At 36.8% G+C, this 72,089-nt stretch overlaps 1 protein-coding gene and 1 pseudogene across 1 annotated transcript; one reads left to right on the top strand and one right to left on the bottom strand.

Annotated features, from left to right (window-relative positions):
• Positions 1-18,696: 18,696 nt before the first annotated feature.
• On the bottom strand, positions 18,697-33,415 carry LOC114284874 (E3 ubiquitin-protein ligase ATL4 pseudogene; annotated as a pseudogene).
• Positions 33,416-46,238: 12,823 nt separating this feature from the next.
• LOC114314448 (F-box/kelch-repeat protein At3g06240-like) lies at positions 46,239-46,760 on the top strand. The gene has a single exon (XM_028260932.2). The coding sequence runs from the start codon at positions 46,239-46,241 to the stop codon at positions 46,758-46,760; it is 522 nt and encodes a 173-aa protein (XP_028116733.2).
• The last annotated feature ends 25,329 nt before the right edge of the window (positions 46,761-72,089 follow it).

Here is a 72,089-nt window from a genome sequence, read left to right as displayed (position 1 = left end):
ACACACATACCCAAACTTCCCGATGTGGGAAGCTAGCCCAACATCCCAGGCCCAAGAGCCTCACCCATCCTTTAGACGAGCCCAAAGATGTTTAGCCCAAGGCACAGACTGGCCCCCAACAAAGTTGAAACCCAAGCAAAGGGTTTTTTTTTTTTTTTTGCATATGAGGAAACAAGGTGGGATCCATGAGAAACCCACATTACTCTCACTCTTTCTCTTTTATTATCAATATTTTCATTAAATATTTTTAAAATCAATTAAGGGTTATTATTTTTTTATCTAATTAAGAATTCATTAAATTTTGTATCATATTTGAATTTGATAAAAACTTAAAAAGATAAAGCATTGAAAATGATTTTTTTTTTTATCATGTTTGATGAAAAGAAAAATTTGGGATAAGAAGAAATTTTAAAAAATATTTTGATGAAAATATAATGAAAAAATTATAATAGTTCAAATCAAATCCAATGTTTTTACCCTAATTTAAAATCAAATTAGATTAAAAAAATTAATAAAGGGTTGGAAATAGCTAACAAAATTATTTAGCACAATTAGCAATGTTACAAATCCAAAAAATATTACTCAAAATTTAAATTGAATGGACTGGATTTAATTGTTGATGAGGATTTACAATTCATCAAGTCTAAATTTTATTTTGAATAATTTTATAAACATTTGTTTTTTTTGGTCTGTATCTTTCTCTGGTGTAATTTGTGTTGTCTTGTTCTTGTACTACTAGTAACAATAATGACACATCCTCTAATTTTAGAACTATAATTAAGTTCTAATGAAATGAAAAAAATTTAAAAGAAAAAAAAAACAACAACAACAAAAATAAGACCAAAATATCACATCATAGTGGGACCCACCCTTATTAGAGCTCTTAGAACTCCTATATTAGAGCATCCACAATGGAGTGGCTAAAAAATGGTGTGTTATGTAGTGGGGCCCAAAAATGTGTGTTAAGTTGTGTTAAGAGTTTGTTAATTTTAGAGAGTAAGTAGTGGTACAATAGATGTGTTAAGGTATGTGTTAAGATGTGTGTTAAGAATATATATATATATATATATACAATAAATAAAATAAATAATAATTCAAAAACATCAGTGCCCCTTTCTCTTTCTATTCTCTCTCTTCTCTCTCTCTCTCTCTCTCTCTCTCTCTCTTCTTGGCTGGCCAAACACTTAGCTGACTATGGCCAGCCATTTAGTGATTGACACACTTAGCAACACACTTAGCAGCTCCATTCCAACACAAATAATATTTTTTGATGGCCAAAAATTACAATATGACACTAACAAACTCACTAACCGTTCCATTGTGGATGCCCTTAGAGCTCTAAAACATTTTTCCTACTAGTAATTGTCAACAGCTCATGCAAATTAGGCCTTGGGACTCGAGACACCTAGTAATGTGATTGATTCACTTCTGGCTCAGCAAAACAAAAGAAAAGTGCAAAAGGCACTAGGACTATTAATTAACACTGCTGCACAAAATTTTGAACCCTCATTGTTGTGATAGTTGTTTTGTCTTTTGTAGGCTTAGTTTTGTGTCCTTTGGTAGGAATAGTTTGGTTCGGTTTATTTTTGTGCTTTCTACAAAAATATGTGTTGAACTTCATTGTAGATCTTTATTTTTTAGTTATAAAATTACTTATTTATCCACACACACACACACAAAAAAAAAAAAAAAAAAAAACCACTACAACAAAATAGAGGGCCTTACCCTGCTAAAAAACCCAACACCCACAAAACAGAGTTGGGTTCCCCTGAGGTTGAGACTCGACATACTTGAAACAAGAAGTTTTTCCTGCTCTTACCCAGTGTCATGGACTGGGCGCTTATCATTCTCCCGAGAAACTAACTCCACAAGTGGTACTGTATACCCCTGTGAATTATGCCCAGAGACCAACCCAGGAGATGCGATAGGGATCTACCATGCATGCCTTGTCGTTCACAAACTAATGCGCTTGCAAGGTGCTTGGCGTAGAACTCGCATCTCCAATAAGTCGGTACGTGACATGCTACCACGGCTTTTCTCTATTTCACTAAGCTTACTGGGATTTGGTGGCATCGTAAGCATGCTGAAATTGAAAAAGGCACTTGCACTATCTCTTCATGGGAGGAATTCAAGAATGAACTAATGAGGCAATTTTACCCTGGAAATGTGGCACATGAAGCTCGATTGAAAATGAGGGAGTTGAAACACACCTGCTCTATCCGAGACTATCTCCAAGAATTCTCCGGGTTAATGCTTCAAATTCCTAATATGAATGATGATGACTTGTTTTTCAACTTCACAGCTGGTCTTAAGCAGTGGACACAGTTGGAGCTACAACGAAAGGGTGTCAAAGACATTTCCACTGCACTTACCGTGGCCGAGACATTGGTGGAATATACAAAGCCATAATCTTCTAATTCAAAGTCCACCAAGGATAGTCAAGGCAAAGATAGGGAAGCAAAGTGAGCCAAAGAGTCTAAGGATTCTAAGGCTTCAAGGAACAAAAAAGGCGGAGGCAAGCCACTATCGGGCAAAGACTGGAAGAAAGATGTCAAGAAAGACATCAAGCCCAGGGACAACTGCTTCATTTATGATCGGCCACATTGGGCGCAGGATTGTCCTAAGAGGAAGAGCCTTAGTGCAATGCTTGAAAAACAAGAAATGGAAGAGCAAGCACACATGGGGTGTCTACAACTACTCAATTCACTCAAGGCAAGTCCAGTCCCAACAAACAACAAAGATCGATCCTTGATGTATGTGAATGCCAACATCAATGGAAAGGCTACTCAAGTAATGGTGGATACGGAATCATCACACAACTTCATGGCTCGAAGAGTAGAGCTACACTTGGGGAGTTGGCAAGGGAAGGTGGACTTCTTCATAGCACCGCTTGACGACTTCAACATTGTGCTAGGCATGGAGTTTCTACGACAATTCAATGTAGTGCCACTACCGCGCTACAACACTATATGCATTCTCGAGGTTGGTCCATACATGGTCTCTACAGTGGCCAAGGCAAGTTCGGACATGTAGGTACTCTCCGCAATGCAAGTCAAGAAAGGCTTCAAGAAGGAAGAGATCACATATCTAGTTATCTTCCAAGGCGAAGGGAGAGAGAAGGAAGACACTCCAACGGAGCCACCGAAGGAGATTGCCAAGGTACTAGTGGAGTACAAAGACATCATGCCACCTGAGTTGCTTAAGAGACTTCCATCTAGGAGGGAGGTGGACCATAAAATCGAATTGGAGCTAGGTGCCAAACAACTCACTCCACGCTCTTTGGTGACCAGCTCAACAAAGAGTCCATCGGCCTACAAGGTTGCTAAGACATGGAATGAACAAGTAGATGTGGCACGGTCTTACCTCGATAAGGCAACCAAGAAGATGAAAAAGTGGGCAGATGAAAAGAAGCGCCACCGAGAGTTTAATGTTAGGGACTTGGTGATGGTAAAAATCTCGTCTAGCCAAAACAAGTTCACTCAAGACCTACACAAAGGGCTTATACGCCGATATGATTGGCCATTTCCAATAATCAAGAAGGTGGGTAAGGTTTCCTATAAGCTTGAATTACCCCCACATCTCAAACTTCACCCAGTCTTTTGCGTAAGCTACTTAAAGCCCTACTACAAAGATGAAGGAGACCCGGACAGAGGCAAGTCGAAGAGGGCACCGTTAGGTATCACGGTAACTTATGACAAAGAGGGAGAGTTCATCTTAGTAGATTGAGTGGTCCAACGACAAAAATATGCCCCACGTCATGAATACTTGGTGAAATGGAAGGGATTGCCCGATTGTGAGACTAGTTGGGAACCGACAGAAGGTTTGTGGTAATTCAAGGAAAAGATAAAACAGTTCCATAAAGAAGACGTGATGAGGGCGTCGCCGCATTAGGCGGGGAAGAATGTCACAAATTGAAAAATCTTGCTGTTGTCCCTCACTTGAAAGCCTAGGGAGATTATAGAGACTACTGGAAGCTTCTAGAACTCCCTAGAGTTTTGTAGAGAATTGTACATAGTTGTAGATATTTGTACATCCTTCTAGACATGTACATTCTAGAATGATTCTACAATAGTCTATAAGATAGAGTTGAAGAAAGTGTCTAGAACACTCTCTATCATTGTAGTTCTAGAATATTCTTTGTAGCCTATAAAAAGGGGAAGGGCCCTCATTTGCCCAAACCATCCAAAGTAATACAAAGCAAGCATTCTCCAAGAGCTTCTCTCTCTAGAATAGTTTCACTCTCTAAAAATCTTCAAGTAAGTGTGAATCTCTCCTAACTCTTTTCCAAGAAGGCTTACTTAGGTGCAAACCAGGCAGGTATCAACCATCTAAAGCCGCACGGTTGGCTTGAAAAATCCAAGGCCGTGACACCAATCACAGGCCAAGGAAGCTTTCTCATAAAGTGAAAATTTCAGTAATACACACACAAAAGTGGCTCATACCATATGCACTCAGTAGCAGCAAAGGACATTTTTGGGTTTAGGATATGGATGTGCCAATGGCATGAAAAAAGAAGAGAGAGGGAATGAAACTGACACTTTAGCATTAGGTAAATCAAACCAACTACCATATATACAGTAGCTTTGCATTTGTTGTTTTTGTCTGAGTTGTTTGTTAAACCATGGGAGTTGTAAAGTTGCAATTGGCTTTTCTCTTCTTGTTTGTTTTCATTCTTATGTATGGGGAAGAACTTGGTTTTTTTTAATTGTCATTGACTTGGCCAAATGGTTTTTGTACGCCAAAAAAGTGTCGTGATCACATCCCTCAAGAACTAAAGAGAGAAGATTAAGTCCACAAGTCAAATTTCTTTTGGATTTTGTTTTTTAACTTCAAATTTGAACTTGTATGTTCATTGTTTGTTGGATGGTATAATGTCTTTTTGTAGGTGGAGGGTATTCAAGGTTCACTTTCAACCCATTGGCCAAGTCTCCTAGACAACCCAGCTTGCAAAAACAAGTTTCAGGCTAATTTTGCATTTTGGAAGCAATAATGGACAAAACATGGCACTTGTTCAAAACTGGACCCTAAGAGTTATTTTTCCTTCACCATGAACCTTAAAAAAAAAATCAATATCCTCGGCGCTCTTCGATCTTTTAGTATATCTAATTGCTAACTGTACTCTTTTTCTTTTGTTTGAATTTAAGGAGTACTTTTACTTGCTGCAAATTCATTACTCACGTAATGAAAAAAATTTCAACAGGAATTCAGCCAAGTCAAAGGACATACATTGTGAGGGATATAATGCTTGGAATAGCAGAACAAATGACTTACAATACTATTCTGGAGTGCTTTAAGATTGAAGATGGAAGGTATTGAGTAATACAAGAGATCCGACTCTGTGTCACAGTTTCTGGACACGAGTTTGTTTCTTACGAGAGGCGATATTCTGTTGGGTGCAGTGGGAACAATAACAACGTATATTTTTCTGTTGATTAGAATAAGTATGTTCACTTGGTATTTTTTTAATCACTTTGCTATAAATTTCCTTAAAAAAATTTCTTAATTCATTCACTAATATCCCGGTCTAATCTTTGTTTCAAGAAGAGAAAGCCATAATCTTTCTTTCAGGCACCAAGAACTTGTTACATGGAAATAGCTATAGCCTTTGTCGATTGAAAGAAGTATAGTACATATAGGTTTTATGTAAGAAGAAGTTTAGTATTTGTCCAACTTCTATATAGAAATGTTTGGTGGAATTATGAAATGCGAAATACAAAGTAAATTTTACTGTTACTGTGTTTATATTGTCCATGTTTAAAAACACCAACGTTATCTATTCCTTAATTTTCTTCATACAACAAGGCTTGGGTATATGCGGATGATCATATCATATATGTGCCATATGAATCCTGGTCTCTCAAATTGACCAATTGATTGTGTGTGAAAAACATGTTTGTTTCTATGACTCAAATGCATGGCAATGGATACCCGAAATACATGCATGGGTTTTCCCCCCCTTTTTTTTTATACCTGCCCACTCCTCCATATGCCCTGTTTACAGCTAGGGTTCACTCTCTCACTCCAGCATCCGTGATTTGCAATGGCGATGATCTAGCAGCAGCAATCTCCGTTGGCACTTACCACGATTGGTTGCTTTCATGGATCCAAATCTCACAGACATTTTGTAGCTATTCGAGCTATTTAGAGCCGCTTTCTTGCAGAACGATTTCGATACCTGTGATAATCTCCTCTCTCAGCTCAAAGTATCAAATTCATTATCTACATTGAACCCAATCCCCAAAACTCAAATATTTTAGATATTCTATACCCTAAATTTTGGTCTCAAATATTTGGTTCATTTCTCTAAATTTTGGTCTCTAAAACTTTAAAAATAATTGTCCCTAAATTTTGTGGCTAATATTTTAAATATTCTATACCCTACATTTTTTTAGACACTAAAATTTAAGGATAATTTTTTTTTTAGGGACCAAATATTTTTGTTACGAAAAATGTCATTATATTTTTAACAATGAAAATTAGACATTAGTGATGAATTATTATCTTTTTAAGACCAAATTATTTTTTCCCTACAAGTGTATTTGTTAGTGACATTTTCAATATTTTGTCGCTAAAAACGTTATTTTTGACATTTAGAGACGATTTTTTAGCAACTATCCTCACGATGATAGAAATTGGTCCCTAAATACCTTTTATAATAAAATTTTCATAAAATCCAAAAAATTTAATCTCTAAAATTCTTATATATTATAATAATCAAAGTTAATTTCCTATTGTTAACCTTTGTCACACGTTCACAAGCCCTAAATTTGTCATTTAGTATTGTTTTTTAGTATATGTTTTATCGATGATTTTGAACCAGTATTTCTCGTTTTTTTATAGATCAAGGTCAATAATAATTGGAATTTTATTCTCATAAAGTCTTTTTTTTTTTTTTTTTTTTGAGTTCATATATTGGTCCCAAGTGAGTTGGTTACAATTTTTTTTTTTTTTTTGAGTTTTTTTTTTCTTTTCTTAATTACTAAAAACTTATTTGATTGTCTCAATATTATAAATTTGATTTCTTTAAAATAAGCTTATTTGGCTTTGGCTATGAACCTTGAAAAAAAAAATTAAAAAGGTCAAGTTAGGTTGGGAAAAAACTCAAACCAATTAGGGGATGAAGACTGGAATAGAAAATTAATATCTACACCGTTGTCCCTATTGCCATCTTTATGCATGGTAGGATCATTGAGTCAAATCGGTTTCAAATTTGATTTTTGACAATTAAGTTCCACTTCTCCACTGCTTGTTTATACTTTTTTACTCGTTTTTTCAAATCAATTTCTAACTTTTTCAATTGACATTTAAATTTTTATTTGAGCTTTCAGTGTGTAGTTTTATTTTTTCCCAAAGAAATTCAAACCTATATGTTAGAAGGAAAAAAGAAAAAATAAATAAATAAAAAGCTAGTAAAAACTTACCCAAACAAGATAGATTCAAGAATTTCAAGTACAACGCATATAAGGTGAGGATTTATCATACAATATGAGAGGCCACATAACAAGTAAACAATGTTGGTAAAATTCAACAATGGTATCAAGTTCGATTTTTAGGTGATAATTGATAACTCAATGCAGTATTTAAAATTAGTAAAAGAGTAATTACATCAAATTTTTAGGCCTTGTTTGAGAAGAGTTAAAGTGACTAAATTAACACAAAAAGATAAAATAAACTACTTTTGTCAATAAAATAAAATATCACATCGAAATTATAATCATTTTATTTTTTTTTTCTCACAATTATCGCATCCAAACAAGCAAAAAAAAAAATCAAAAAAAATTTCTAAACGGAGCTACTCAAACAAAGGCTGAACAATAAAAGTTGAAACAATAGGTAGAAAGTCAACAATCATCATACCTAACAACAATCACCTCTAGCCCAAACTAGGAAAAAAATAAACTGCATATAACCTCCATATTTAGGAGAAATAAACACAAGAGGTATCAAACCCCAACAATATGAAGAAATAACACAAGAGGTATCAAAGCCCAACAATAACCCCTAGCTCAATCAAGCTCATTTGAAACTTTATATAAGTTTATATGACTCTTAAATATAATAAGTTAAAATAGAAGAATAAAAGGAAATAAATTATTCATAAGTATTCCTTTTATGATTAAAAAAAGATCTTTGGGCTCAAAAAAGATCCTTTGGCTATTAACTACTGAAAATTTAATGATTAAATATTTTAGTAACCATGTTTTAATCCCCTTTCTTTGGGTGTAAAGATGGGTGTGTCCTTATCTTTATTCATATTAGATTGATTTGGATTTTCTCAATTCATGCTTTCTTTTGTTTTTATTGCTATTGGTTGTGTGATCACTCGTGTACTATAAAATTTTTAAAAAATCATTTGTGCATTCATTCTAAATTATTCTTTTACCCGACTGTACTTTTATTTATGTTTTGAAGAAATGGGTGCAGCGTTAGTCAAATTCGTTGGCTTTGGTTGAAGGATCCAACTTTGCCAAACATCTTTCCTTTGTTGGAGCAGAGGAAAAAAAAATCAACAAAAAAAAGAAGTATATCAATTCTTAATAGTAATTATTTTGCACTAACTGATTGGAATTAAATGTATAAAATAGCATAAAAACTCCTTAAAAAGAAATTTTGTTGTTTATATATATATCTGGAAGTGCCTTGCCAAGTAATACGAAGGATTTATTTTAAAATATCATCTCCCTTAACATTTCTAATCTCCTTATCTTAGGGGAGTAACAATCTCATAAACAATTTATCCTGTACCATTATCTACAACCAAACATACACATAACCTATGCAACACTAATCAAAATATCAATATAATTCCAACCCCTACAACAGTCTCATGGAAAAGTGCCACTATATAGCATACTGCTAAAATTTGAGTCACAGTCAATTTAGGTCACAAGGAAATGAAATTACTTTATAACAAAAACACCACAACCGGTTTATGACCAAGACTACTACAATTCACAACAAAATACCACAACCTCATGACCAATGTCATTTCGACTCATAAACAAATACTACAAAGTCTCATAACTAAAACCAATTTAAATTGTAACGCCCTCAAAAATTAACCCATAATATACATAACATTGACATGCATTATTTAAAGAAAACAATTTATTCATTCATTCATCAGAGTATTACTAAATAAAAACATTACATGTAACATCAAATTAAACGCCTTATGGGCTTACATCTTTCCAAGCCAACACTTGGACATAAAATATGAGTTCTAACTCAAATACAAATAAAGCCCTAGGCTTGATTATTTATCAAAAAAAAAAAAAACAAACAACTAAACAAAATAGTCTTCAAAATCCAAATCCTTCCAAGCTAAGTTCTGGGAGGTAGCTTATCACCTGGACCTGAAAATGATGTTCCCATAAAGGGTGAGCCACAGCCCAGTAGAAATATACTAAACCAATTATAAGCAATGAATAAAGCTATGGTATTCAATAGATGGTTAACCAAGTTAATCAATTACATCATTATACAGTTTCCTGACACTAATGTCTAAGACATGTTTTACTTTCCAACATTATCAATATGGCTCAGAACCTGGCCAATCTTACAACAGTGAACCATATATAATATATTCACATTCATCCAGTGTCAACAAACAGATGAGACTCAAGCTCAAATCAAACACTTCATACTTCCAGTTTGATACACATTTTAGTGCTGTATCAATAAAACACTTCAATATAAATAAGCACACACAAAAGTGTGGCTAATGGAGTCCATCCCCTATCTCCTCCCAAACAAAATCCGGTTTAGAGGTCCATCCCCTATCTTCCCCTAAACCGTGGAGTACATCCCCTATCTCCTCCCACACAAAACAATGTATGCAACACATAACATATACAACACACAATCAATACACACAATGTCTGTATTAATTCAGCAGTCAAAATTGATGACTTAATCAATGATTAATTTCAGTTATCCCTAATCCACATGCAGTGTCTACAACAAGCACGACTATCCTCCACCGATAGCCCAAAACAGTTATTTCTAGACTTGGAAATAAATATACCAACAATTCAATAGGCGAGTGATTTACATTATCCAACTACACCATTAAATCAATAAATTCCCCAATTTCATGGATTTAACCAATTTCCCCAATTTCCTTAAATTAATTACTCAAATCAATTTATTAATTCAACTAGGGCTTTTTTCCCAAAATTTCCAAGTGTCCCCAACCTACCAAAATACCAAAACTTAGAACAAAGCGTATAAAATGAAGTAGGAAATCCCTACCTCGAAAAAATAACCCGTATGGAGAAGATGGAGATAAAGACCAAAGACCAACGTGCTCCAAATCCAAAGTTTCTCAGATTAAAACGAAGCCCTCAACTCACTTTAACTTTTTAATAAAGGATCTAAGGTAGAAAATCACTCTAAGTAGATCAATTCTATGAGAGAAGACAAGTTTAGAGAGAGAGAAAGGGAAAGAAACCCTCAAGGGGCGGTTTCAAAAGTTAAGAAGGAGAAAAATTAGGTCAAAAAGTGATTCAAAAGTGAAATCACGGACTGGTGTAGTCGACTCTACGCTCGAGCGTAGAGAGCCCCGCTCGAGCGTAAGACACAGACTCATGCTCGAGCGTGAAGAAAGCCGCTCGAGCGTCGATTGCACACTTCCAGAAGTTTTGCAGGCGCTGGCACCCGCTCGAGCGTCAATATCTCCGCTCGAGCGGAGGAACAAAAACAAGGGTTCACGCTCGAGCGTAAAAACTACCGCTCGAGCGGACGATCTGCAGATTTAAAGTACTGGGAGATGGAAAATCACGCTCGAGCGTAAAAACTCCCGCTCGAGCGTAGAAGCAACAACGAAGGGCCCGCTCGAGCGTTAAAACTTCCGCTCGAGCGTGAAGGCCAAAATCTGGGCATCACCTATTGGCATCTAAATTCAACCAACCTGTAACAGACCTGCCCAACACAAACTATACCTCAAATACAAAGAGATTTAAAGGACAACCAAAACCATTAAATAATGACTGGATCCACGGAACCTAAGTCCGGATACAATAATCTAAAGAGAAAAGACCGGGGTCGCTATAACCTCCCCTCCTTAAAAGAATTTCGTCCCCGAAATTAAGCATAAGGTTTCGAAAACAAGTTTTTCTCAAATTCCAACAATATGGTATCACAATAATAGACAACTTGACCCAACACCGGCCATTCCATCTCTTAACAAAGAGGCATGCCACAATATGCAAACAAACATATATTTCAACCTGCATTAACACTATGCAATTTTCTTTCAATTTCAACGAATTTCAATATATTCAACACATACAATGTTCAAATAAATTTCCATTTCGAAGCAAGTTCCAAAATATTACCATTAACCAAAACATTTTCAATGTTTTACAGCTTAAGACATATATATAAAGCTCTAAAGTTCGACAATATTACCAAATCTACATACGAGATTACAAATCGATAAACATGTCCGGATATTTCTCGCGGACTTCCAACTCACGTTCCCAAGTGGCTTCCTCCACACCATGATGTTTCCACAAAACTTTAACCAAAGGAATGGTCTTGCCTCGCAAGACTTGATCCCGCTTGTCCAAAACTCTAACCGGCCTCTCCTCATACGAGACATCCTCGTCAACTACTAAATCGGTCCAATCCAATACATGCGATGGATCCGGGTCATACTTCCGAAGCATACTCACATGAAACACGTCATGTACTCCGGACAACTGCGGTGGTAAAGCTAAACGATAAGCAGCCTCGCCAATCCTCTCAAGGATCTCAAACGGACCAATAAATCGAGGGGACAACTTTCCGCTCTTCCCAAACCTCATCAATCCCCGCCTAGGTGATATCTTCAGAAAGACATGATCACCCACCTCAAACATCAAAGGTCTCCTCCTACGGTCGGCATAAGATTTCTGACGACTCTAGGCTGTAACAAGCCTCTTACGGATAAGCTCAACTTTCTCCGTCGTTTCTCTCACTAATTTTGGACCCAACAAAGGTGTATCACCCACCTCGGCCCAACAAACAGGAGATCTACATGGTCGGCCATACAAGGCCTCAAACGGTGCCATACCGATACTAGACTGGAAACTGTTGTTGTAGGCAAACTCCACCAACGGCAAGTGCCTCTCCCACGACCCACTAAAGTCTAAAACACAACCCCGAAGCATATCCTCAAGGATCTGAATAGTACGTTCGGACTGCCCGTCAGTCTGAGGATGATAAGCCGTGCTAAAGGTCAACTTAGTGCCTAAGGCACTCTGCAAACTCTGCCACAGCCTGGCAGTAAAACGAGGATCTCTATCTGAGACGATCGTCACTGGAACCCCGTGTAACTTCACTATGTCCCGAATATATAAATCAGCTAGATGATCGACTGAATCTCTAACACGCATAGGAATAAAGTGCGCCGACTTAGTCAACCGATCCACAACTACCCAAATAGCATCACTACCCCGCTGAGTTCTCGGAAGACCCACAACGAAGTCCATAGTGACATGTTCCCACTTCCACTCGGCAATAGGCAAGGGTTGCAACAAACCCGCTGGCCTCTGATGTTCGGCCTTCACTTGCTGACAAGTAAGGCACTTAGATACGAAAGCTGCCATATCTCTCTTCATACCCCGCCACCAGAACTGGCGACCCAAATCCCGATACATCTTAGTGCCTCCCGGATGCACCGCAAGGCGTGAATGATGAAACTCTCGGAGTACCTCCTCTCGACAAGACTCCGGCACAAACAGACGGTCTCGGTATCTCACACTGAGGTCGGGATACACCGTCAAACCCTTCTCAACCTTCCCACTAGAAATCTTCTCACGGAGGGATTCTACCTCAAGGTCACCCCCCTAAGCCTCTATCACTCGAGTCACAAGTGTAGGTTGTGCAACAACAGAAAACAAGGCCGCAGCCTCAACAGATTCGCCCAGAAGGATATTAAACTCTCCAAGTGCACCCAACATCTCCCATTCTCGGATGGCTATACTGGCTATGTCACCAACAGGTTTCCTGCTAAGGGCATCGGCCACCACATTGGCCTTTCCCGGATGATAATGCAACTCAAAGTCATAATCCTCTATGAACTCCATCCACCTCCCCTGCCTCAAGTTCAAGTCTTTCTGTGTAAACAAATATTTCAGACTCTTATGATCCGAGAATACCTCGAATCTCTCACCATAAAGATAATGCCTCCAAATCTTCAAGGCAAATATCACAGCTGCTAACTCTAGATCATGCGTAGGGTAATTCTGCTCGTGAATTTTCAACTGACGCGAGCCATAGGCAACTACTTTCCCTTCTTGCATTAACACACAACCCAGACCCTCTCGTGAGGCGTCACAATAGACTGCGTAACCCAACCCTCTCTCTGGAATAATCAATACTGGAGCGGTGGTCAATCTAACTTTCAACTCCTGGAACGACTTTTCACAAATCTCACTCCATACAAATTTGACTCCCTTCCGAGTCAATCTAGTCAAAGGCGAAGCTAATCTGGAGAAATCTTTCACAAACCGACGATAATACCCAGCTAACCCCAGAAAACTGCGGATTTCAAACACACTCTTAGGCTGTGCCCAATCTTGCACTGCCTCAGTCTTGGATGTATCAACAGACACTCCTTCCCCAGAAACTACATGGCCTAAAAACTTGACCTCTTCTAGCCAGAACTCACACTTCCCAAACTTAGCATAAAGCTGATGGGCTCTAAGTAATTCAAGCACCACTCTCAAGTGTTCCTCGTGCTGTTCCTCTGAAGGCGAATAGATAAGGATGTCGTCCACGAAGACGACTACAAAACGGTCTAAAAATTCCCGGAAAATCCGGTTCATCAAATCCATAAATACTGCCGGTGCATTGGTGAGCCCAAATGGCATCACCAAAAACTCATAGTGGCCATACCGCGTACGGAATGCCGTCTTCGGAATATCCTCCTCCCTGACTCTCAACTGATGATAACCCGATCTCAAGTCTATCTTCGAGAAACAACGGGAACCTTTCAACTGATCGAACAGATCATCTATACGAGGCATAGGGTACTTATTCTTAACCGTTGCCCGATTCAATTTCCGGTAATCTATACAAAGTCTCAAAGCACCACCTTTCTTTTTAACAAAGAGGGCCGGTGCTCCCCAAGGCGAAACACTAGGACGTATATAGCCTTTGTCTAGTAACTCCTGGAGCTGAATCTTCAACTCAACTAACTCGGCTGGGGCAAAACGATAAGGTGCCATAGAAATCGGCGCCGTGCCGGGGACTAGGTCAATAGAGAATTCAATCTCCCGATGCGGTGGCAAACCAACAAGATCCTCGGGAAAGACGTCCGAGTACTCACAAACCACCCTTGGCAACACAATCTGAGTCTCACCATCCTCACTAATCGAAAGGTTAGCAAGTAGACCACTAAGCTCACTCCGTCCTCGCGGAACATACCCTGGTGGCAACACATTACCAACCTGGTCCCCCAGAAAATGAAAATACTCTCCGCTCACGGTACAACAAGTGACTCTCTGGCGGTAGCAATCAATAACTGCCCAGTATGACGATAACCAGTCCATACCCAAAATAACATCGAAACCCCTCATAGGCATAACTACAAAGGAAAATGGGATTCTATGGCAATCAACCTCTATATCACAACCCCTAACACCGTGTTTCAAAATCAATTCACCCCCAAGAGGCGACATTACACATATAGGAGATGCTAACAGTGCTAACTCCAACTCCAAAACAGATGCAAATGCAGCAGACACAAAGGAATGAGATGCACCCGTATCAATCAAAACATTAGCAACTGAGTTGCAAAACAAGAAGGTACCTCTCACAACTGATGGTGCCGGCACAAGATCCTGCGCGGTAACAGCATACACGCGCCCAGACGACCTCTGATCAACCTGCTCACCCCTAGGAGCATAAGATTGTTGCACCGACTGGGACGATGAAGCCCCCTGATTGGCCCTCGAGTCCTAACCCGACTGAGCTGGCTGCTGACCCTGAATCAGCCTAAAACCAGATGCACCAGGTGTGCTACCCAACTGCGGGCAATACCTCTTCATATGCCCCGGTTGACCACACTGATAACACGAGAGTGGCTGGCCTCTACCCTGGTTCTGGCTCTGAGATCGAGCCGAAGATGATGCGGCTCTCTGCACTCCTCCCCTCTGAGGACAAACTGGAGACTTGTGGCCCAGCTGGCCACACTTGAAACAGGTGATGTCTCCCTGACTACCTTTCCCCGAACTAGCACTCGGCACAGGAAAAGTCGATCTAGAAAAGCTACCCTGAGACTGCTGAGGATTAAAACACTTCTGTCTCCTACCATCACTCTGACCATCTTGACTCCTCTTGAAGCCCTTCTGTCCTTCCTCCTCCTCCTGCATCATGATCTCCATATGGGCTGCAGCATCAACCATACGCCCATAATCCCGAATCATAGTTCCCCCAACTCGCAGCTTGAGGCCACGCCTCAACTTCTTCTCAAACTCGATACAACGGCGTTCCTCAGACGCCACCAACTCAGGTGCAAACCTGGACAAGCTAGTAAATGCAGCCTCAAACTCGGCCACTGAAGAACTCGACTGCTTAAGCTGGCAGAACTGGTCTCTCAGCTTCTCCCTAACTGCTGGAGATAAGAACTTCTCCTGGAAAGCATTCACAAAGGCCTCCCATGTACCTCCTATACGACCCTTGGTGAACTTCCACCACTGACCCGCATCCCCCTTCAACTGGAAAGATGCCAAGGTCACCTTCAACCCCTCGTCTTCGATGCCAAGCATCTCAAACGTCTTCGTTGTCTGTTCGAGCCATTCATCTGCCTTAAGCGGCTCTTTAGGATCACCCACAAATTCCTCCGGATTAGACCGGAAGAACTCCCTCTTCAGAAAGGAGGGTCCTGCATCTGCAATGACATCCCGAGCTTGATTCTCAGCTCTGAGAATGCCTACTGACTCCCTGAATGCCCCTGCTATCTCTCGGGCTAGAGCACCCATAGCCTGCTGGCCTACTGGCTCGGCCACATTGGCCTGGCCAATTCCCTCCTGAACTGCTGGAATCTCCTCTGGCACAGGCACCTCCTGCCTACCCGGCCTACCACGCCTACCGCGTCCTCGACCTCGTCCTGACATCCTAATAAAGGAACAAAGACGTTAGCACATTAACAAATGTGCCGAAGCTAAACACTCGCGTCCTAATGCATGGGACAACAATAATTCATTCCACGTAAGCACATAATCACATAAGCACCTACGAATTTCATTCCTGGATAATGATAGTCCCAATGCGTTACTATAGTTCCGGTTGGAAGCAGCAGTGATCAAGTGCCTTTCCAACAAGACTACTAGAAACTCAAGAGTCCAATCAACATCCTAGAAACTACATTCCATACCCACATAATCACATAAACATGCTATCACATAAACATATAACATTACACTAAGTCTCTATCAAACGAGACGAACCCAATGTGATACTAATCACTTCCCACATACCCAAAGTATTCAAACCCGGTACGCTCTGATACCAAGTTGTAACGCCCTCAAAAATTAACCCATAATATACATAACATTGACATGCATTATTTAAAGAAAACAATTTATTCATTCATTCATCAGAGTATTACTAAATAAAAACATTACATGTAACATCAAATTAAACGCCTTATGGGCTTACATCTTTCCAAGCCAACACTTGGACATAAAATATGAGTTCTAACTCAAATACAAATAAAGCCCTAGGCTTGATTATTTATCAAAAAAAAAACAAACAACTAAACAAAATAGTCTTCAAAATCCAAATCCTTCCAAGCTAAGTTCTGGGAGGTAGCTTATCACCTGGACCTGAAAATGATGTTCCCATAAAGGGTGAGCCACAGCCCAGTAGAAATATACTAAACCAATTATAAGCAATGAATAAAGCTATGGTATTCAATAGATGGTTAACCAAGTTAATCAATTACATCATTATACAGTTTCCTGACACTAATGTCTAAGACATGTTTTACTTTCCAACATTATCAATATGGCTCAGAACCTGGCCAATCTTACAACAGTGAACCATACATAATATATTCACATTCATCCAGTGTCAACAAACAGATGAGACTCAGGCTCAAATCAAACACTTCATACTTCCAGTTTGATACACATTTTAGTGCTGTATCAATAAAACACTTCAATATAAATAAGCACACACAAAAGTGTGGCTAATGGAGTCCATCCCCTATCTCCTCCCAAACAAAATCCGGTTTAGAGGTCCATCCCCTATCTTCCCCTAAACCGTGGAGTACATCCCCTATCTCCTCCCACACAAAACAATGTATGCAACACATAACATATACAACACACAATCAATACACACAATGTCTGTATTAATTCAGCAGTCAAAATTGATGACTTAATCAATGATTAATTTCAGTTATCCCTAATCCACATGCAGTGTCTACAACAAGCACGACTATCCTCCACCGATAGCCCAAAACAGTTATTTCTAGACTTGGAAATAAATATACCAACAATTCAATAGGCGAGTGATTTACATTATCCAACTACACCATTAAATCAATAAATTCCCCAATTTCATGGATTTAACCAATTTCCCCAATTTCCTTAAATTAATTACTCAAATCAATTTATTAATTCAACTAGGGCTTTTTTCCCAAAATTTCCAAGTGTCCCCAACCTACCAAAATACCAAAACTTAGAACAAAGCGTATAAAATGGAGTAGGAAATCCCTACCTCGAAAAAATAACCCGTATGGAGAAGATGGAGATGAAGACCAAAGACCAACGTGCTCCAAATCCAAAGTTTCTCAGATTAAAACGAAGCCCTCAACTCACTTTAACTTTTTAATAAAGGATCTAAGGTAGAAAATCACTCTAAGTAGATCAATTCTATGAGAGAAGACAAGTTTAGAGAGAGAGAAAGGGAAAGAAACCCTCAAGGGGCGGTTTCAAAAGTTAAGAAGGAGAAAAATTAGGTCAAAAAGTGATTCAAAAGTGAAATCACGGACTGGTGTAGTCGACTCTACGCTCGAGCGTAGAGAGCCCCGCTCGAGCGTAAGACACAAACTCATGCTCGAGCGTGAAGAAAGCCGCTCGAGCGTCGATTGCACACTTCCAGAAGTTTTGCAGGCGCTGGCACCCGCTCGAGCGTCAATATCTCCGCTCGAGCGGAGGAACAAAAACAAGGGTTCACGCTCGAGCGTAAAAACTACCGCTCGAGCGGACGATCTGCAGATTTAAAGTACTGGGAGATGGAAAATCACGCTCGAGCGTAAAAACTCCCGCTCGAGCGTAGAAGCAACAACGAAGGGCCCGCTCGAGCGTTAAAACTTCCGCTCGAGCGTGAAGGCCAAAATCTGGGCATCACCTATTGGCATCTAAATTCAACCAACCTGTAACAAACCTGCCCAACACAAACTATACCTCAAATACAAAGAGATTTAAAGGACAACCAAAACCATTAAATAATGACTGGATCCACGGAACCTAAGTCCGGATACAATAATCTAAAGAGAAAAGACCGGGGTCGCTATATAAATCATAGCCAAGAACACTATAAAAGTCTCTTCTTGTATTCTTAGATCATTTATTCATCACCACTAGTAAAATGATACAAGTCTAAAGATGCCAATACTAATTATTTAAAATGTCAATTATTATCCCTAAAGAGATTTTTACTTCTATACTAATTTATAAGTTTAATTTTATACACCAATCATACCCCTGAGAACCACCGAAACAACTCACTTATCTCTTCTCCAATACGATTAGCCTCCAATTCCTCGCCGACGGCGACTACCGTGTTGCTCCGGTGACTACTACCAGTGAAAAACCTGCCAGAGCTGCGAAATGATAACGTGGGAGATGAAATCGGCGCAAGTCCATCCACGTAGTCTCTCAGCCAGCTTCGTCCAGCGACTTCAGAAGCTAAATTCTCTCCCGGCGGCGCGTTCACCACTACCGGTACTCCGGCCGAGTCCATGCTAACGGAAGTACAATCAGAGAGTCCTCGCCGATGTGTGGAATCTACGGAGACTTCGTAGCCTTCGTCGACAATATAGTCGAACGAGCCCATTGAGTACGATCTTCGACCATCGTTGGAATCGGACCTACCTCGTCGTCGACTCACGCTTCCGATCTCAATCCGGAAACTGTTCCCGCGATCTTCTGGAACCGTGGACGAAATGATTTGATTCAGTACATCTTCCTCAGTAGGATACACAGCGGACCTACACAACGGACACGTTTGATTGGACGAAAGCCACGCTTCAATGCAATCAGGGTGGAAAGCATGACAACACAAAGGAAGTAACCGTAGCTTATCGTTCCTCTCGAACTTCGATAAACACACAGCGCAGTCGCCGATGTTTTCGGTGACGGAACCGAAAGTGAAGAGAGGAAGAGAGTTGATCAAATCGTTGGAGGAGTTTCGCTGCTCAAAATTTGAATCGTCGCGGTTGTTTCTGGAGGAGACGACGTCATCTACGGCGGCGAAGGAGCGGTTGTTGCAGTGGCGAGTGATGAAACGGAGGAGAAGGTAGAGAGAGGCAGTGACGATGATAGAGGAGGCGATGATGATGATTATTAGTGAAGAAGTCGCAAGTGAAGATGACGACGGCGGAGAAGAGTCGTTGTGGGTGATCTGAGGGATTGTGACGGTGTTGGTACCTCATCTGACGATGAAAAATGGCGGTGAATAAACATCGTCCACACGAGCAAACACACGAGGCATGTTTAGAGAGAGAGAGAGGGGGGAAGGGGGTTGATGGAAGGTTGATGTATTTAACCGGCGAGAGAGAAGCTGAAGGAAGGGCAGCTTCTTTTTCATATACCAGAAGTTGTGGCACACATGATGTATATGCATACTGATTGAGTTTAAAATCTGAGAAGTGTAACAGTTTTTCGATTGTGGAAATAGTATGGTTAATGTAAAATTTTAGTTTCCATGTTTGGCTCCAAAGTTTGTGAAACAGAATCTGGGTGCAACTGTGATGCGAAAGATAAAAGGAATACTTGCATTTTAATTGCAGAAATCCAGTGCATAATGAATCATTTGTACTTTCTTCATTTGTCTTGCTTTCTATATGGTTAAATGTTTTCTTCAGTGTGCTAAGAATTGGAAAAATCATATCAAATTATATCTGTCAAATCCGTCTATGGTTGAATGTATATGCATACTGATTGAATTTAAACCTGAGAAGTGTAACAGTTTTTCAATTGTGGAAATAGTATGGTTAATGTAAAATTTTAGTTTCATGTTTGGCTCCAAAGTTTGTGAAACCGAATCTGGGTGCAAATGTGATGCAAAAGATAAAAGGAATACTTACATTTTAATTGCAGAAATCCAGTGCATAATGAATCATTTGTACTTTCTTCAATTGTCCTGCATTTCATATGGTTGAATGTTTTCTTCAGTGTGTTAAGAATTGGAAAAATCATATCAAATTATATCTCTCAAATCCGTCTATAGCTATAGCAATGTGCAATTTGGAAGGCCAGATGAAACTTGAAAGCAGCGAAAAGGGAAAATACTTCGCTCAACAAAGCCACCATAATTAATGTCTTCTTTTTCTAGCGAAAAATGGAACAGTAAAAAGGAGAACATAGCCTTCTCAGGAATGTGACTGTCATGAGAACGTGGCCTTTGGAAAGTGGTTTGTTAAGTTCACTGCTTTATAAGGTTTTGTATATTACATGTTTACCCCTATGGGTAAAATGCCAAAGTCATCAAATAGTATGGTTTTTTGGTCAACAAAACTACCTTGACACAACTTCCAGAAAATGTGGACACCAAGTTGAGGATTCCCATTATATATTAGTATAGATATATTGAAAAATGTTTATGAAAATAATCATCAAATATTTTTGACTTTTAAATTACATATTATAACTTATTATATATGTAATCTAAAAGTTTAGAATTTGAATTTTCTTACATTGAGATCTTAATATAAGAGAATTTAAGAGATTCATGTAGTCCATTATACATCTTGTTTTGATATATTTAATTTTTTAAGAATTGATAATTATTTTTAAAATTATATTTATCGTTTATTTTTTTAAAATAAATATGATTCAATAATATAATTACTCATATTTAATTATTTTGATTTTTTATATGAATATTTTATTTTATAAATTCAAAAAATAAATAATTTAAATTATTAAAATTAATTCTAAAATAAATTTACTAAGTGCAAACAATTTTACACTGTGTGATTTTTCTCTAGAGAGGGCGTCGTACAGTGATATCAAATGCCAACGAATAAATGCTCTTATGGGTGTTTTTAGAGATAGAAAAGAGAGTGTGTGAGTGAAAGAGAGAGAATTTAAGGCATTTGACGAGATGGACTTAGCCATTGTTGGAGAAATTATTCAGTGTGTTTGGTTTCAGTTTTCTGATAATTGAGTTTTTTGTTTTTCGTATTTTTTTCTTTTTAGTGAATATTTTTTAAATTTTAAGAAATGTTTTTACTTTTTTAGATACACCTTACTTAAATATATCTAAATAGTAAAATATTTGCGAAAAATATTTTAAAAAATTAATAAATACACAAAAATATGAAAAATGTACTGAATTTTTTTTTTTGTTTTTTTTTTTTTTTTTGTATTTTTTGATATGTGGTGTATTTTTTAAAGATTTTTTTCACAAATATTACACTTTTTAAGTGTATTTATGTTAGGTATGTCTAAAAATTAAAAAAATATACTTAAAATATTAAAAAATTTCATTGAAAATATTAAAATACAGAAAATAAAAAAGTAGAATTTTCTGAAAACTAGAACCAAACAAAGTGATTAGTTGGTCTTTTGCATCATGTGATTATTTGTGTAACACCGAACTTTATAAATTAAAAAAAATTATTATAATTATCTTAAAGTAATTTAATATTTTATCTTGTGGTATACATGAAATTTATAAGTTAACTTTTATGTTTATAACCTTTTAAATTATTAGTTTAAAATTTTTTTAATATATATATATATATATATATATTTAGTACAATTTTGATAATTTGTGTTTCCCAAAAGACAACCTAAGAGGGGGGGTGAATTAAGTTTTTATAATTAAAATTAATAATACCCTAATAAAAATTATGACTAGCACAATAGATAAATATAATTAATGAAAAAAATAATAATTAAAACAAGTGTCTTAACATCTATGTTAGTTAATGATTTTAGCACAGTAAAAATATGAAATATAGCTATGGTAATTTAAAATAAAATAAAGAGATAAAGGAGAGAGAGGAAAACAAATTTATAGTGGTTCGGTTTCAACTCGGCCTACGTCCACTCCTCAAGTTTCACTTGAGATTTTTCACTATCTTCTAGCTTCACAGAGGTACTAGCAACCTCTTTATAAATGGAGCAATCCTCCACGGATTTTGCACAGACTTCACAAGTCCAAACCCTTGCAAATCTTAGGTGATTCACAATCACTCTCAAGATTTCTATAGCGATCCCGGGTTTACCCTTGTTGTACAGTGATCCGGACATGTGTCCGTGGATGTTGGATGTTGTTTATTATCTTGTTTGCATCCTTTTTACTTTGTATATTGAGTATGGGATGTGTTGGGCAGGTTTGTTACAGGTTGGTTGTGTTTGGGAGCCTAGTGTTGCTGCCCAGATTTTTGGTCCTTCGCTCGAGCGAGGAGTCTGTCGCTCGAGCGAGAGTAGTGTTGCCCCGGTTCTGGACCTGAGAGTTGTAGTTTCTGGCTCGAGCGAGATTTTCGTGGCTCGAGCGGTCTGGGTTTTTCTTCGCTCGATCGAGAACTTCTTGGCTCGAGCGAGAGTTTTCTGTGTCTGGTCGCTCGAGCGACCAATCCTTCGCTCGAGCGAGAGTGTTTTATATCAGCGGACAGCAGCGTCTAAAACATCACTTTTTCAGTCCTTTTCTTTGATTAAACCCTAAATCCGACACCCTCTCTCTCTAAACTTGCACTCTCTCTAAGATTTGATCTCCCTAGGGTGTGAATCTAGCCTAGGGCCTTTGTTAAAAAGATAGAGGGCGTTGAGAGCTTCGATTTAATCTGAAAAAGTTTGGATTTGGAGCAAGTTGATCTTGGAGTCTTCATCTCCTTTGTGGCTTAAACTTCGAGGTAGGGATATCCTACTCCTCTCTATGGGTTTTGTCTTTAAATTTTGGTATTTTGAGATGTTGGGCTTGGTTTGGTAATTTTGTGAAAGTTTGGGGCTTTTGTGTAATTTTACAAAAGTTGGGGTTTTATTCATAATAAACCTAGATGCATGTTTGGCATAGAAAAATAGAATGATTGTTGAATCATTGATGAAAATGGGACCTAAGGGTTGAAATGGTAATTATGGAAAATGGCCTAATTACATTGTTTAATTAATTGGGATAATTAATTGGTGAGAAATGAGGAAATGAAATGTTGATTGAATATCCATTTGTGCATTTATTTTCTGTTTTAGAAATAACTGCTTTGGGCTATCGGTGGAGGATAGTCGAGATTGTTGTAGACAATGCATGATGATTAGGTAAACGGAAACTAATCAATGGAATGTGTCATGGAACTTGACGGTTGATAGAATACATTAATTGTGTGTATTGTGTGATTGTATATAGAACCAATGTGTTTATATACGTTATGTGTAGAGGAGGAGATAGGGGATGTACTCCGCGGTTTAGGGGAAGATAGGGGATGTACCTCTAAACCGGATAGGTATTGGGAGGAGATAGGGGATGAACTCCGTAGACAGAGCTCATATGCTTGTCTAGAGAAGTGAAGATAGAGCTCATATGCTTATCTTTGTGAAGTGAAGTGTGGATACAGCTTGTATGCTTATCTGTGGATATTGTTGATATACATATCTGTTGTAGAGTGTGGATACAGCTTGTATGCTTATCTGTGGATATTGTTGATATACATATCTGTTGAGAATGTGGATATAGCTTTTATGCTTATCTGAATGTGAGATATAGTTTTTATACATATCTGTGGAAATGATGATAGAGCTAGCATGCTTATCTGTTGAAAAAGGGAAAATGAAAAGTAATTGGGACTTGTAAGTCATTGACATAAATATGTAATTTATGTGATTGTATCAGTGTTGACCAACTATCAATTGCTAATGTTTTAGTCATTGTCCATGGTTGGTTTAGTGTATTTCTACTGGGCTGTGGCTCACCCTATATGGGAATATCATTTTCAGGTACAGGAAGCATGCCACCTCCAAGGACATAGTTGGGAGGCTAGTGGCGGGCATAGTTTTGTCGTTTTACTTTTGATGTATTACATGTAATTTCAAGCCAAGGGCTTAATGTGTAAACGAGTTAGAACTCTTTGTTGTAACCAAGTGTTAACTTGGAAAGCTGTAAGCCCGTAGGGCATTTTGTTATGAGGTTAACATGTAATACTTATGTCTTGGAATTCTAATGAATGAAAGGAATGCGGTTAGTTTATATGTAAATGCATGTCTTATCTGATGGGTTTAATGTTATTATTTTGAGGGCGTTACAACTTGGTATCAGAGCGTACCGGGTTCGAATACTTTGGGTACGTGGGAAGTGATTAGGATCACAATGGGTTTGTCTCGCTTGATAGAGATGTAGATGTAGTACCATATGCTATGTGCTTAAGTGATAACATGCTTATGTGACTATGTGGGTATGGGATTTAATTTCTAGGATGTTGATTGGATCCTTGAGTTTCTGGGAGTCTTGTTGGAAAGGCACTTGATCAATGCTATTTCTAACCGGAACTCTAGTAACGCCTTGGGACTATCATTATCCGGAAATGAAATTCGTAAGTGCTTATGTGTTTATGTGCTTATGTGGAGTGAATTACACTTGTCCATGCATTAGGACGTGAGTGTTTAGTTTCGGCACACCTATGAATGTGCTAACGTTCTGTGTTACCTTTATTAGGATGTCAGGACGAGGAAGAGGTGCTAGGCGTGGTAGACCTGCGAGGCAGGAAGTACCGTTACAGGGTGAGATTCCGGCAATGCAGGAGGGAGTTGGGCAGGCCAATGTGGCCGAGCCAGTGGGTCAGCAGGCTATGGGTGCCTTGGCCAGAGAGATAGCAGGAGCTTTAGGTATTCTTAGAGCTGGGAATCAGGCAGCTGAGACAGGGCCTTCCTTCTTGAAGAGGGAGTTCTTCCGGTGTAATCCGGACGAGTTTATCGGGGATCCTAAAGAACCGCTTAAGGCAGATGAATGGCTCGAACAGACAATGAAGACGTTTGAGATGCTTGGCATCGAGGACGGAGCACTGAAAGTGACCTTGGCATCCTTTCAACTGAAGGGAGATGCGGGTCAATGGTGGAAGTACGAGAAAGCTCGTGTTGGTGGTACTTGGGAGGCGTTTGTGAATGCTTTTCAGGAGAGGTTTTTATCAGCAGCAGCTAGGGAGAAGCTGAGGGATCAGTTTAGCCGGCTTAATCAGCAGGGCTTGTCAGTGGCCGAGTTTGAGGCTACTTTTACCAGTCTGTCTAGGTTTGCACCTGAACTGGTGGCGTCTGAGGAACGCCGTTGCTATGAGTTTGAGCGGAAGTTGAGGCGGGGCCTCAAGTTGAGAATTGGTGGGTCTTATATTCGAGAGTATAGACACCTAGTGGACGCTGCAGCTCATATGGAGCTTATGATGCAGGAGGAGGATGAGGGTCAGAGAGGCTCCAAGAGGAGCCAAGATAGTCAGAGTGATGGCAGGAGACAGAAGGGTAATAACCCTCAGCAGTCTCAGGGTGCAGTCTCTAGATCGACCTTTCCAGTGCCGAGTGTAGGCTCGGGGAGAGGCAGTCAGGGGGAATTCACTTGTTACAAGTGTGGCCAGATGGGTCACAAGGTTTCAGTTTGCCCGCAGAAGGGTGGGGGTCAGAAAGCTGCTTCTTCTTCAGCTAGACCGTCGAGTCAGAGTTTGGGCAGGGGGCAGCTCTTGACTTGTTATCAGTGTGGACAACCTGGGCACATGAAGAGGTTTTGCCCACAGTTGAGTGCCACTTCGGGAGCGTCTGGTTCTAGGCAGACGCAGGGTTTTCAGCCAGCTCAGTCTGTGCAGGCCTCGAGGGCCAATCCGGGAGCTTCGTCATCCCAGTCTGTGCAACAGTCTTTTGCTCCGAGAGGTGAGCAGGTAGACCAGGGGCCTACGGGGCGCGTGTATGCTGTTACCGCGCAGGATTTAGTACCAGCTCCATCAGTAGTGAGAGGTACTTTTCTGTTTTGCAACTCAGTTGCTAGTGTGTTGATAGACACGGGTGCATCTCATTCTTTTGTATCTGCTGCATTTGCATCTGTTTTGGAATTGGAGTTAGCACAGTTAGCATCTCCTATTTGTGTGGTATCGCCTTTGGGTGGTGAGTTGATCCTGAAACAGGGTGTTAGAGGATGTGATATAGAGGTCGCCGATTATAGGCTTCCTTTTCCGTTTGTTGTCATGCCCATGAAGGGTTTTGATGTTATTTTGGGTATGGACTGGTTATCGTCATACCGGGCTGTTATTGATTGCTACCGCCAGAGGGTTACATTGTGTACCTTGAGCGGGGAGTGGTTCCATTTCTTGGGAGACCGGGTTGGTAGTGTTTTGCCACCGGGGTATGATTCGCGAGGGCGAAGTGAGCTTAGTAGTCTACTTGCTAGCTTTGAGAGTGGTGAGAGTGGTGAGACCCAGCATGTATTGCCGAGGGTGGTTTGTGAGTATCCGGATGTTTTTCCCGAAGATCTTGTTAGTTTGCCACCTCACCGAGAGATAGAGTTCTCTATTGATTTAGTGCCTGGTACGGCGCCGATTTCTATGGCACCTTACCGTTTTGCTCCAGCAGAGTTGGTTGATTTGAAAGTTCAGCTTCAGGAATTGCTCGATAAGGGCTTTGTTCGCCCTAGTGTTTCACCGTGGGGAGCACCGGCCCTCTTTGTTAAAAAGAAAGATGGTGCCTTGAGATTGTGTATAGACTACCGGAAGTTGAATCGGGCTACGGTTAAGAATAAGTATCCTATGCCCCGTATAGATGATTTGTTTGACCAGTTGAAGGGTTCCCGTTGTTTCTCTAAGATAGACTTGAGATCGGGTTACCATCAGTTGAGGGTCAGGGAGGAAGATATTCCTAAGACGGCATTCCGTACGCGGTATGGCCATTATGAGTTTCTGGTGATGCCATTTGGGCTTACCAATGCACCGGCAGTCTTTATGGACTTGATGAACCGAATTTTCCGGGAGTTCTTAGACCGATTTGTGGTTGTTTTCGTGGACGATATTCTTATCTATTCGCCTTCTGAGGAGGAGCACGAGGCACACTTGAGAGTGGTGCTTGAGTTACTTAGAGCCCATAGACTGTATGCCAAGTTTGGGAAGTGTGAGTTCTGGCTGGGGGAAGTCAAATTCTTAGGCCACGTGGTATCCGGGGAAGGGGTGTCTGTTGATACATCCAAGGTTGAGGCAGTGCAAGATTGGGCACAGCCTAAGAGTGTATTTGAGATCCGCAGTTTTCTGGGATTAGCTGGGTATTACCGTCGGTTTGTGAAAGATTTCTCCAGGTTAGCGTCACCGTTGACTAGGCTGACTCGGAAGGGAGTCAAGTTTGTGTGGAGTGAGACTTGTGAAAAGTCGTTTCAAGAGCTGAAAGTTAGATTGACCACCGCTCCGGTGTTGATTATTCCGGAGAGAGGGTTGGGTTATGCGGTTTATTGTGATGCCTCACGAGAGGGTTTGGGTTGTGTGTTGATGCAAGAGGGGAAAGTGGTAGCTTATGGCTCACGTCAGTTGAAAATACACGAGAAGAATTACCCCACACACGACCTAGAGTTAGCAGCTGTGATCTTTGCCTTGAAAATCTGGAGGCACTACCTTTATGGTGAGAGGTTCGAGGTATTCTCGGATCATAAGAGTTTGAAGTATCTGTTTACACAGAGAGACTTGAATTTGAGGCAGAGGAGATGGATGGAGTTCATCGAGGATTATGATTTTGAGTTGCATTATCATCCGGGAAAGGCCAATGTTGTGGCCGATGCCCTTAGTAGGAAAACCATTAGTGATGTAGCTTGTATAGCCATCCGGGAATGGGAGATGTTGGGAGCACTTGGCGAGTTTGATTTGCTACTGGGCGAATCTGTTGAGGCTGCGGCCTTGTTTTCTGTTGTTGCGCAGCCTACACTTGTGATTAGAGTGTTAGAGGCACAGAGAGGTGACCTTGAGGTAGAATCCCTCCGAGAGAAGATCTCCAGTGGGAAAGTTGAGAAGGGTTTGACGGTGTATCCCGACCTGAGTGTGAGATACCGAAACCGTTTGTTTGTACCGGAGTCTTGCCGAGAGGAAGTACTCCGAGAGTTTCACCATTCGCGCCTTGCGGTGCATCCGGGAGGTACTAAGATGTATCAGGATTTGGGTCGCCAGTTTTGGTGGCGGGGTATGAAGAGAGATGTGGCTGTTTTCGTATCGAAATGCCTTACTTGCCAGCAAGTGAAGGCCGAGCATCAGAGGCCAGCGGGTTTGTTGCAACCCTTGCCTATTGCCGAGTGGAAGTGGGAGCATGTCACTATGGACTTCGTTGTAGGTCTTCCGAGGACTCAACGGGGTAGTGATGCTATTTGGGTGGTTGTAGACCGGTTGACTAAGTCGGCGCACTTTATTCCTATGCGCGTGAGAGATTCGGTAGATCATCTTGCCGACTTATATATTCGGGACGTAGTGAGATTGCACGGGGTCCCAGTGACGATTGTCTCAGATAGAGATCCTCGTTTTACTGCTAGGTTGTGGCAGAGTTTGCAGAGTGCACTGGGCACTAAGTTGACCTTTAGTACGGCTTATCATCCTCAGACTGACGGGCAGTCCGAGCGTACTATTCAGATCCTCGAGGATATGCTTCGGGGTTGTGTCCTGGACTTCAGTGGGACGTGGGAGAGGCACTTGCCATTGGTAGAGTTTGCCTACAACAACAGTTTTCAGTCTAGCATCGGTATGGCACCGTTTGAGGCCTTGTATGGCCGACCGTGTAGGTCTCCAGTTTGTTGGGCCGAGGTGGGTGATGCACCTTTGTTGGGTCCGGAGTTGGTTAGGGAGACGACGGAGAAAGTTGAGCTTATCCGTAGGAGGCTTGTTACAGCCCAGAGTCGACAAAAGAGTTATACCGACCGTAGGAGGAGGCCTTTGGCGTTTGAGGTAGGTGATCATGTCTTTCTGAAGATATCACCTAGGCGAGGTCTGATGAGGTTTGGAAAGAGTGGGAAGTTATCCCCTCGGTTTATAGGTCCTTTTGAGATCCTTGAGAGGATTGGTGAGGTTGCTTATCGGTTGGCCTTACCGCCGCAGTTGTCCGGGGTACATGACGTGTTTCATGTGAGTATGCTTCGGAAGTATGAGCCAGATCCATCACATGTGTTGGATTGGGCTGATTTAGAGGTAGATGAGGATGCCTCGTATGAGGAGAGACCGGTTCGGGTCTTGGATAGGCGGGATCAGGTCCTGCGTGGCAAGACCATTCCTTTGGTGAAAGTCTTGTGGAAACATCACGGAGTGGAGGAAGCCACTTGGGAACGTGAGTTGGAAGTCCGAGAGAAATATCCGAACTTGTTTATTGATATGTAATTTTGTATTTAAATTTTACATTTTGTTGAACTTAAGAGCTTTTATATATGTCTTAAGTTGTGAAACATTGAAAATGTTTTAGCTATTGGAAGTATGTTTTGGAACTTGCCTCATATGGAAGTTGAATGTAACATTATAGGTGTTAAGTATATTGTTGACATTGGAAAGTTAGTGCATAATGTTGATGCATGTTGATAATACATATGTTGTTTACATATTGTGATATGTCTCTTGTTAAAGGGATGGGATGACCGGTAATGGGTCGAATTGTTGAATGTTAAATTGTAACATTGTTTAAAATGGAGGAAAACCTGTTTTTGAAAACTTGTGCTTAATTTCGGGGGCGAAATTCTTTAAGGGGGGGAGGTTATAGCGATCCCGGGTTTACCCTTGTTGTACAGTGATCCGGACATGTGTCCGTGGATGTTGGATGTTGTTTATTATCTTGTTTGCATCCTTTTTACTTTGTATATTGAGTATGGGATGTGTTGGGCAGGTTTGTTACAGGTTGGTTGTGTTTGGGAGCCTAGTGTTGCTGCCCAGATTTTTGGTCCTTCGCTCGAGCGAGGAGTCTGTCGCTCGAGCGAGAGTAGTGTTGCCCCGGTTCTGGACCTGAGAGTTGTAGTTTCTGGCTCGAGCGAGATTTTCGTGGCTCGAGCGGTCTGGGTTTTTCTTCGCTCGATCGAGAACTTCTTGGCTCGAGCGAGAGTTTTCTGTGTCTGGTCGCTCGAGCGACCAATCCTTCGCTCGAGCGAGAGTGTTTTATATCAGCGGACAGCAGCGTCTAAAACATCACTTTTTCAGTCCTTTTCTTTGATTAAACCCTAAATCCGACACCCTCTCTCTCTAAACTTGCACTCTCTCTAAGATTTGATCTCCCTAGGGTGTGAATCTAGCCTAGGGCCTTTGTTAAAAAGATAGAGGGCGTTGAGAGCTTCGATTTAATCTGAAAAAGTTTGGATTTGGAGCAAGTTGATCTTGGAGTCTTCATCTCCTTTGTGGCTTAAACTTCGAGGTAGGGATATCCTACTCCTCTCTATGGGTTTTGTCTTTAAATTTTGGTATTTTGAGATGTTGGGCTTGGTTTGGTAATTTTGTGAAAGTTTGGGGCTTTTGTGTAATTTTACAAAAGTTGGGGTTTTATTCATAATAAACCTAGATGCATGTTTGGCATAGAAAAATAGAATGATTGTTGAATCATTGATGAAAATGGGACCTAAGGGTTGAAATGGTAATTATGGAAAATGGCCTAATTACATTGTTTAATTAATTGGGATAATTAATTGGTGAGAAATGAGGAAATGAAATGTTGATTGAATATCCATTTGTGCATTTATTTTCTGTTTTAGAAATAACTGCTTTGGGCTATCGGTGGAGGATAGTCGAGATTGTTGTAGACAATGCATGATGATTAGGTAAACGGAAACTAATCAATGGAATGTGTCATGGAACTTGACGGTTGATAGAATACATTAATTGTGTGTATTGTGTGATTGTATATAGAACCAATGTGTTTATATACGTTATGTGTAGAGGAGGAGATAGGGGATGTACTCCGCGGTTTAGGGGAAGATAGGGGATGTACCTCTAAACCGGATAGGTATTGGGAGGAGATAGGGGATGAACTCCGTAGACAGAGCTCATATGCTTGTCTAGAGAAGTGAAGATAGAGCTCATATGCTTATCTTTGTGAAGTGAAGTGTGGATACAGCTTGTATGCTTATCTGTGGATATTGTTGATATACATATCTGTTGTAGAGTGTGGATACAGCTTGTATGCTTATCTGTGGATATTGTTGATATACATATCTGTTGAGAATGTGGATATAGCTTTTATGCTTATCTGAATGTGAGATATAGTTTTTATACATATCTGTGGAAATGATGATAGAGCTAGCATGCTTATCTGTTGAAAAAGGGAAAATGAAAAGTAATTGGGACTTGTAAGTCATTGACATAAATATGTAATTTATGTGATTGTATCAGTGTTGACCAACTATCAATTGCTAATGTTTTAGTCATTGTCCATGGTTGGTTTAGTGTATTTCTACTGGGCTGTGGCTCACCCTATATGGGAATATCATTTTCAGGTACAGGAAGCATGCCACCTCCAAGGACATAGTTGGGAGGCTAGTGGCGGGCATAGTTTTGTCGTTTTACTTTTGATGTATTACATGTAATTTCAAGCCAAGGGCTTAATGTGTAAACGAGTTAGAACTCTTTGTTGTAACCAAGTGTTAACTTGGAAAGCTGTAAGCCCGTAGGGCATTTTGTTATGAGGTTAACATGTAATACTTATGTCTTGGAATTCTAATGAATGAAAGGAATGCGGTTAGTTTATATGTAAATGCATGTCTTATCTGATGGGTTTAATGTTATTATTTTGAGGGCGTTACAATTTCAATAACACAATGTTTGCAACACTTTTATAAGATAAAATAGTATTTTTGTTTTCATAGAAAGCTTACAATAAATATCTCTCAAAGATAGATATATAAAATGAAGTATTGATTTTTCTGTAAATCTCACACAGGAAAGATGAGCTTAATGCTATAAGGCTCAGTGTATAATTTCTAAGAATAGATGTGAGTGATTATAGATCAAATAATATTTTCAGGATTTTGTAACTTGTTTACATTAGAGGCTTTGGTATATATAATGAAAATTATAGCCGTTGTATTCATTTGAATTTATAACCGTTTATAGTCGTTGTAGTTATTTGAATTTATAGCCGTTTATGACTGTTGTACTTCCATCATTATCAATTTGAATATTTTTCACTCCATCATTACAAATTTGAATATCTTCCACTTGAACCTTTTGAACCTTTATAGCCGTTTATAGCTGTTGTACTTCCATCATTACTAATTTGAATATCTTCCACTTGAACCTTTTGAACCTTTTAGCCTGCTGTTGTGTTAGGCTGTTTGAACCTTTATTTTGGGCTGTTTAAACTCCTGATTTAATCAAATATTAATCCATTCTAACAACATTTAGGATAAACATTTAGGTGAGAAATAATGGGACAAAATAACTTTTGATTCTATTTTTCTCTTTCAAATAAATCATTAAAACAAATTTTGATTAAAATATAATTAAATAAATCATCAAAATAAATTTTGGATTCTATTTTTCTCTTTCAAATAAATTAAAACATAATTAAATAAATCATCAAAATAAATAAGTCTAACAATCTCCTCTTTTTTGATGATGGCACACAATGATGTTTTGATTTGATTTGGGAGTAACAAGGGCTCATCCTCAAGTCATGCTCCCTGAATTCATTTTTAAATACATAGGTTAGCACATGTGTAATAAATAAGCTTTAATCAATAACATGATATAAGATTAAGATATCAAACTATAAATACATAACATCAGATTAGTTTGAAAATAATACCATAATACATAACATCATATAATTTTCTCCCCCTGTGACATTATCAAAAAGAAATCATGGGTCAGAATCTGGAGGAGGAGAAGGAACATGATAGTGATAAATGGCATCAAAAAAATTATATATAGCAAATATATATATATATATATATATCAATCAACGGGCAATCAACAAATATATACATATTACATATACAACTCTCTCGCGTCGCTCTCGTTTTTCGCAAAACACAGTTGCCACGCGGCCTAGCTTTTGTTTCATTGGCCGACAAAAGCAGCTCGCCTCGGCTATCGCGCCCTCCTTGTCTTCTTCTCTTCTGCTTCTTCTCTTCAGTCTTCTTCTAAATCACACACTCTTCCATTTTCTTCTTCACCATTCTCTTCTATCTCTTCTTCACCACTCTCGTCTGTTTCTTCTTCCTCATCGAGAGACAAAAAAACTGAATGGAGGAGGCCAAACCTCAGTCTGTTCTCTTCTATTTCTCTGCAACTCATTTTGTTTACAGCTCTCACCTCTAAACCATGGCTTCCTCATCCCATCCCCTCATTCTATTTCCGAACCTGAACGATCTCATAAGCTCGGCTGGACCGAGTGCCCATACTCCTACTCTTCCTGTCATTCCTCTTCCTAACCTTCCTATGATGTCGATTAAGCAAATCATGGCAGCTCAATCTGGCATAGAAGCCAATCATTTCACACCGACGTCCTATATGGAAACCGTGATGGCAGTCACAAAATTGGCTCACCGATTACAAAACAGGACGAGTGAGCTCCATCAGGTCAACGCCCAACTCTCTCTGCTCCAGTGCATGTACAAGGATGCGCCAGCAAAAATAAGCGCACTGAAGGCCGAAAATAAAGAGCTTAAACGGAAGACCACCTCCATGGCCCAATTTGGAGCAACGTCATTCTTGGCCTTTGATAGCCAGCGGGGAGTCGTCGCTTTCGATGAAAGCACGGGGGCAGGGGCGTCAAGGGTCGTCCAAGGTGATAAAAAGAAGAAGAAAACGATGGAAGAGGCGAGTAAGAAAGATTGGCGTATGGCCGGAAAAAAATGAAGGTTTTTTTTTATGTTTATTTTGATCGGCGTGTGGCCATAAAAAAAATGAAAGGTGTTTTTTTTTTTAATGTAAATATTTGTATTGTGATTTGTTGTGGTGTTTATGTTTAAGTATTGAAAAATGAAATTAAAAAGCAGAAAAAAAATAAGAAAATTAAATCCAAACAAAAAATAATAATGAGAGACCAAATTGTTAATGAGTATATGAGAAGCATTTGAGCATGATCTAATTCTCAATTTCTTGGCAAGAGCATACCAATCTCAAGACTATAATAGACATAACAGTGCATAGATCAAACAATGTTGCCAAGCAAGAGCATAAATATAGAGCTAAAGTTCAAGTCACTCTTTCTTGAGAAAAACTATCTTCCTCCTACATTATCAACAACTAATCAGCTCAAATGTCATGTTGTAAGAATTAAGATACCAAAAGCATAGAGATACCAAAATAATCAGAGATACTAAAATAATCAAATCTCTTTTTCTCCCTTGATGACATTTTCAACAAAATCAAGCACAATGAGGGAGTGTGGTACAACATATAGGATGAAAGAATGTAAGTCTCATTATAGCACAAATAATCATCTATATCAAGGTAGCTCTATGATACCAAAAAAATGATAGCACATAATGATCATACAATTGAAGCTCATACCATTTGACAATAATGGGCAAAAAAAATAGTAACATGTGAATGTGCAAGCCCATAAGTTTGATATCAAAAACAGAATAGAAACTAAGGAGATTTTTTAAAAAATAATCAAGTTTAAATTCTTCCCCTTGTTTCATTTGGCAAAATCAATAGGAGATATGGTAAATGAAAGCTCATAACTAAAATGTTCTCATCAATAATATCAAATAGGATGCCAAAATAATACCAACATGCAATCTACCAAGGATACTAATATACAATCTAGAAGATTTAACAATCATAGCTCAAGCATTATGTAGAATACCAAATATTACTCATAATAGGTTAAACTCAATATGATCTCATGGCGCTAATGTAATTTCCAAAAACTGAAACATGTTCAAGGTATAGCAATCCATATGCCAAGAAAAATCATGAATTTCAATATATAGCACACTTTTAAGCATAGGCATGATTCTTAGGCAAGAGCATCATCAAAGAGTATACATTGCAAATCATATGAAGTATAATCAATCTTTTTCATATCAAAGTAATAATAATATTAGCTCAAAGGATATAAGATAGAATTTTTACCTCAAAAGCTTAAGAAAGTATAGGAGGCATACCTTTGGTTTAGAATCTTTTCAATCTTCAATTTTCTTTCATAAGGAGTTCATCTCAAAAGGGTTTAACAAGTATGTTAGCAAAATGATTTCTCCCCCTAAGTTGGTGTTACCTTTTTCTAATATGATTTTGTGTAAATATAGCATTCATAGAACAATCACTATTACTCAATAAAAATATAGCACAAATCACTTCTTATCACAAACTCAAAAGATGAAAAATAATTCAATCATCAAACAAGAGTTTGGAATGCTATTTTTCAGAATTTTCAAGTTGTAACACATACCATAATATGCATAAGAAAATAGTGTTATGCTCTTTGTTTTATTAAGAAATGATGCAACAATCTCATTTAATCACATAACCTTATCAAGAGGCATTTTCATCAATTCAATCCACATACTCAAGTATGATAAAACATTTTACTTAATGTGGAACACAACATGAATGCTATAAACAATTAATTCAACAATTTATCAATCAAAAGCATTTCATGAGATGTATTTCAATATAATTCATATTCAAAAGATATTCAATAGGATAGATGCAATGTCTCTACAAACGTATGATATTTTTTTTCATTTAGACATTGTTGATGGATCATAATTACCGAATTTCATAACTCATTCAAATATTCCAATGTAAAGCATATAAGCATGAAATTTTCATATTGAGCATATTCTTGAGATCATAAATGTACAATTCAAAATATAGATAGTATACATCTCAAAAGCATGCTATGACATCAAAATTAATTCTACAAAGATATGACTCAAAAAGGAATTAACATATTAGTAATAAGAAAGCCTTTTTCATTTTGAATTCTACGACAAAGTTTTATGGAAGAAGAAATGGTTTCCTCTTTGTGTGCTAAAAACATAATCCATGTAAATCTTGAATAATTATCAACAATAACAAGACAATAATGTTTACCATCTAGACTAGATGTCCTTGAGGGACCAAATAAATCCATATGTAATAGTTGTAAAGGTATAGTTGTGGAAATATGAGATTTTGATTTAAATGATGTTTTAGTTTGTTTTCCTTGTTGACAAGTACTACAAAGATAATCTTTTTCAAATTTAATTTTTGAAAATCCAATGACCAAATCATTTCTCAAAAGTTTAGCAATTAAATCCATATGAACATGACCAAGTCTTCTATGCCATAACCAACTATTTTTATTATTAACATATAAACATTTAGCATCACTAGCATAGAGATCATTAAGATGAAAAACATAAACATTATCATGGCGATTACCAACGAATAAAGGTTTATGATCATTTGTGCTTTCAATTGTGCAATGTGATTTATCAAAAATAACTCGATTACCTTTATCACATAATTGACTAATACTAAGTAGGTTATGCTTAAGTCTATCAACAAGTAAAACATTTTCAATAGAAGGGTTAGGAGAAATAACGATGTTACCAATACCGATGCTTTTTCCTTTCTTGTTGTCTCCAAAAATAACAAGGCCTCCATCTTTGGATGACAGTGTAGTAAAGAAGGATTTATCTCTGGTCATGTGTCTGGAACATCCACTATCAAGGTACCACTTCCCTTCTTTAGCTTTGGACGTAAGGCAAACCTAGAAGATGACAATCAAGTGTTGGTTTTTGGTACCCATAGTTTCTTGGGTCCTTCTTGGTTAGTTTTGTTAAATCCCTTAATAATCCAAATCTTTTTAATTCCCATGTTCATATTCTTTTTGAATGGACAATAAGATATATAATGGTCTTTCTTTCTACAACAATGACAAGTAATATGAGAGTGTGTCATGAGAGGTGCCTTTTCAAAAATTGTATTGAGATTCTTTTATTTCTTAATAGGGTCATATGCAATGCCCGCTTTATTGAAAACACATCTTTGATTTTCAAGAAGCATGTTGAGATTATATCTACCTTTTACCAAATTTTCAAGTGTTTTTGTTAAATCATCAATATTATTTTTTAAAATAGTTTTCTCATTAGAGATGGTGCCAAAATCATTTTTCAAAACAATTTTTTCTTTCTTTAATTCTTCTACATTACTAGATAAAGATGCAACAGATTTTTTTAACACATTATTTTTGGCACAAACTTTTCTAAATTCATCTTTTAGTTCATGGAATGCACTTTCAAATTTTTCATAAAGAGTAGTTACCTCATCTTGAGTAGAGTCTTCATCTTCAAAAGACATGAGACACAAGTTGACTACTTCATTTTTAATTTCATCACTTAAGCTTTTATCTTCACTTTCTCCCCAAGCTGCTACCATGGCCTTCTTGTTTCATTTGTAGTCTTTGTTATACTCCTTTTTGAAAGGTCTTCCTTCTCCATAATTGTTTTTCTTAAAGTGTTTTTTGAGATTTTTACTAAACATGGCATAGCTTTCACCCTCACTGGAGTTTTCATGTTCTTCTTCATTTGATGATGCTTTGAATGCAATTCCACTTTTCTTTTTGTCTTCAACATCCTCATGTCCTTTCATGGTGATCTCATGAGTCATAAGGGAACCCATAAGCTCATCTAATCCAAGTGTCGAGAGATCTTTGGCTTCTATAATGGCTGTGAGCTTTACTTCCCAATTATTTGGTAGGCACCTAAGAATTTTTCTTACCAACTCACTATTAGTATAAATTTTGCCAAGAGATTTCAAAGAGTTTACAATTTCAGTAAATCTAGTAAACATACTTGAAATAGGTTCATCAAAGTTCATTTTAAAAAATTCATAACTATGAACAAGCATATCAATACAAGATTCCTTCACTTGGTCTGTACCTTCATACGTTACCTCAAGTTTGTCCCAAATTTCTTTTGCCGAATCACAACTTGAAATTTTATTAATACTCCTTAGAGTCTAATCCACAAACAAGGGTGAGTTTGGCTTTAGCATTGGCTTGCAATAATTTATGATCTTCCTCATCACATTCATCTTCAGTTTTAGGTACAGTAATATTGTCTACTAATTTGGTAGAAATTTTTGGACCTTTGGTGACAATAATCCACATGGCATAATCAGTGGCTTGTAGGAATAGGGTCATCTTATCCTTCCAATGACTATAGTTGTTTCCGTCAAACAATGGTGGCCTATTTGTGGCTTGTCCTTCAGCTAAGTTTGTCATGAATCGAAACTCCTAGATGGTTAAATCTAAAACAAGAGTCTAGACTCTGATACCAATTGTTAGCCGAAAGACAACCTAAGAGAGAGGGTGAATTAGGTTTTTACAATTAAAATTAATAATACCCTAATAAAAATTATGACTAGCACAATAGATAAATATAATTAATGAAATAAAAATAATTAAAACAAGTGTCTTAATAACTATGTCAATTAATGATTTTCGCACAGTAAAAATATGAAATATAGCTATGGTAATTTAAAATGAAATAAAGAGATAAAGGAGAGAGAGACAAACAAATTTATAGTGGTTCGGCTTCAACTCGGCCTACGTCCACTCCTCAAGCTTCACTTGAGATTTTCACTATCTTCTAGCTTCACAGGGGTGCTAGGACCCTCTTTATAAATGAAGCAATCCTCCACGAATTTTACACAGACTTCACAAGTCCAAACCCTTGCAAATCTTAGGTGATTCACAATCACTCTCAAGATTTCAAGAACACGGTGTTTGCAACACTTTTACAAGATGAAATAGTATTTTTACTTTCAAAGAAAGCTTACAATAAATATCTCTCAAAGATAGAAATATAAAATGAAGTATTGATTTTTCTGTAAATCTCACACAAGAAAGATGAGCTTAATGATATAAGGCTCAATGTATAATTTCTGAGAATAGATGTGGGTGATTATAGATCAAATAATATTTTCAGGATTTTGTAACTTGTTTACATTAGAGGCTTTGGTATATCTAATGAAAATTATAGCCGTTGTATTCATTTGAATTTATAACCGTTTATAGCCGTTGTAGTCATTTGAATTTATAGTCGTTTATAGCCGTTGTACTTCCATCATTACCAATTTGAATACCTTCCACTTGAACCTTTTGAATATTTTGGCCTTTTGAACCTTTATAGCCGTTTATAGCCGTTGTACTTCCATCATTACTAATTTGAATATCTTTCACTTGAACCTTTTGAACCTTTTGGCCTGCTATTGTGCTAGGCTGTTTGAACCTTTGTTTTGGGCTATTTGAACTCCTGATTTAATCAAATATTAAATATATTCTAACAACATTTAGGATAAAGGTTTATGTGAGAAATAATGAGCCAAAATAAATTTTGATTCTATTTTTCTCTTTCAAATAAATCATCAAAATAAATTTTGGATTCTATTTTTCTCTTTCAAATTAATTAAAACATAATTAAATAAATCATCAAAATAAATAAGTCTAACAATTTGTATAAAAAAAAGTTAAACCTAATTAAATGAGATTAACTGAGTTATGACATATCTCTTCTTGTTATGAAAATATAAAAATTTAAAGGTTATAATTAAAGCAAATATATAATTTTAATATTAAATATGAAGTGAAGTGATATTTAACAATAATTAATATGATGTTTCTATTATTAATCCAATAATTTAAGTTACATATCTTTTGATTTCAATTTCATAACTAAAAATACAATATGAATATGATACACACACTGATTTCTAGTCTTTATGAATAAGAAGGTTTCAAAATATTTTTAAACTTTCATCATTTTCTTTTAATTTTTTTTATCTAATTTGATTTTAAATTTGAATAAAAATTTTGATTTGATGTGAATTACTTTAACTTTCTCATTAAGTTTTTATCAATTTTTAAAAGAACTTTCATTCTTATCCCAATTTTTTTTTTCTTTTCGCCAATTTTGATGGAAAAAATAATAATTTTCAACGTTTCATTCTTTTAAATTTTTATCAAATTATAATTTGATAAAAAAAATATATTAAGCGTTGAAGATTCTCTTAATTGGAATTATAGTGAAATAACATCTTGAAATAATCAAAGTTTGAGTATGTGGTTGGTTGAAATGTATAATTTAATTAATTCTCTTCTCATATTTGTATAAAAATTGACACTTATGACTATATCATTATAAGTTAGATTATGAAAAAAAAAATTGGAGTGTCAAACATTTTCCATTTGTAAATATCCTACACATTAAAAATGAAAAAAAAATGAAAAAGAAAAAAAATTGTCTAACTTTTTGATATGTGTTTATCAGTTTTGTTTTATGGACATAAACAATTGATGTTTCAATTTAAAAAATTAAAAAGTAAAAAAAAAATAGATTGGGTTTCTTATAGATAAAAGAAACCATCTAACTTTTCTATATACTATTAAGATGGATTTTTTTTTTACATAAAAAAATAGAAATTATACTTAGAGATTATCTCTATATATTATGTTATTATATACAACTATAGTTGTAACAAATTAACTATAATATATATGAAAAGTTATATTAAGCTTTCATTTTCAATTAGTTGAATTATAATTAACAAACTAACAAATAGCAGTAATGGTCTAATGAGATAGAAAGAAGATAAAAATAAAAAACACAATAGTATTTAAAAGTTTTAAATTTACGTAATTATCCAAAAATCTAATATTATAGTAAAATCTTGAATTCTCAATAAATTTTCACATTTTTTTATAAAATAAAATGATAATAAAAAATAAAAAATTTGATACCCATTTTTTCGAAAATGATCCGTAGCTCGAATGTGTAGAGCTCGAATGGCTCGAATGGTATGAAAAATATTATCTTACCGGTAAGAGAATAAAAAAAACCCTTAAAACGACGTCGTTTTGAGATTTCGAGCCATTCGATCCTTTGATATTTCGAGCTACGTAGCGGAACCGCCATTTTTTTACTTCAATTTTATGGTCTTCACTTAAGAAAACAAAATTCGATCAAAATCCTTGGCATGGAACGGACATAGATACTTCAATTGCAATCATAATCACCAATAATTCTTCTCTACCATGCAAACCTGTAAACAAACACATAAACCTCAGTAAAACTGAAACCAAAACCAAAACCAAACCAACAGTGAAGAAAGAGAATCACATAAGAAAAAAAAATTAAAAAAAAAATAAATTTATAGAGGGAGAATGTTACCTCCAACAACTTAAACCTCACATAACCCAATCCAATAGCTCCTCTGTCAGTGCCCACGAAATTTAAGAGTTGGGATGACTAATCAGATTATTCTTTAAATAAGACTTGAAAAATGATTAATTTGTCTCATTAAGTGATTTAAAATTTTGATATATATACATCGAAAAAATAGATAATTATATTGCTAAATCATAATTCAAATTTAGATATTGTCATTTTTTTTAGATCCATATCTAAATATTTATCTTTTTTATTTCTGTGTGGTTTTTATTCTGGTTTTTTGTTTTTTTACAATTTATTTAAGATGGAGTTGTGGGTTTCTATTGTTTTTTTAAATTTAATTTATCTGTTGTTTCTATTTGTTTTTAATTATTATTATTTAGGTAAGTTTTGATGTGAGTTAGATATGTGATAGACATGTGAGTTTTATTGACTTAAAATATAATGGTGGGAGATATTTTCAAATTAGATTTGTTTAAATACACTTTAAATATTTTTAAAATTTAAAAATGGATATTGAGATGCAAGAGAAAGATTTTAACTGAATAAATTAAAATCAAATTTATTAATTTAATCTATTTGTATATCTGATTTTTAGTTTTTTTTTTTTTTTTTTGTTATGTTATAATATAATATATAAGATATAGATAGATATCTACAACTTTCATGAAAAATATTATTTGATTTTTTGAGGAAGAGAGAAGGAATGCAAGTTTTAATATTTTTTTTTAGAAATCAGTGAGAGAGATTAGGATGAAAAGATTGTGAAATATTTTTGTTATTAAATAAATAAATAAATCAGTCAATAGTTTTTTTTATAGCGATCCTGGTTTTGACCCGTCTCTTGTGGTATTCCAGACTCGGGTTTGTATGATTTGGATGATGGTTCATGTCTTGTTTCCTTAGTCTTCCCCTCATTGTTGCTTATTGGGTTGTAGTTGGGTATTTGGAACAGGTTAATTGCTTGTTTTTCCAAACTCACGTTGCCCAGAATTTTGGTTCTCCGCTCGAGCGGGCATTCTTGAGCTCGAGCGGGCTTCACAAATTTTGTTCCACGCTCGAGCGGGCATTCTAGTGCTCGAGCGGGGACTGTGTTTGCAAAAATACTAAGAGAGTGTATTTCACGCTCGAGCGCAGGGTTTCACGCTTGAGCAGGAGTCTATGTCTTACGCTCGAGTGGGAATTTCTACGCTCGAGCGGACCGCGCTTTATCAGCTTGCGAAAGTGACATTTCAGATCACTTTTTGCAATCCTCTCTCTCTCTAAAAGTCTCCAAGATCCATCTCTCTCTAGAAACCATCTTCTCTCTTTGATTTCTTCAAATCCATTGGGATTTTAGCCATAGTTCCTTCGTCAAAGTTATGTAACTTCTCGAGGGTTTCGTTATGTGCGATGGAGATCGATTTTCGACACCGTAAATTTTGGGGTTTCATCTCAATCTTTCTTCAAAACTTGAGGTAGGAAATTTCTACACTCTAATATGGTTTTTAGCTTAGTTATTTGCTATTTTGTATAAATGATGAGATTTGGGTGTAAAATGAAAAGAAGGGTTTTTGATGAAATTGGCATAAGTGGGTTTGAGGTTTGGATACAAGGTTGTATTGGGCTAAAATAGTTGATTTTGGTGTTTGGGTTGATATATGATGAAAGGGGGATTTTTGCCCTAATTTTGATTAAATTATTATTTTGTATAAATAATTGGGATTAGCATTGAAAATGTGAAATTAGAAGGTTGTGGTTATAAATGGTGATATTGGATGTGTAATATCTCACCTATGGAAGTTTCGAATAAACTATCTATTTTGACATTGAACATCCCTTTTGAAATAATTACATTGGGCTATTGGTGGAGGATAGTTATGGTTGTTGTAGATATTACATGAGGATTAGGCGATTTAATGCTAATCCATTGTTGGTGTCATTGAATATAAATATGTTATAATTACATTGTATATGTATATTTATTAGGAGGAGAAAGGGGATGTACTCCATATGTGATTATGTTTATAAATACATTGCATATGTATATTTGTTTGGGAGGAGAAAGGGGATGAACTCCATTTAAAGCAAGTTGGCCAGAGTGTCCTAGGTGAAAGGCCCGAAATTTCATATATAAATGGGTGCCAATTCCTTCGGACAAAATATCCGTTAAATGACAGGTTTGAAGTGTTTATGTGTGTTTTGCATAGTTGGAAAACCATTGAGTTGTAGTCTCATTTTGGTTGTTGAAAGATAATGAATTTAACTCATGAATTGAGTAGCATATATAAACTGGAAATGAATTGAAGGAAAATGGAATGAGGTTCGGTCTTAGTGGCATATGAATATGCAGGCCTTGTGAATGTTTTAATATCGGTATTGTTGATGCACGTAGTATTTATACCTTTGCTAAACCTCATATATTGTGTTAGATTATCTCTACTAGGCTGTTGGCTCACCCTATACGGGAATATTATTTTCAGGTGCAGGTGAGATGTTTCCTCCAAGGCAATAGCATGGATGGATTTTCGGGAAGCAAGAGCTTCTTATTTATGCCTTATGTGTGTATGTCTGTTATTTGTAAAGCCAAGGGCTTAAGATGTAATGAGCGAGACTCAATTTGTGTAACCAAGCAATGACTTGGAAAGATGTAAGCCTACATGGCATTTAACTGGTTGTTAAACAGTAAACTCTAATATATGAAAGTATGTTGTTTCTTATATATATTCCACACATGAGTTATCTTTATTGTATTATTTGGGGGCGTTACATTTTTTAATCTATTTTATAAATTAAAAAATTAATAATTTTAGAAAATTGATTAATTTGTTCCATTAAGTGTTTTAAAACTTTGATAGATATACATCAAAAAAAATAGATTATTATATTACTAAATCATAATTCAAATTTAGATGTTATATCTTTTTGAGATCCATAGCTAAATTCTTATCTTCTTTGTTTTTGTGTGTAACCATAGGGTATAAGAGAAATTGGAAAGGGTGTTGCAGTAATTATGAGAGAAGTCAAAAAGGTTTATAGCTTGGGAGAAATTAATAAATGCTAAGGTTTTTTTTTTAAATAAAAAATTCAGAAAATTAAGATTAGGATATTGGAGCTCCTACAAACCTTGTAGATTAGAAATCTCATTTTCCTTATATAATATATAGATAGATTTCTAATATTAATTAAGGAATTAAAGAACAATAATTCTACATGCACTCATTAATATATTAATTAGTGTACCAATATAATTGATATTATCATTTTAAAATTATAACGCCACCTATTATATAAATTATAAAAATTTAAAATTTTTAAAATTATGACATATCATCTATTTACACACGATATAGGAGCATGCAATAAATGTTTGGGCCTATTCCAAATTTGAAAGCGTGACTAGCACGATAGCCCGATTGTAAGCCAATGCTATATATTTGGGCAAAAACAAATAGTCGATCAACATTCTAGGGTTTTCCTAGCTACATAAATCGAGAAACTCCTTACCCATGGTTCAAGTCAACTCTAAGCAATCTCTCTCTCTCTCTATATATATATATATATGCAAGTTCTGCTTGTGAATTGTGATAATTTCTTTTCTTGTCTAATTCAAGAAAAATACTTTTAAAAAAAAATTATAAGATTTATTACTTTATGTATTTGTTTTTAAAGTTCAATTGTTTTTATATGGAACTTCTTTTATTTACGTTTTTGTATAAATGAAAACATTCGATCGAAACACATTCACTCTGTTTCGTTATGATTTTCAAGATTCCATTTTCAAAAAATTAAATTTTTTTACTTTTCATATTTTTTTATTTTTATTGAATTTTTTAATATTTTAAACAATTTTTTTTGTTTATAGATACACCTAATGTAAATACACTTAAAAAGTATAATATTTGTAAAAAAAAAAATCTTTAAAAAATTCACTAAATACCAAAAATATCCAAAAAATACAAAAATTCAGTATACTTTTCATATTCTTGTATATTTATTCGTTTTTTAAAATATTTTTTTACTAATATTTTACTTTTTAGATACATCTAAGTGAGGTGCATCTAAAAATATAAAAAAAAAAAAATTGCTTACTAAAAACAAAACAAAAAATACAAAAAACAAAAAAACTCAATTTTCAAAAAATTGAATTCAGAAAATTAAAATCAAACACACTGATTAAAATTTTAAATTTTGAATTTAAAAAGGAAAATAAAGGGGGGGGAAAATTCTTTATATGTATTCATTCATTTTATGATTAAAAAAGATCTTTAAAATTTAATGCTTACATAATTTAGTAACGTGTTTTAAGGGAAAAATATCTGTTAGTGTTGTCTTCAAAACTTAATTACAAAATCAAGAAAAATATTGATGATTTTGCATATTAATATTTATAAAGAATATCATTCACTTAACAATACTTTTTTACTCATACACTGAGAAGAAATAATTTCTCCTCGTTTTAATCCCCTCTACCAACTATATGAGTGTCTAAAATGGGTGTAAAGGTTGTCTGTGCTTATCTTTATTCACATTAGATTGATTGGGCTTTTTTAGATTCACGTTTTCTATTATTTTTATTGCTATTGGTTTTGAACTTGTAATGGCTAGCGTATTGTAAAATTAAAAAGGAAAAAAAAAAAAAGAGAATCATTTTTGCATTCATTCTAGATTATTCTTGTAACCAAGCACTTTCATTTACGTTTTTTAAGAAATGGATCTTAGGCTTGGTTTGGGGTACACTAAATAATACAAAAAGTCAAAAAGTCACTATCGTATTTAAGTCACATCATCTTATTTAAATCACATCACCTCTCTAACACATCACATCAAACCCAACCCACATAAGCCAATAAGTCAAAAAGTGCACTTTTTTAGAACATCCCAAACCAACTCTTAATTTCGTTGGCTTTGATTGAGCGATCCAACTTTGCCAAAAATCTTTGCTGAAAAAAGAAAAAACAAAAGAAATGGTGAGTCATTACATACATGAAGATGTGATGATTGAGATTCTTGTAAAATTACCAGTCAAATCTTTGTTGCGATTTAAGTGCGTCTCCAAATCTTGGTCCTCTCTCATTACGAATCCCAGTTTCATAGCCAAGCATCTCACTAACAGTAACAAGAAGGAAAATGGTTGCCTCTTCGTTCATAGCATTGAACCCAAAGATACAAATAACTTTCCCAGAAAATATACCTTTGCTGTGTGTCATGACAAATCCTTCACGGTTCCAGTATTTGAATATCTTGGTCTAAAGTTGAATGCAAAAGTGCACGTTATGGGTCCTTGTAACGGCATTTTTTGTCTCTTAACCAATTGGGATTCTGTAGCTCTATGGAACCCAGCGAACAGAGAATCCAGAGCTCTTCCGACACAAACATTCCCCAACTCCATCCCTCCGAGAATGGAACTCGAGAGAAATGCTTTTGGGTTCAGGATGGATCCTTTCACTAGTGATTATAAAGTGGTTTCAATTAGGACATACCACTAAGGTTCCGGCATTGATGATGATATTCATCCATCAAGTTACCCTAAACACATTGCTATATATTCATTGCGTGATGATTCTTGGAGAGATTTCAAGGGTTTTTTTTTTCCAGAATGTTTTGTTTTTTTTTCAAGGGCAGTTTGGCCTTTTAATATGGAAACACCTCACCAAAAAGCCAAAAAAACCAAAAAGTCTTTCCCGAATCAGACTTTTTAGCCCCAGGCTAAAATAACTAAAAAGTCAAAAAGCAAACCCACTTTCCAAACGGAGGCTTACATGGATGGAGTTTACTACTGGAGTGCAAGTGACAAAAATGATGATGCTACGAAACTCTCGTTTCATATGGGCTACGAGGTGTTGTAGGACAATCTTCACTGTATTTAAATAAATTAAATTCTGTTGTGTACTAAACAACAACTAGAATATAAAGAAATAAAGGAAATGAGAGAATTTGTTTGATTACAAAAATCAAACTCGAAATAAAAAATAAATAAATAAAAACAGATTTTATTTTGTTACAAAAAAAAAAATTAAAATCTGATTTAAATAAATAAAACAGAATAATAAATTAAACAACTTACTTGATTAATTTCTTTAAATAATTATCTGATCAAGTCTAGTGTTTGACACTGTGTCCTTAAGATAGATTCGTCCTCTCCACGGTGCTTTCAGAATTTGGATGTCTATCTCCCAGGATAAAATGATCTACTACAAACAATAGCAGCACTACAAATTGTTTGCCTAACGAGCACACTAAGTGTTTATACTCTCTCTGACAAGAAAATAATGTAGCAAAATGAAGAGAATGTTTGCAGAATTATCAAGGACAAAAAATTAGTGTTTAATCTAAATGGGAGGCTAGTCTATTTATAGATGTAATAGTGGCTGTAGGTTTTGAATTGAACAGGTATGAAACCTATTGGTTTTGAATTCAAACAGATTTGTATCTGTTGGATTACAATTCAAACAAATAACAAAAATGGGAAGGGCCCTGTTTGGGTGTACAGTAAATCCGGTTTAAAAACGGGAAGGGCCCTGTACCAAACCAGTTTAATTTTGAATTCTGGATTTTATTTTACCAAAAATAAAATTAAATTCAAATGTTTTTTGCCCAAAAAGATTAGTATTGGGCCGAACAAGCCCAACCCAACCTCACACCACGCACCCGCGCCCAAACCCAGCCCGACCGGACGGACGGCAGCGGCGACGGCGCGCATGTGTGTGGTGATTTTTTTTTGGGTCCAATGGGTCTAGCCCATAACCTCTCCCTCTAAAACACTTGGGTACCCCTTGGGGCACACCCCAAGTACCAAACCCAAGCCTTATAAACCCATTCAAAACTTCCCACCAAATCAATGTGAGACAAGCCATTTTACAACCTTAAGGAATTTCCACCAAAACTCCATGTTCATGGAGCACACTTTGGCTTCAATTTCCCATTCACTCGGTAATGGTTTTGAGCAACCAAATATACCACGTGAATCACAACGCGGCATAGAACGCGTTACCACATTGACCCGTGAAAATCGGCGCACGGGGCCCACCTAAAAAATAAACCGAACTTAGGATAAAATTCTGGTTTTACCTAGAATTTATAACCATTTCCAACAGGTGTTTCAAAACATATTGGAGCAAGATGAACCGATGTCATTCAAAGGGATACCAGAGCTAGGTTGCCCTCACCCAGGAACTAATCTTGTCGGACATTATTTTGGAGTCTACAATGGCTCTCTTGCTTGGATACAATGTTATCCCACAAATTACGTGGCACCAAACGTTTTCAACATTTGGGCATTGAAAGAAGAACGTTGAACAAGAGAATTAATAGCAATTCCGCTTGGCTTTTGGAAGAAATGGGAGTTCCTCATCCAAGTTGAGGACGGGCATTTGTACTTGGTAGACCCTATTACCCTTGAGATGAAGGATCTTCGAACTGTGGCTTCTCAAGCTATTCTTTACCTATAGCGATCCCGGGTTTACCCTTGTTATACCGTGATCCGGACATGTGTCCGTGGATGTTGGTAGTTGTTTATTATTTTGTTTACATCCTTTTACTTCGTATTTGAGTTATAGGATGTGTTGGGCGGATTTGTTTCAGGTTGGTTGAGTTTAGAAACCAAAACTAGTTGCCCAGATTTTTGGCCTGTACGCTCGAGCGGAGGTGTTGGCGCTCGAGCGGAGATTACACCCATTCAGTATTTTTCCTGTGCAGCGTTGTACGCTCGAGCGTGGTATTGGCCGCTCGAGCGGGGTTGTCTGAGTGCCGCTCGAGCGTAGGGTTGGGAGCTCGAGCGGAGGTCTGGTTCTGCAAAAGTGCTGGGCGAGTGCAATCTGCGCTCGAGCGGGAGGTTGGCCGTTCGAGCGGAAGTCTGTGAGTGGACGCTCGAGCGGGGTGTTTTACGCTCGAGCGGAGACCTGGGTTAAAGTCCCGAAATTGTGACTTTTCAAATCACTTTTTCACTTTCTCTTCTCTCTCCTACTTTTCCAAAATCACCATTGTTGAGCCTCTCACTCTAGACTCTACCTTCTCTCTAGGTTTTGATCTAGTAGGAGTGATTTACTCACCTTTGGCCTTTACAAAAAAGTTGTTGATCGTCGAGGGCTTCATTTTAATCTGAAAATCTCGGGTTTTGGAGCACGTTGGGTTTTGTCGTCTTCTCCTTTGGGACTCCGAATTTGAGGTAGGGATAACCCACTCCTCTCTATGGGTTTTGTCTTTAAATTTTGGTATTTTGAGATGTTGGGCTTGGTTTGGTAATTTTGTGAAAGTTTGGGGCTTTTGTGTAATTTTACAAAAGTTGGGGTTTTATTCATAATAAACCTAGATGCATGTTTGGCATAGAAAAATGGAATGATTGTTGAATCATTGATGAAAATGGGACCTAAGGGTTGAAATGGTAATTATGGAAAATGGCCTAATTACATTGTTTAATTAATTGGGATAATTAATTGGTGAGAAATGAGGAAATGAAATGTTGATTGAATATCCATTTGTGCATTTATTTTCTGTTTTAGAAATAACTGCTTTGGGCTATCGGTGGAGGATAGTCGAGATTGTTGTAGACAATGCATGATGATTAGGTAAACGGAAACTAATCAATGGAATGTGTCATGGAACTTGACGGTTGATAGAATACATTAATTGTGTGTATTGTGTGATTGTATATAGAACCAATGTGTTTATATACGTTATGTGTAGAGGAGGAGATAGGGGATGTACTCCGCGGTTTAGGGGAAGATAGGGGATGTACCTCTAAACCGGATAGGTATTGGGAGGAGATAGGGGATGAACTCCGTAGACACAGCTCATATGCTTGTCTAGAGAAGTGAAGATAGAGCTCATATACATATCTGTTGTAGAATGTGGATACAGCTTGTATGCTTATCTGTGGATATTGTTGATATACATATCTGTTGTAGAATGTGGATACAGCTTGTATGCTTATCTGTGGACATTGTTGATATACATATCTGTTGTAGAATGTGGATACAGCTTATATGCTTATCTGAGGATATTGTTGTTATACATATCTGTTGAGAATGTGGATATAGTTTTTATGCTTATCTGAATGTGAGATATAGTTTTTATACATATCTGTGGAAATGATGATAGAGCTAGTATGCTTATCTGTTGTTAAAGGGAAAATGAAAAGTAATTGGGACTTGTAAGTCGTTGACATAAATACGTTATTTATGTGATTGTATCAGTGTTGACCAACTATCAATTGCTAATGTTTTAGTCATTGTCCATGGTTGGTTTAGTGCATTTCTACTGGGCTGTGGCTCACCCTTTATGGGAATATCATTTTCAGGTGCAGGAAGCATGCCACCTCCAAGGACATAGCTTGGGAGGCTAGAGGCGGACATAGTGTGGTTGTTTTACTTTTGATGTATTACATGTAACCTCAAGCCAAGGGCTTAATGTGTAAACGAGTTAGTACTCTTTTGTTGAAACCAAGTGTTAACTTGGAAAGCTGTAAGCCCGTAGGGCATTTTGTTTTGATGTTAACATGTAATACTTATGTAATGAAACTCAATGAAATAAAGGAATGTGGTTAGTTTATATGTAAATGCTTGTCTTATCTGATGGGTTTAATGTTATTATTTTGAGGGCGTTACAACTTGGTATCAGAGCGTACCGGGTTCGAATACTTTGGGTACGTGGGAAGTGATTAGTATCACAATGGGTTTGTCTCGCTTGATAGAGACTTAGATGTAGTATCATATGCTATGTGCTTAATTGATAACATGTTTATGTGACTATGTGGGTATAGGGTTTAATTTCTGGGATATTGATTGGATCCTTGAGTTTCTGGGAGTCTTGTTGGAAAAGCACTTGATCAACGCTGTTTCTAACCGGAACTCTAGTAACGCCTCGAGACTATCATTATCCGGAAATGAAGTTCGTAAGTGCTTATGTGTTTATGTGCTTATGTGGAGTGAATTACAGTTGTCCATGCATTAGGACGTGAGCGTTTAGTTTCGGCACACTTATGAATGTGCTAACGTTCTGTGTTGCCTTTATTAGGATGTCAGGACGAGGAAAAGGTGTTAGGCGTGGTAGACCTGCGAGGCAGGAAGTACCGTTACAGGGTGAGATTCCGGCAGTGCAGGAGGGAGTTGGGCAGGCCAATGTGGCTGAGCCAGTAGGTCAGCAGGCTATGGGTGCCTTGGTCAGAGAGATAGCGGGAGCTTTGGGTATTCTTAGAGCTGGGAATCAGGCAGCTGAGACAGGGCCTTCCTTCTTGAAGAGGGAGTTCTTTCGGTGTAATCCGGACGAGTTTATCGGGGATCCTAAAGAGCCGCTTAAGGCAGATGAATGGCTCGAACAGACAACGAAGACGTTTGAGATGCTTGGCATCGAGGACGGAGCACTGAAAGTGACCTAGGCATCCTTCCAACTGAAGGGAGATGCGGGTCAATGGTGGAAGTACGAGAAAGCTCGTGTTGGTGGTACTTGGGAGGCGTTTGTGAATGCTTTTCAGGAGAGGTTTTTATCAGCAGCAGCTAGGGAGAAGCTGAGGGATCAGTTTAGCCGGCTTAATCAGCAGGGCTTGTCAGTGGCCGAGTTTGAGGCTACTTTTACCAGTCTGTCTAGGTTTGCACCTGAACTGGTGGCGTCTGAGGAACGCCGTTGCTATGAGTTTGAGCGGAAGTTGAGGCGGGGCCTCAAGTTGAGAATTGGTGGGTCTTATATTCGAGAGTATAGACACCTAGTGGACGCTGCAGCTCATATGGAGCTTATGATGCAGGAGGAGGATGAGGGTCAGAGAGGCTCCAAGAGGAGCCAGGATAGTCAGGGTGATGGCAGGAGACAGAAGGGTTATAACCCTCAGCAGTCTCAGGGTGCAGTCTCTAGATCGACCTTTCCAGTGCCGAGTGGAGGCTCGGGAAGAGGTGGTCAGGGGGATTTCACCTGTTACAAGTGTGGCCAGCTGGGTCACAAGGTATCTGTTTGCCCGCAGAAGGGTGGGGGTCAGAAAGCTGCTTCTTCTTCAGCTAGACCGCAGAGTCAGAGTTTGGGCAGGGGGCAGCTCTTGACTTGTTATCAGTGTGGACAACCTGGGCACATGAAGAGGTTTTGCCCACAGTTGAGTGCCACTTCGGGAGCGTCTGGTTCTAGGCAGACGCAGGGTTTTCAGCCAGCTCAGTCTGTGCAGGCCTCGAGGGCCAATCCGGGAGTTTCGTCATCCCAGTCTGTGCAGCAGTCTTTTGCTCCAAGAGGTGAGCAGGTAGACCAGGGGCCTACGGGGCGCGTGTATGCTGTTACCGCGCAGGATTTAGTACCAGCTCCATCAGTAGTGAGAGGTACTTTTCTGTTTTGCAACTCGGTTGCTAGTGTGTTGATAGACACGGGTGCATCTCATTCTTTTGTATCTGCTGCATTTGCATCTGTTTTGGAATTGGAGTTAGCACAGTTAGCATCTCCTATTTGTGTGGTATCGCCTTTGGGTGGTGAGTTGATTCTGAAACAGGGTGTTAGAGGATGTGATATAGAGGTCGCCGACTATAGGCTTCCTTTTCCGTTTGTTGTCATGCCCATGAAGGGTTTTGATGTTATTTTGGGTATGGACTGGTTATCGTCATACCGGGTTGTTATTGATTGCTACCGCCAGAGGGTCACGTTATGTACCTTGAGCGGGGAGTGGTTCCATTTCTTGGGAGACCGGGTTGGTAGTGTTTTGCCACCGGGGTATGACTCGCGAGGGCGAAGTGAGCTTAGTAGTCTACTTGCCAGCTTTGAGAGTGGTGAGAGTGGTGAGACCCAGGTTGTGTTACCGAGGGTGGTTTGTGAGTATTCGGATGTCTTTCCCGAAGATCTTGTTAGTTTGCCACCTCACCGAGAGATAGAGTTCTCTATTGATTTAGTGCCTGGTACGGCGCCGATTTCTATGGCACCTTACCGTTTTGCTCCAGCAGAGTTGGTTGAGTTGAAAGTTCAGCTCCAGGAATTGCTCGATAAGGGCTTTGTTCGCCCTAGTGTTTCACCGTGGGGAGCACCGGCCCTCTTTGTTAAAAAGAAAGATGGTGCCTTGAGATTGTGTATTGACTATCGGAAGTTGAATCGGGCTACGGTTAAGAATAAGTATCCTATGCCCCGTATAGATGATTTGTTTGACCAATTGAAGGGTTCCCGTTGTTTCTCTAAGATAGACTTGAGATCGGGTTACCATCAGTTGAGGGTCAGGGAGGAAGATATTCCTAAGACGGCATTCCGTACGCGGTATGGCCATTACGAGTTTCTGGTGATGCCATTCGGGCTTACCAATGCACCGGCAGTCTTTATGGACTTGATGAACCGGATTTTCCGGGAGTTCTTAGACCGATTTGTGGTTGTCTTCGTGGACGACATCCTTATCTATTCGTCTTCTGAGGAGGAGCACGAGGCACACTTGAGAGTGGTGCTTGAGTTACTTAGAGCCCATAGGCTGTATGCCAAGTTTGGGAAGTGTGAGTTCTGGCTGAGGGAAGTCAAATTCTTAGGCCACGTAGTATCCGGGGAAGGGGTGTCTGTTGATACATCCAAGGTTGAGGCAGTGCAAGATTGGGCACAGCCTAAGAGTGTGTTTGAGATCCGCAGTTTTCTGGGATTGGCTGGGTATTACCGTCGGTTTGTGAAAGATTTCTCCAGGTTAGCGTCACCGTTGACTAGACTGACTCAGAAGGGAGTCAAGTTTGTGTGGAGTGAGACTTGTGAAAAGTCGTTCCAAGAGTTGAAAATTAGATTGACCACCGCTCCGGTGTTGATTATTCCGGAGAGAGGGTTGGGTTATGCGGTTTATTGTGATGCCTCACGAGAGGGTTTGGGTTGTGTGTTGATGCAAGAGGGGAAAGTGGTAGCTTATGGCTCACGTCAGTTGAAAATACACGAGAAGAATTATCCCACACACGACCTAGAGTTAGCAGCAGTGATCTTTGCCTTGAAAATCTGGAGGCACTACCTTTATGGTGAGAAGTTCGAGGTATTCTCGGATCATAAGAGTTTGAAGTATCTGTTTACACAGAGAGACTTGAATCTGAGGCAGAGGAGATGGATGGAGTTCATCGAGGATTATGATTTTGAGTTGCATTATCATCCGGGAAAGGCCAATGTTGTGGCCGATGCCCTTAGTAGGAAAACCATTAGTGATGTAGCTTGTATAGCCATCCGGGAATGGGAGATGTTGGGAGCACTTGGCGAGTTTGATTTGCTACTGGGCGAATCTGTTGAGGCTGCGGCCTTGTTTTCTGTCGTTGTGCAGCCTACACTTAGAGTGTTAGAGGCACAGAGAGGTGACCTTGAGGTAGAATCCCTCCGAGAGAAGATCTCCAGTGGGAAAGTTAAGAAGGGTTTGACGGTGTATCCCGACCTGAGTGTGAGATACCGAGACCGTTTGTTTGTACCGGAGTCTTGCCGAGAGGAAGTACTCCGAGAGTTTCACCATTCGCGCCTTGCGGTGCATCCGGGAGGTACTAAGATGTATCAGGATTTGGGTCGCCAGTTTTGGTGGCGGGGTATGAAAAGAGATGTGGCTGTTTTCGTATCGAAGTGCCTTACTTGCCAGCAAGTGAAGACCGAGCATCAGAGGCCAGCGGGTTTGTTGCAACCCTTGCCTATTGCCGAGTGGAAGTGGGAGCATGTCACTATGGACTTCGTTGTAGGTCTTCCGAGGACTCAGCGGGGTAGTGATGCTATTTGGGTGGTTGTAGACCGGTTGACTAAGTCGGCGCACTTTATTCCTATGCGCGTGAGAGATTCGGTAGATCATCTTGCCGATTTGTATATTCGGGATGTAGTGAGATTGCACGGGGTCCCAGTGACGATCGTCTCAGATAGAGATCCTCGTTTTACTGCTAGGTTGTGGCAGAGTTTGCAGAGTGCACTGGGCACTAAGTTGACCTTTAGTACGGCTTATCATCCTCAGACTGACGGACAGTCCGAGCGTACTATTCAGATCCTCGAGGATATGCTTCGGGGTTGTGTCCTGGACTTCAGTGGGACGTGGGAGAAGCACTTGCCATTGGTAGAGTTTGCCTACAACAATAGTTTTCAGTCTAGCATCGGTATGGCACCGTTTGAGGCCTTGTATGGCCGACCGTGTAGGTCTCCAGTTTGTTGGGCCGAGGTGGGTGATGCACCTTTGTTGGGTCCGGAGTTGGTTAGGGAGACGACGGAGAAAGTTGAGCTTATCCGTAGGAGGCTTGTTACAGCCCAGAGTCAACAAAAGAGTTATGCCGACCGTAGGAGGAGGCCTTTGGCGTTTGAGGTAGGTGATCATGTCTTTCTGAAAATATCACCTAGGCGAGGCCTGATGAGGTTTGGGAAGAGTGGGAAATTATCCCCTCGGTTTATTGGTCCTTTTGAGATCCTTGAGAAGATAGGTGAGGTTGCTTATCGGTTAGCCTTACCGCCGCAGTTGTCCAGAGTGCATGACGTGTTTCATGTGAGTATGCTTCGGAAGTATGAGCCAGATCCATCACATGTGCTGGATTGGAGCGATTTAGAGGTAGATGAGGATGCCTCGTATGAGGAGAGACCGGTTCGGGTCTTGGATAGGCGGGATCAGGTCCTGCGTGGTAAGACCATTCCTTTGGTGAAAGTCTTGTGGAAACATCACGGAGTGGAGGAAGCCACTTGGGAACGTGAGTTGGAAGTCCGTGAGAAATATCCAGACTTGTTTGTTGATGTGTGATCTTGTATTTAAATTTTACATTATGTTGAACTTAAGAGCTTTTATATATGTCTTAAGTTGTAAAACATTGAGAATGTTTTGATTATTGGAAGCATGTTTTGGAACTTGCCTCATATGGTAGTTGGATGTAACACTATATATGTTGAATATATTGTTGACATTGGAAAGTTAGTGCATAATGTTGGTGCATGTTAATAATACATATGTTGTTTACATATTGTGATATGTCTCTTGTTAAAGGGATGGGATGACCGGTAATGGGTCGAATTGTTGAATGTTAAATTGTAACATTGTCTAAAATGAAGGAAAACTTGTTTTGAAAACTTGTGCTTAATTTCGGGGGCGAAATTCTTTAAGGGGGGGAGGTTATAGCGATCCCGGGTTTACCCTTGTTATACCGTGATCCGGACATGTGTCCGTGGATGTTGGTAGTTGTTTATTATTTTGTTTACATCCTTTTACTTCGTATTTGAGTTATAGGATGTGTTGGGCGGATTTGTTTCAGGTTGGTTGAGTTTAGAAACCAAAACTAGTTGCCCAGATTTTTGGCCTGTACGCTCGAGCGGAGGTGTTGGCGCTCGAGCGGAGATTACACCCATTCAGTATTTTTCCTGTGCAGCGTTATACGCTCGAGCGTGGTATTGGCCGCTCGAGCGGGGTTGTCTGAGTGCCGCTCGAGCGTAGGGTTGGGAGCTCGAGCGGAGGTCTGGTTCTGCAAAAGTGCTGGGCGAGTGCAATCTGCGCTCGAGCGGGAGGTTGGCCGTTCGAGCGGAAGTCTGTGAGTGGACGCTCGAGCGGGGTGTTTTACGCTCGAGCGGAGACCTGGGTTAAAGTCCCGAAATTGTGACTTTTCAAATCACTTTTTCACTTTCTCTTCTCTCTCTTACTTTTCCAAAATCACCATTGTTGAGCCTCTCACTCTAGACTCTACCTTCTCTCTAGGTTTTGATCTAGTAGGAGTGATTTACTCACCTTTGGCCTTTACAAAAAAGTTGTTGATCGTCGAGGGCTTCATTTTAATCTGAAAATCTCGGGTTTTGGAGCACGTTGGGTTTTGTCGTCTTCTCCTTTGGGACTCCGAATTTGAGGTAGGGATAACCCACTCCTCTCTATGGGTTTTGTCTTTAAATTTTGGTATTTTGAGATGTTGGGCTTGGTTTGGTAATTTTGTGAAAGTTTGGGGCTTTTGTGTAATTTTACAAAAGTTGGGGTTTTATTCATAATAAACCTAGATGCATGTTTGGCATAGAAAAATGGAATGATTGTTGAATCATTGATGAAAATGGGACCTAAGGGTTAAAATGGTAATTATGGAAAATGGCCTAATTACATTGTTTAATTAATTAGGATAATTAATTGGTGAGAAATGAGGAAATGAAATGTTGATTGAATATCCATTTGTGCATTTATTTTCTGTTTTAGAAATAACTGCTTTGGGCTATCGGTGGAGGATAGTCGAGATTGTTGTAGACAATGCATGATGATTAGGTAAACGGAAACTAATCAATGGAATGTGTCATGGAACTTGACGGTTGATAGAATACATTAATTGTGTGTATTGTGTGATTGTATATAGAACCAATGTGTTTATATACGTTATGTGTAGAGGAGGAGATAGGGGATGTACTCCGCGGTTTAGGGGAAGATAGGGGATGTACCTCTAAACCGGATAGGTATTGGGAGGAGATAGGGGATGAACTCCGTAGACACAGCTCATATGCTTGTCTAGAGAAGTGAAGATAGAGCTCATATACATATCTGTTGTAGAATGTGGATACAGCTTGTATGCTTATCTGTGGATATTGTTGATATACATATCTGTTGTAGAATGTGGATACAGCTTGTATGCTTATCTGTGGACATTGTTGATATACATATCTGTTGTAGAATGTGGATACAGCTTATATGCTTATCTGAGGATATTGTTGTTATACATATCTGTTGAGAATGTGGATATAGTTTTTATGCTTATCTGAATGTGAGATATAGTTTTTATACATATCTGTGGAAATGATGATAGAGCTAGTATGCTTATCTGTTGTTAAAGGGAAAATGAAAAGTAATTGGGACTTGTAAGTCGTTGACATAAATACGTTATTTATGTGATTGTATCAGTGTTGACCAACTATCAATTGCTAATGTTTTAGTCATTGTCCATGGTTGGTTTAGTGCATTTCTACTGGGCTGTGGCTCACCCTTTATGGGAATATCATTTTCAGGTGCAGGAAGCATGCCACCTCCAAGGACATAGCTTGGGAGGCTAGAGGCGGACATAGTGTGGTTGTTTTACTTTTGATGTATTACATGTAACCTCAAGCCAAGGGCTTAATGTGTAAACGAGTTAGTACTCTTTTGTTGAAACCAAGTGTTAACTTGGAAAGCTGTAAGCCCGTAGGGCATTTTGTTTTGATGTTAACATGTAATACTTATGTAATGAAACTCAATGAAATAAAGGAATGTGGTTAGTTTATATGTAAATGCTTGTCTTATCTGATGGGTTTAATGTTATTATTTTGAGGGCGTTACATTACCATGAGAGCCTGGTTTCTGTTCAGAGAAGAGACGAAGAATTTGATCATTCATATATTACACTTTGTCTTAAGTTCGATGTTTTCCGTGACTCATACTGGGATAATCAAATAGATTTTGATGTCACTTATTCTAGCTACGATGATGATACTTAGGATGTATTTGGATTTTCAAATTAGGATGTATTTCATTTTTAAATTAGCCAAAGGCAAAAGAAATGAGAATAATAAGAGAACAAACTACTCATTTGAGAACTTTCTTTTTGAATAATTTCTTTTGTTTTCAACATCAAGCATGTTTCGGTTTTGATAATTTCGGTTTCACTAAAATTTTCTTTTTATATCAGTTTAGGTTTGCTTGCTTGAATCAAAATATAGTTCAACCTATGTAATAAGGGTAATGTTATGGAAAAAAAAAATTATAACCAAACACCACATAGGGTAACACTATAATAAATCAAATCAAAGACCACAAACATATTAAACCAAAGGTATATATGTTACACACTCCAAACAATTTTCCTTTAAAATGTTTAAATTTAAGGGTTTATTTTTTTATTTCTAAGTTACTATAAAACAAATATATATATATATATATATATATATTTTCTTTATCAAAATTTAAATTAATAATATTTTAAAATGAATGCGTCCAACTGATCTCAAACTCATCATTCTACACAATTTAAAGATTAAATGAGTTTAAAATCAATCCAAGTATATTTATTTTAAATTTAAAAAGAAAAGGGAATAACACATTAGTGGAAGGCAGAATCAAAATTAGGGAGATGACCCTCAAATATTTTAAATAACATTCATTTGGAATGTGCGTTAACTTTTTAACTTTTTTATTTTTTTAACCTGGAGCTAAAAAGCTTCATTTGGAATAGGCTTTTTGGTTTTTATGATTTTTGTGAGAGAAAAAATGAAATAATTATGGTTTGGATATGACATTTTGTCTTATTAGGCTAAAAAGTTTATTTTGTCTTGCTGTAACTAAAATAGCCTCAACCCAATCCAAACCTAAACCTTCATGCCAAACATAGCCTTGGGTGTTGTTTGGGAAGTGGGTTTGGGGCTAAAATAGCCACAAAAAACAAAAGAGATTTTTTAACCTCAATAAGACAAAATATCACATCAAACCCATAATTATTACATTCTTTCTCTCACAAAAAAATTAAAAAAGCTAAACGCCCTTCTCAAACCAAGCTTTTTAGCCCTAGGCTAAAATAGACAAAAAAGTCGAAAAGTCAAAAAGTAAACCCACTTTCCAAACCAAGCGAGTAGTAAAAGTAGTAAAGGTCCAGGGATTGTTTCTTTTCTTTTTTAGTTAAGGTACATCACCGTTTTAATTATATTGGAGCCTTGTTTGGGAAGTATGCTATTTTTGTTCGCTATTTAATTTTTTTAATTATTTTAGCCTAAATAATTGTGTTTGGGAAGATAGTTGATTTTTTTTAATAGTTGATTTGATAATTGTGAGAGAAAAAATGAAATAATTATGGATTGGATGTGATATTTTGTCTTATTCACTATTTTAACATATTTTGTCTTTTAGTGAGCTATTTTAGGAGTAATTTTATTTTCACACATTAATTACTCTCAGTACACACACTTAATGAGCACATTCTCAATACAAATATTATAAAAATATAAATTCTCAGTACACATCTCTATATTCTAATATTACCTTCATTTTCATTTTTAAAACCTTAAGGCTATGTTTGGTTTCGATTTTTGAATCATTTTTTTTTTTTTTGAAATTTTTCTGAGAAAAGAATAAATTAATTTGATAAAAATAAGTACCAAAAAATATTTTTAATTTTTTTTGCCCCTAAAAAGATAAAATCATATTAAAATAAGAACTTTTATTTATTTTTTTTTAAAACATATTCTAAAATTGAACTAAACAGAGCTTAATTTTTTATTTATTTTTTTCCATTCTTCTACTTCTCCTTTACTGTTGTTGCCGCCAATCAACCTTGAGTGATTTGCAGTGGTAGATTTGTGAGTGTATGGTTCATGACGGAAAATGATCGCAAGCGGAGAGAGAAAGAAGTGATGGGAGAGGATAGTGGATATGAGTAGTGGCACTGGCGATAGAGGATGATTGTAGTGCTTTAGAATTAGGGTTTGGATAGAAGAACAAGAGGGTATTATGGTATTTTTATTCTAACATATATTAATGAAAATTTTGATTAAATGTGTGAACTGAGAAGAATTGGTGTGTGGAAATAGATTTACTCCTATTTTAGGCCAACTCTCTTCTCAAAAAAAATACCAACTTTACCTTTTACTGATACGTATTTGGTCTCTCCCTTCTTCTCTTTCAGATGTACTTTCTCTTCTTTCTTTTTTTTTCTCTCCCTTGAAGAAATTCAAAGACAACGATGCACCTCTGAAGTACCAACGCATAACCCTAATGACCAGCGTCACAGGTATCATCGGTAGCAACTTCGTTGAGATTCTTCCTCTCTCTAACACCCCCAGTGGCCCTTGAAGAGTCTACGGCGTCTCTCACAGCCCTCGTCGGCTGTAGAACACCAACCACCCACATCAAATACATCTAGTGTGATATCTCCAACTCCGACGACACCTAAACCAAGCACTTAACCCTCAATGACGTTACTTACCTTTTCTACATCACTTAGACCAATCGATCTTCCGAGAATTATGAAGCCAATGGATCTATGTTTCGAAACATTCTCAATTCAGTGATCCCAAACGCCCCAAATCTCTAACACATCTGTCTTCAAAAGGGTCAAAATATTACATCAATCCGTTCAATCTCGTCGGAGGAAAATCTCAATCTAATGATCCTTTCTTTACTGAAGATCTTCCCCGATTGGCATCTCTGAATTTATACTACACTATCAAAGATATTCTATTCAAAGAGGCTGTGAACAAAAAGGGATTGACGTAGTCTATTCACTTATGTTGTGTTTGGTTGGAAGATTTGGGAAGAGATTTGGAAAGGGAAAGGGAAAAGGTGTATGATATTAGGTGAAATGTAGGTACATTTTATATATTTTATTTACATTTCACCTGTCTTTTCTTTTTACCTTTCCAATTTCCTTCTCAAATCCCCCAACCAAACACACCACTAGAGAAATTTCAGAATTGCTCAGAGAAAAATTTGAATTTTCAATTTTGTGAGAGAAATTTTAGAATTGCTTAGAAAAATTTTTGAATTTTCAATTTCTGAGAGAAATTTCTCAATTTTCACTTAGAGAAACTTATGAAATTTCAAAAAAATTTACCTAGGCCCAAGGGGTCTGGTTTTATTTTGAGCTTGAGTGCCTCATATCTTTCTTTCTTTCTTCGCTCTCTTTACGACCCCTCAATGTCTCTTTCTTCCTCTCACTCCATCCTTCAGTGAAATTTCTCTAGCTAGAAGTCAAAAAAATTTCATTGATGGTAGATAGTCAACTCAGTAAAATTTTGTCAATTTTTTTTTTAGAATTTTATATTCATCATTAATTTTATTTGATAGATCTCAACGAGAACATTTTAAATATATAAATTTTATTAAAAATGGATATCTAAATCAAAAGTTATAGAATTTTAAAGTTTTGAAATTTTTCAAAAAGTGAAAGTCGTTGAATACTGAAACAATGTGTATCATTTAGCGCTAAAATTGAATAAATAAGGGTATTTTCGTTTGAAAATTGCTCCCCACATTTTCTAGAAGAGTGATTCCACTTACACCACCAATCTAATTCCTTACACCCTCAAATTTTATTTTATTTTTATTTTATATTTTTTAATTTATACAATTCATTTATTACCCTTATCTCTAACATTTCTCATTCTCCTTCTCTTTAAACCCAAAACCTCAAAAAAGCCCTAACCCTAGCTCTCCCCATCACCTCCACCAGCCTACTACCGACGTTGCCACTCCGCTACTACTCTACTTCTCCACCACCTTTCCTCATTTTCCTTCTCTTTCTCTCACTGCATATATACATCTATAGCTTCTCTCTCTTACTGCACCTATTGCAAACTAGCAACAATCACCAATGAGTTACGAGAACGATCTATAAGTCTTCTCTCTCTCTCTCTCTCTCTCTCTCTCTCTCTCTATTTTTAATTCTCTCTTATTTGTAGAAAACCAGCTATAATGCTCTGCTTCGGAGCATCGTCTCCACCATTGCCTGGCGCATGTGCCAATTCTCCGTCCACAACAGCCCGACGGCTCTGTTCACTGGATTCACAGTCCTTCCACACGCTTCAAACAAAAGAGATTGAAACAGTGCTGTATATAGAGATCATAAAATCCTCATCATCAAAATCAAAATGATATACAAATACTTATATATATATATATATAGAAAGAGTGAGAGAGAAGAAATTAACAGGTCATTGGATTCGAATGCGAAGTCGAAGAGGCTTGTCTGTGAGATGAGATAGAGAAAGAAATTACTAGGGTTAGAGTTTTTTAGGTTTTTGGTGTAAAGAGAAGGAGAAAGAGTAAGGTTAGAGATCAGGGTAACAAAACAATTGTATAAATTATAAATATATAAAAGAAAAAATAAAGAAAAATTGAGGGCGTAAGGAGTTATATTGGTGGTGTAAGTAGAATTATTCTTTCTAGAAACCTTAGCTACTACTATAATATTTATTTTCTTTTATCTTGTAAAATTTTAATATCAAAATCTTAAACTTAAAAGTCCAAAAAAAAATAATAATTCATAAAAATATTTACAAATTTAATTATTAATATTTATAAAAAAATTACTAAATTGTAATTACTTTTTAAAATATCCACTAATGTAATATTTTCCTTTTAACAATAACAGCAATCCAACTGGACCGGCTTAACGGGTGAGCCTTCAGGCCATGCCGACCCCTCACACGATGGCCTAATTTAAGAATTACAAACACACTCCTCGCGATTTATTTAAATTATAAATTACTTATTGTGGTTGTAAAAATTACATTATACCCCTAAGGTTTCTAATTTCATAACAAATAGGTCATTTTATTAATAAATCGTCAAGTTAATTAACAATTTTTAATAATGTTCAAATTTTATTTTAATTAATAATTCAGATAATTTTATTATTGTACAGGTAAAAAGTTAGAAATTTCAATTTTTCAATTAATTCTGTTAAATAAAAAATTCTAGCAAGAAAATATTTGTAATTTTTCAAACTACAGAAGGCAATTTGTATTTTAAGTAAACCTCAAAAGGTGTATTTGTAATTTACCCTTAAGGGGAAAGCTGACTAAATCCATGATAGGTTTCGCCTATAAAAACTTTCTCCTTTTAAAAAATTGTATAAAAATAAAAATAAACAGAAAGATAAAAGAAGAAAAGAAAAAGAGAGAGAAGAGGAAAAAATTGACCCGAGTGTGGGATAGAAAAAGAGACCCCCATTCTCGAAACGAGTAAGATGAAAAACAGAGGTGTCATTTGGAACGAAAGTTGGGTTGATTTTTTGGCTAAATTAATTATTAAAAAATAAAATTGATTAAAAATTTAATAAAATAAAATGTTACATTCAAATTATTATTATTTTATTATTTCTTTTATAAAAGTCAAAAAAATTAACCCAAACAAATTTTTTAACCGAGATTAAAATAACTAAAATGTTAAAAATCCAATCTAACTTTCCAAACTAAACTAGAATGTCAAAGTGAATTCTTACACGGCATTTGGGAACCATTTCAATTTCAACAACCTCTTACTCTTCAATAATTTCACTTATCTAAACGAGTAATATTTAGTTTGTTTGATGTAGGATTTAGGATTTATTTTTCAAAAAATTAAAAAAAAAAATTATTTTTCATATTTATTTGTTTTCATTTAATTTTTTTTAATATTCTTAACAATTTTTTTAATTTTTAGATACACCTAACATAAATACACTTAAAAATTATAATATTTATGAAAAAAAATCATTAGAAAATTTACTAAATAGTAAACATACAAAAAAAATACGAAAATTCAGTATATTTTTCATATTTTTGTGTATTTATTGATTTTTTAAAATATTTTTTATAAATATTTTACTTTTTAGATACATCTAAGTAAGATGCATCTAAAAAAGTTAAAAAAAAAATTTGCTTAAAATTTTAAAAATATTCACTAAAAATAAAAATAAAAACAAAAACAAAAACCTTAATTTTCAGAAAATTGAATCTAAAAAATTGAAACCAAATACAGTGATTATGTTTCATGAAATAAATATGAAAAATTTTATGAACATTCTCCATTCTTGAATTAATTTGTAGTGTTTATTGTATGTTATGTAATCATATACACCAAGTTACAAATTAAGATTTTACAAGTAAAACACACTTGTATTAAGGTAATTCTCTTTTCTTATTTTATACCTACTATACTAGATTATTTCTTAAGACTTCATGAAATTTTTTATGATATTTTGTTTCGTGAATCCTAATATTACTCATTGAAGTACTAAAAAATTATAGGGAAATTACAAAAAAAAAAAAACAAACTCCAGAGTTTGAGCCGGGTAACAAAATAAATCTTAAATTTTTAATTTTGTCAATTTAAATCTTAAAGTTTTTATTTATTTTCAATTTAAACCATTTGTTTATTTTCATTAAGTAAAATTGATGAAAAAATAAGAATTTTAGTTATTAAACTCAACGAAAAGTATATTTTAGACATTTTATGAATACCTATATCGAGTTTAATGATTAAAATATTAATTTTTATCAATTTTACTTAACAAAAATAAACAAATGTTTAAATTGAAAAGAAATAAAAAAAAAATTATGATTTAAATTGACAAAATTAAAAACTTAAAATTTATTTTGTTAAAATGCTCAAATTTTGAAATTTTTTGTATAATTGCTTCAAAATTATATATATAATAATGTGGTTATATCGTCTCTATTAATTTAAAATAAAGAACTTCTTAATATTATTATAATTACGAAAATATGATTGTCACATTTTTTCAAGTGTAAAATGTTGTATCAAAGTTCCGCAATAATTTTTTGTTTTTTTTCTTTTCGAGTGCCAGAGATGGGAGATTTTTGCTAGGTAGTTAGTTTAAGTTTTGTTTTTTTTTTTGAAAACTACCATATGTTCTTACATATTTTTACATGTCATTTTCTTTTCTCCTTATCTCATATATACTTTTTGAATCCAAGGTGTTATGATCCACTTTTAAGATTAATAAAGATATATAGATGAGTAGATGAAAGGAGGTTGTACCCCATTAAAAAAAAGATTGTACCATTTTTATTTTTTTTTTGGATATCACATGTCCTTGTGTCCTCGATTCACAATTTTCCCAAAGTGGGTAGCTCATGCTTTTAGAAAACCATTATGAAAATTTTGTGTAATGTAAATATTCATAATCCTGAACTAAGAATATATATATATATATATATATGTGCGCGTGCATTGTAGAAGGTAATCTCACTAATAAGGACAAGCTAAACCTAATTTGATGCTAAATAAGGAGGTTGCTTTTTGAAATGATTAGTGAGTGCTTGGGATCTATTTATTTGATGACTTTTTTTTTTTTAGTGAACTTTTATTTGTTCAAAAAGTTTATGTTAAGTTTTTATTATTGGCAATTCCGTTTGACAAAACTTTTTTTAATTGTAATTTTATTCGATCCTTTATTTCAGTGAGTTTATGAGTTTTAGATGCGAATCCAACCCGAATTGTGCCTTGCAGAGATGTTTCAGAAATTAATTCTTTCATGTTTGCCACTTCGTTGACTGTAAAAATACTAAGAAGTTGCATTTCTCGCTCGAGCGACACTTATGTGGCTCGAGCCACGACACTTGGAAAAAAATGCGTTTTAGTCACCTTGCTCGAGCGAGAGATCATTCGCTCAAGCGAATTTCGCTGCCCGATTTTCTATAAATATGTGTTTCGGTCAGATTTTAGGATTACGGCTTTCAGATCTTCTTCTTGGGTATTAGGGTTTTTATCTGGAGATTCTTTGCTAGTTTCATTTGATATCTATGAGAGATTAATCATGAATTGAGTGGATCATATCAAAGGGTTTGTTTAGTTTGCTTTATTCAATACAAAAAAGAGTTGTTCTTCAGTGGATTCTGTGGAATTTGGGCCTGAAGCTTTTGTGGATTCCGGAGTGGCTCATCGTCATGATTCGATATCGGCGTTGTGGATTCAACGTTGATGAAGACAATTCCGAGGTGAACACGGGGCTGGAAGAGGCACATAGGGGTCAGTTCGATTCGGGTGTGGATTCGCTAGGTAATTGAGAGTACACTTGTGTAATTCTTTTATGTCTTCTTAGTAGATTGTTTTGTGATTTTTGCTCGTGGTTTTTTTTATCACAATTGGAGGCGCTCCAATTGTGATTTTTTCACGTAAAATCGTTATATCGATTTATCTTGATGTTTGATTGTGATTGTTATTTACTGTTTAAAATTGATATAAAATCACAAATCAATATCTAGGGGATTTTTAGATTTTGTAGTTTAAATTTTTGATTCAGTTCAACGAGATGAATTGAAAATTTTTAAAAATTTCAAAAAAATAAAACGGAAAAGATAAAAAAAAGAATTGATTTTTTAATTATTCTTTAAATTTTTTTTAAAAGATTACTTTTTAAATTTGTATATACGAGGATTAAAAAAGTTAAATAAAAATAGCATAATTTAAAAATATATAAAATTATAAATAAAAAAAAACCCACTAGAGATAAAAATAAATAAATAAATAAATAATTGTAGTTAGTCCCTATTGTTTAAGGCTCTTGGGAAGAATAACCTTACTATAATTCTTTATTTCAAATTTTTTACTAAATAATAATACATGTTTTCATCCTTGACAAACCACTCCAGACTATTCCCAATCAACAATGATTCATCCCACTAAAAATATCATCACTAATAGCACTAATGCATTAAAAAAGTAAAAAAAAAAAAAAAAAACATAACTCCAAGATCAAAACATCACATCATTAATGGCGAAACCCACTGCCACCTAATTAGTGGGAGCACTAATTAGTGCTCCCAAGCATTTTTCATTCCCAATTTTGAAGAGAAGACCTAGAGCTTGACTTTCTTACATCTTGCCACGACACAAGAATATCTCAAATTTTTTTTGTTGAAAAGGACACGGATATCATAGTTCTTTTTGGTAATTGAATTAATACTGTAATAACCAAAAATATACATATAATAATCCTTCTCATGCCATGCCTGCAACATTAAAAGGAATACAGATAATAAATGTATTCTGGTGGTTTTAATTAAGGACGTAATGTAAAAAATTTATGAGTAGAATATTATATCGATTCACTTTGGTAGTTGAGAGATAAAAAAATAATGTAATTTTAAAAAAATTATTGGAAAAATAATTTTTGCTGACTTTAATTTAATATTAAAGTGTGGTGACTTTAATTAAATATTAAAGTGAGTCCCAACCTTTTATTGTGTTAGGTCCAAGTGAGCCAAAAACCATTGGGCTTTAAATAAGAAATTGCTAAGAAATTGCCTCATGATGTTAGATTCATGAATAGGATTTTAAAGAGTATTTAAATCCTTTTTCTTGGCTAAAGGGTATGAATCCTTTGGGCATCCAAACTTTCATATTTTTTGAAAGGAGCTATGGATGCTTGGTGTTTTAATGACCAGCCTTAAAGGCTAGAGGCTCTTCTTCTCTCCCCTTTACATGTATAAATTGAGACCCTCCTATCAAGTTTCAACATAGAAAATTTTTACTTCCATTTTACAAGTCAGTTTGCCAGAAAGTTCCTACATTAAGAGAGTGTTGCCACTGTTCTTGTTCGCTAAGCTAAACAGAAAGTGTTTCTGCCGTAGCTGGTTTTGACCGTCGTATTCTGGGAGACAAACGCCAGGATTCCTCAAGCACTCGACCCGTGAGGCGGCGAAATCTGTTTTAAGGAAACTGCTTCCGTGCAGGCTTCGGTTTCGTCTCTTTACCCTTTTATTATTTTGTGTATTTCTGTTGAAATTTAATTGTAATTATCAGCATATGTTCTTGGTATATAATTTTGATTTCTTTATAAATCTATTTATTTAATTTCACAATTTGAACAACAAGCTTAAAACAGATTTTATATATATTTTCTATGAAATTGATCGAATAGATTTATATAGACTATTAGGTTAGCTTTGTATAATGTTACTAGGAATTGTTGCGGAATTGCTCACTATTTCAATGATTGTAAATTATGCAATGGTACTCTCTAATTGCTTAGTTTAGTCAGAATTCTCTATCATAATTTGCATGAATTTTAATATTATAAAATATAATTTATGGATGTTGCAATTTTGACATGCTAATTCTATTCTAGTTTTAATTTGTTACATGCTTATTATTTTCTAGACTAGATTACATAATTTAATGTATTTTGGAGTTATAGAGTTTTTTTTTTATGAATTGTGTACATGATTAATGTGAATTATTTAATTAGGTGCATTAATCTAAATTATCTAATTTGGAGCATTAATCTAAATTATCTAATTGGGTGCATTCATGTGAATTATATAATTAGGTGCATTAATCTAAATTATCTAATCTGAATTATTTAATTGGGTGCATTAACTTTGAATTTAACTTGTTTACTTGGAGTTAATAGTTTAAATGTTTATTATGAATTAATTTCATTCATAACCCATGAGTATAGAACTTTTTTTTAAAGTTTTAATTTAATTGGCATTTTAATGCATTGGTTACCTATATAATTAAAAGTTAGCTAGATGGTTTCATTTAATTTATTAAATTTTTTAGATTATTTGTTTGTATTTTGTTGTGGTTTACTACTAACTTTCTTTGTAGGGATACCAATGCGAAAAACAAATATAAAACCAAATGAATAGTATTTGGGATGTAAAAACAAAAATGTTTAGACTACTAACTTTTGTGTTGAATAGGAATACCTAAGCGTGGAAAGGCTTTTGGACTAAATAGAATCCTTATGGATTGGCTATTTTATTTAAATGTTTGAAGCATGTTTGCTTGAGATGTAGTTGGTTTGTTTATCAATTTGTAGTAGCAAGTTTTATTTGCTTATATTGTTATAGCAATCATTTTACATTGCTAGTAAAAATTTTGGACCTTGGTTTGTTTTAACCTAGTTCATCCGTAAGAAAATTTAATTCTTTAAATTGTTTATCACGGACTAGGAGTCAACATGCTCTTAAAAGTTTTGTCAAAAGGTTAACTGGGTTTTAAGTGGGACCGATGTGACCCCTCCAGTCTTCCTGGGAACTTTCTTGACCATGTTCGATTCTAGGTTTTGTAGTGAGACTAATTTTTGAATTAATTTTTCTTCTAAGGGATTTTCTAAGGGCTAAGTTTAATTTATGGAAACACAGAAGTGATATTCTGGTGTAATTTTCAAAAAATGGCAACTATACTGATGCTGCTGCTACTGCTAATGTTGGTGGGCATTTGAACCCCGGGGCAACTGGATTACCAACCCCTACTGCTGTGACCTCTGTGGTCAATCCTGGTGTTACTCCGGTTGTTCCGAGAGGACCGCTTAGTCACCATGAGCGCCCAGAAAAATTTGCTGGGGAAAATTTTAAGAGATGGCAGCAAAAGATGCTGTTTTACTTGACCACGCTTAACCTTGCCAAGGTTCTGAGCGAGGATCCTCCAGCCGTGGCAGAGAATGAGCCTGACAGGCAGAAAGTCATGGCACTTGACACATGGAAGCAGATAGACTATCTTGCCGGAACTATGTGTTCAACAGCTTGGCAGACTCACTCTATAGTGTGTTTTGTTCCAAGAGCTCAGCAAAAGAATTATGGGAATCTCTGGACAAAAAGTACAGGACTGAGGATGCCGGGGCAAAGAAATTTGTGGTTGGCCGGTTCCTTGATTTTAAAATGGTGGATTCTAAAACTATGATAAGCCAAGTCCAGGAGTTCCAAGTGATCTTGCATGATATTCATGCTGAAGGGATGCCTTTGAACGAGTCATTCCAAGTTACTGTGATCATTGAGAAACTTCCCAATGGTTGGAAGAATTTCAAGAATTACTTTAAGCACAAGCGCAAGGAAATGTCAGTTGAAGAGCTGGTTGTCCGACTCTAGATTGAGGAGGATAATAGAAAGAAATGAGGGAGTACCTCCTCAGTAAAGGCCAATGTCATTGAGCATGGCAAATCTTCTGGGATAAGGAAGAAGCCCCCTATGAACAAGAGCTCTAAGCTGGGGCCAAGGGATGGGACAAGATTCTTACGAATGTCCGGAACATACAAGACTTCGTTCAAGGTCAGCTTCTTTCTTGACGACAACTTCAGGACCACCTTTCCTTTCCCCTCAACAATCGAGGTAGCAAAGTTTCCCATAAACAACTTCTCACCATTTGTAACCGGTTCGAAAGTTGTAAACATCTTCTTCTGTTTACATGCTTGAGTCTTCCAATTTGTGGCATGGTAGACTAGGACATGTGAACTTTGAATCTTTACGTAGATTAATCAAGTTAGATCACATACCATCTTTTAAGATTAATCTGAAACACAAGTGTGAAACTTGTGTTGAAGCAAAGTTAGCAAGATCTTCGTTTCATTCTATTGAAAGAAGTTCAGAACCGTTGGATTTATTGCATAGTGATGTGTGTGACTTAAAATTTATACAATCACATGGTGGCAATAAGTACTTCATCACTTTTGTTGATGATTGCACTAAGTATTGTTATGTCTTTTTGCTCAAAAGCAAAGATGAGGCAATTGACAAGTTTATTCTTTATAAGGCTTTAAGAAGTGATCGTGGTGGTGAGTATGAATCTCCATTTATTGAGATTTGTACTCAATTTGGGATTATCCACCAAACCTGGGCGCCTTATTCTCCTCGGTCTAATGGGATTGCTGAGCGGAAGAATAGGACGCTAAAGGAAATGATGAATGCAATGTTGATAAGTTCTGGATTGCCACAGAACTTGTGGGGGAAAGCAATTCTCTCTGCAAATTACATTCTGAATAAAGTACCCCGGAAGAAGGTGGACAAGACGCCGTATGAGTTATGGAAAGGCGTTAAGCCTTCATATAAATTCTTACGAATGTGGGGGTGTCTTGCAAAAGTGGCGATTCCTACACCCAAACGGGTTAGGATAGGCCCGAAATTCGTGGATTGTATATTCATTGGTTATGCACATAATAGTTGTGTATATCGGTTTCTTGTACGTAAGTTTGAAATCCCAGACATACACAGGAATACCATCATGGAGTCAAGGAATGCATGTTTCTTTGAAGACATTTTTACTTGCCGAACCCATGAAGGGGTTCCAAGGTCTTTGGAGCAATTTGATGAGCTTGCTAGTGAGGATGATCATGTTGATGATTCAGGTGATGATCAAATTGAGGTTTTAGATGAGGCCAGAAAGAGTAAAAGGGCTAGGATATCCAAATCTTTTGGTCCAGACTTCTTGACTTATATGGTTGAGAACGAATCTCAAACTTTCCACGAAACTGTGACTTCTCCTGAGAGTCTTTTATGGAAAGAAGTGATCAAAAGTGAGATTGACTCCATCTTACAGAACCACACCTGGGAGTTGGTAGATTTACCTCCAGGTTGCAAGCCTTTAGGCTGCAAATGGATTTTTAAAAGAAAGATGAAGGCCAATGGGTCAATTGGCAAGTATAAGGCGAGTCTCGTTACCAAAGGGTACAGGCAACGAGAAGGCCTGGATTACT

Source organism: Camellia sinensis, chromosome 1, assembly GCF_055761805.1.
Source record: "Camellia sinensis isolate YWXY chromosome 1, ASM5576180v1, whole genome shotgun sequence".
NCBI classification, from domain to species: Eukaryota; Viridiplantae; Streptophyta; class Magnoliopsida; order Ericales; family Theaceae; genus Camellia; species Camellia sinensis.
Note: the sequence above shows the minus strand (reverse complement) of the source record. Positions and strands in the feature narration are given on the sequence as shown.

Coding starts and splice junctions, on each gene's coding strand:
- LOC114314448 (XM_028260932.2), top strand. CDS start 46,239: ATGGTGAGTCATTACATACATGAAGATGTGATGATTGAGATTCTTGTA.